The 64,783-nt window shown below is 43.9% G+C and overlaps 1 protein-coding gene across 2 annotated transcripts; it reads right to left on the bottom strand.

Moving 5' to 3' along the window:
* Positions 1-16,321: 16,321 nt before the first annotated feature.
* On the bottom strand, positions 16,322-61,585 carry LOC106579992 (neurogenic locus notch homolog protein 1). 2 transcript variants are annotated; one of them, XM_014160491.2, is made up of 34 exons: positions 61,315-61,585; positions 57,427-57,508; positions 45,397-45,659; positions 44,828-45,166; positions 37,944-38,066; positions 37,369-37,602; positions 36,942-37,097; positions 36,183-36,368; positions 35,880-35,993; positions 33,937-34,050; positions 33,580-33,813; positions 33,329-33,439; positions 32,382-32,574; positions 32,055-32,200; positions 31,810-31,923; positions 30,846-30,965; positions 30,545-30,697; positions 30,026-30,254; positions 29,525-29,726; positions 29,107-29,260; positions 28,751-28,935; positions 28,180-28,312; positions 27,359-27,616; positions 26,652-26,764; positions 25,917-26,488; positions 25,229-25,660; positions 24,791-24,939; positions 23,473-23,686; positions 23,001-23,091; positions 22,424-22,589; positions 20,801-21,099; positions 20,524-20,671; positions 20,143-20,240; positions 16,322-19,178 (listed from the first exon to the last, which is right to left on the bottom strand). In XM_014160491.2, exons 1-34 carry the CDS (start codon positions 61,370-61,372, stop codon positions 17,790-17,792), a joined length of 7,572 nt encoding a protein of 2,523 aa, XP_014015966.1. In that variant the 5' UTR covers positions 61,373-61,585; the 3' UTR covers positions 16,322-17,789. The 2 variants fall into 2 exon arrangements, with proteins under 2 accessions (XP_014015966.1, XP_014015968.1); XM_014160493.2 differs by having other exon boundaries at positions 22,424-22,586.
* Between the last annotated feature and the right edge of the window lie 3,198 nt (positions 61,586-64,783).

Below are 64,783 nucleotides of genomic sequence, written 5' to 3'. Positions count from 1 at the left end.
TATGTACATTTTCACTCTTTTGATTCTATTTGTAGTGGTATTTTATTTAAATGTTTTTGAGACCCAATTCAACATCCTAGGTGTATAGTGTGAGATTTTAGTTTTCTTCCCAATTTGAATGTTCAGCGCTCTCCTCCTTCATTGTTTTCACTTGTGCCTTCAACGTTGCTCTGGATAACCTTATGAAACTATTTTGACATCCATAAATTACTGTTTTGTTATGGAAATGTGTATAGTGGGTAGTTTTGCACAGATTTTTGTTTTACATATTCATGGTGTGGAATAAGGAATGTCATTTTCCAACAGTCTTTCAACCATTTGCTGGATGTACTTCCGTAACCTTCAAACTGTGCATGCACTTATAGTACATATCATGAATAAGGGCTCTCTGCTTGCTATCCCTCTTTCACATTTCTGATCAGTTAGTATACTGCTGGTTGGATTTCAGATTCCTTTTTTAGAACTTTGTTTCTCAAAATGGATTCTAAACTTTTATAAACCAAAGATCTCCTGATTATTACAATAACTGGAATCTGGAATGAATCTACACGTCATTCTGTGAGGAATGACGAAATAAGCCATTTCCCTAAGCCATGTTTTATAACAATGTAAACTAAGGACTATTGGAGTTTTTGATACAGCATCTGAAGTCAGCTGCTGCCTGCTGACAGCTGTTAGCTAACCAAGGTCAACAGCGTGTTAATACTGTCTTGGTTATTCACGTCTGGTGTTGTTCTGATTCCCTCAAGCTGTGGAGGACCATTTTATTTCAAACTGCTAACGCCATATACCCAACTGTGGCACCCACCTGGGACCTCAAGGCAAAATAAGAAATATAAGTTATTGTATTTTTCTTGCATATTGTAAACATTTGCAGTCAATTTTACACATTGGTCAGAATCTCTCCATTTCAATTCAACTATGCGCCTATGACATTTGCAACACTGTATTTTGGAACAGCCTGTGTGATGAAACTGCAACACCAGTGACTCAGATGGAAGTAGTACACCCATGTGTTGATTTAAATCTCTTTCAACTTGGGCATGAACATGCTAAACCAAGGGCTGGGAGCTAATGGGATCAGTGTGTCTGGGTCTGTGAACTGTTTTAAACTCTTGACCTTTCAAAATGTGTTCTGAATCATGTCACTGAATCATGTTTTATTAAACCACGGACCAGCTTTAATTTTGTATAAATGTCAACATTAAAACACTTTATTGAACATTTTACAACTCTGTCACTCGATCATTACAATCCATGTCGAAGGCATTTCATCAGTATCTCTCCCTCTCCATTTTCGCCCACTGGGCGATGGTATCTGACTCCATCATATAGGCCTTTATAACAGATGCCCGATCAGCATCATTGGTCTCTCTGGGAAGTAAGATCGCATGGGATAATATTAGCATTGAATTGAAACCATGCCTGTGGTGGCACCGTATAAGATACTAAATAATATTCTAGAGTAAATAATTGTATACTGTTTGAATTTACAGTAGTTGATTGTGTAGTGGAAGAAAGTCAAGTGTGGTTTTTGAATGACATAAGTCCTTTCACCTCAAATCCAAATGGTGAGCCCCCTCTGAGATGCAATCAGTGATGAGCTTGAGGAACCCTTCGAGATAAAATCCCGTTAACGGGATTGGTTGGACAACAACCAGTGAGAGCACGGCGCGAAATTCAAAAAAAAAAATCTCAAAATTACAATTCAAGTATTATACAGCATTTTAAAGATACTCTACTCGTTAATCCAATCACATTGTCTGATTTCAAAAAGGCTTTACGGTGAAAGCAAAACAGATTATTTTAGGATAGCACCTTAGCAACAAAAAAAAGCTATTTTCCAAGCATGGATAGCCGTCACAAAACCAGATATACAGCTAAAATGAAGCACTAACCTTTGACAATCTTCATCAGATGACACTCCTAGGACATCATTTTAGACAATACATGCATTTTTTGTTCGATTAAGTTCATATTTATATCCAAAAACCCAATTTCTACATTGGTGCGTGACGTTCAGAAAATGTTTTCTCCCCATAACCTCCGGTGAATAGGCATATTTAATTTACAGAAGAACTCATAAACGTTGACAAAATGTATAACAATTATTTAAAGAATTAGAGATAATCTACTCCTTTATGCAACCACTTTGTCAGATTTCAAAATAACTTTACGGAAAAAGCACATTGTTCAATATTCTGAGTACAGAACTTAGCCTTCAATGCTAAGTTATACAGTTAGCCTGTCGACAAATCTCTAAAAATATGTTGGAAATATTTTCTTACCTTTGCTGATCTTCGGCGGAATGCACTCGGAAGGGGTCCCACTTCCACCAGAAATGTTCATTTGTTCTGCAAAGTCCATCATTTATGTCCAAATACGTCCAATTTTTTGACCCATCCAGAACACTTTACGATGCCATGTGGCGTGGACGCAAATCCATAGACGAAATGTTCAAAAGTTCACCGTTTGTAGAAACATGTCAAACAATGTTTACAATCAATCCTTTAGGGTATTTTTTAACGTAAAATTGCGATAATTTTACAACCGGGCAATAGGTATTCATCCCAGAAGAAAAATAACAAACAACAAAGTCACGTGCATGCGCGTCACGAGACACCTGTCCTCAGACTGGCCAGTGATTGACTGAGCCACAATTTTCTGCCCGGTAACAGGTGACGGATGAAACCAGTTCCTGAAGATTGTTGAAAGCCAATGGAAGCCTTAGGAGGTGCAACGTAAATCCTATGTCACTGTAGTTTTTCAAGGGATTCAAAAGATAAACTACATTTCTAATTTCTCCCACTTCCTGATTCAATTTTTCTAAGGTTTTTGCCTGCCATATGAGTTCTGTTATACTCACAGACACCATTCAAACAGTTTTAGAAACTTCAGAGTGTTTTCTATCCAAATCAACTAATAATATGCATATTCTATTTTCTGGGCCAGAGTAGTAACCTGTTTAAATTGGGTACGTTTTTCATCCGGCCGTGAAAATACTGCCCCCTAGCACCAAGAGGACTTTCTCACCTACAGAACAAAAATCATACACATTTGATTAATATCTTACCCTTCCATTTGCCCATGGGTCCAGATCTCCATTGGAGAAAATGTTGCTGGCTGTGGAGAGGGCTGATCAAGGCAACAAAGAACAGAAACATAAAGAACAAAACATCACTAAGGAAACCATACTATGGAAAAATCAGGGTGGCATTACAGCCAAGTGTTCTAGAAGCAAGCCATGTGTACTGCATGAGAATTTCAAATGATGTTGAAATGAGCAAGGCTACAGGGTCATTCCATCAAACAGTTGCCATCTCAAGAATTTAAAAAAGACTACAGTAAGTGCCTATTAAGTGCCAAATAAAGCAACAGGGTTGATGACTTAATCTTAATATAGGGTACTTTTGCCATTAAAATGCTCAGTCTGATCGTGTGGGCGTGCTGATACAAATTGAAATAGATTTACATACACAGCCCTGATTAGCGGATAGGATCGTCTGAACTCTATATAGCCTACGCTGCTTACCAATTTAAAGTAGGAGTTTACATATGCAAATAAAAGATAACTGGTCATTGGTCAGAATAATCAGATTGTGATGTCATGCTGTGGGCCAAAAAATCCATCCCACCTGAACAGGCTGAAATTCCAGGTGGGCTTTTTTTTCTTCAAAAAGGGTGTTATCATTTTCACAATTTCAGAGTGTTAATTCAACCTCATAGTGTGGAAATATATATTTTTTTCAAGAACTAACATCCCATTTTTGACTGCACTGCCCCTTTAAAACAAGGGACAGGGTTTTTGGACCTTTAAATTGATTACTAATCTCATCAAATAAATAATGATCTTCAGAAATGACCTTGTCAAAGCAACAAAATAACCAGAGCTTTAAAATGATGGTGAAAACTTGGAGAATTGTTGGGGTTTTGTGGGTTAAAATCTTCCTAGAAGTCACAGAGGATGCTTAGAGAGAGGTCAAAATGCAGAATATATATATATATATATATATATATATATATATACATACATACATACATACATACATACAGTACCAGTCAAAAGTTTGGACACACCTACTCATTCCCGGGTTTTTCTTTATTTTTACTATTTTCTACATTGTAGAATAATAGTGAACACATCACAACTATGAAATAACACATATGGAATCTAAAAAGTGTTAAACAAATCAAAATATATTTAATATTTGAGATTCTTCAAAGTAGCCACCTTTTGCCTTGGAATTTTGCACACTCTTGGAATTCTCTCAACCAGCTTCACCTGGAATGCTTTTCCAACAGTCTTGAAGGAGTTCCCACATATGCTGAATGCTTGTTGGCTCCTTTTCCTTCACTCTGCGGTCAAACTCATCCAAAACCATCTCAATTGGGTGATTGTGGTTGGGTGATTGTGGAGGCCAGGGGCCTCATTTATTTAAAACATTTTAGATTTATACTTGAGCTTAGTTGTGAGATCATTTCCGACGATGTGCTTACGTTCGATTTATAAAAAGATATTGACCATAAAAACCTTGCTTACGCAGGTTCTAAAAAGCCCATTTGTAACTTACGCACCTGTGATCATATAAATCTCAAATTAACTTAAAATTGACGGCACCTGAACGTGCCTTACTGTCAGCGATTTCCTCTTATAGAATCCTAGCACAAATGAGGATTTAATCAGGAATAGCCATGGATCAAAAGAGAAAAGCTAACTTTTTGGAAGACGAGATCACGTCGATGGTAGGAGATTGAAGACAGGCAACATGTATTATTCGGTGAACTAAATAGTGGGTTGACAAAGAAAGCCAAACAGGTAGCTTGGGAGTGTTTCGCCGCTGCAGTGAACGAGGTGGGACAGCAAGACAGAACTGTGGCTGATGTGAATAAGAAATGGTCTGACAAACTGCAAGGGAAAAAAAGAATAGCCATACATAACCAGCAGGAAAATCACTTACGTCAGGTCGAGACTGGGCATAGAGATAAGATCGTTTCCACTTCAAAGTAAGGTTTTATAAATAACTACCTATACGTGGTTTTCTGCGTAAGTCATACTTAAGATCAAAATTGATCGTAAGTCCGTTTTATAAATGAGGCCCTAGGTCATCTGATGCAGCACTCCATTACTCTCCTTAGTCAAATAGTCCTCACACAGCCTGGAGGTGTGTTGGGTCAATATCCTGATGAAAAACAAATGATAGTCCCACTAAGGGCAAACCAGATGGGATGGCGTAATGCTGCAGAAAGCTGTGGTAGCCATGCTGGTTAAGTGTGCCTTGAATTCTAAATAAATCACAGACAGTGTCATCAGCAAAGCACCATCACACCACCTCCTCCATGCTTCACGGAGTGAACCACACATGCGGAGATCATCCGTTCACCTACTCTGCATCTCACAAAGACACAGCGGTTGGAACCAAAAATCGGACATTTGGACTCATCAAATCAAATCAAATCAAATGTATTTATATAGCCCTTCGTACATCAGCTGATATCTCAAAGTGCTGTACAGAAACCCAGCCTAAAACCCCAAACAGCAAGCAATGCATGTGAAAGAAGCACGGTGGAAAGATTTCCACCAGTCTAATGTCCATTGCTCATGTTTCTTGGCCCAAGCAAGTCACTTCTTCTGATTTGTGTTCTTTAGTAGTGATTTCTTTGCAGCAATTCGACAATGAAGGCCTGAATCCCGCAGTCCCCTCTGAACAGTTGATGTTGAGATTTGTCTGTTACTTGTGAACTCTGTGAAGAATTTATTTGGGCTGCAATCTGAGGTGCAGTTAACTCTAATGAACTTATCCTCTGCAGCAGAGGTAACTCTGGGTCTTCCTTTCCTGTGGCGGTCCTCATGAGAGCCGGTTTCATCATAGCGCTTGATTATTTTTGCGACTGCACTTTTAAGAAACTTTCAAAGTTCTTGAAATGTTCCGTATTGACTGACCTTCATGTCTTAAAGTACTGATGGACTGTCGTTTCTCTTTACTTATTTGAGCTGTTCTTGCCATAATATGGACTTGGTCTATGGACCATAATATGGCCTCAGAAGTACGAGATGAGGAGGGGGGCTGGGGTAGGTTGACCTCAGGTCTCCCCACTGGAAGCCCGAGGTAGGGAGAGCGGGGGAATCAATCAAATAGTGCACCTCTAACTTTGTACAGTACCAATGCAATTAGTAAAATCAGTCACACTACAAAATGCTACCAAATATACCACAATTCATTCATAATACTGTGAATACAGATGAAGTCGGAAATGTACATACACCGTAGCCAAATACATTTAAACTCAGTTTTACACAATTCCTGACATTTAATCCTAGTAAAGAATTACCTGTCTTAGATCAGTTAGGATCACCACTATATTTTAAGAAGGGTGAAATGTCAGAATAATAGTAGAGAGAATGATTTATTTCAGCTTTTATTTCTTTCATCACATTCCCAGTGGGTCAGAAGTTTACATACACTCAATTAGTATTTGGTAGCATTGCCTTTCTGCCCACACGAGTTCTGCCCACACATTTTCTATAGGATTGAGGTCAGGGCTTTGTGATGGCCACTCCAATACCTTGACTTTGTTGTCATTAAGCCATTTTGCCACAACTTTGGAAGTATGCTTGGGGTCTGTTCTGCCTGCGGCTATGGAACCCTGACCTGTTCACCGGACGTGCTACCTGTTCCAGACCTGCTGTTTTCAACTCTCTAGAGACAGCAGGAGCGGTAGAGATACTCTCAATGATCGGCTATGAAAAGACAACTGACATTTACTCTTGTTGCACCCTCGACAACTACTGTGATTATTATTATTTGACCATACTGGTCATTTATGAACATTTGAACATCTTGGCCATGTTCTGTTATAATCTCCACCCGGCACAGCCAGAAGAGGACTGGCCACCCCTCATAGCCTGGTTCCTCTCTAGGTTTCTTCCTAGGTTTTGGCCTTTCTAGGGAGTTTTTCCTAGCCACCGCGCTTCTACACCTGCATTGCTTGCTGTTTGGGGTTTTAGGCTGGGTTTCTGTACAGCACTTTGAGATATCAGCTGATGTAAGAAGGGCTATATAAATACATTTGATTTGATTGTCCATTTGGAAGACCCATTTGCGAACAAGCTTTAACTTCCTGACTGATGTCTTGAGATTTTGCTTCAATATATCCACATCATTTTCTTTCCTCATGATGCCATCTATTTTGTGAAGTAGACCAGTCCCTCCTGCAGCAAAGCACCCCCACAACATGATGCTGCCACCCTCGTGCTTCACGATTGGAATGGTGTTCTCAGCTTGCAAGCCTCCCCCTTTTTACTCCAAACATATCGATGGCCATTATGGCCAAACAGTTCTATTTTTGTTTCATCAGACCAGAGGACATTTCTCCAAAAAATACGATCTTTGTCCCCAGGTGCAGGTGCAAACCGTAGTCTGGCTTTTTTATGGCGGTTTTGGAGCAGTGGTTTCTTCCTTGCTGAGCGGCCTTTCAGGTTATGTAGATATAGGACTCATTTTTCTGTTGATATAGGTACTTTTTTACCCGTTTCCTCCAGCATCTTCACAAGGTCCTTTGCTGTTGTTCTGGGATTGATTTGCACTTTTCTCACCAAAGTACGTTAATCTCAAGAAGACAGAACACGTCTCCTTCCTGAGCGGTATGACGGCTGCGTGGTCCAATGGTGTTTATACTTGCGTACTATTGTTTGTACAGATGAACGTGGTACCTTCAGGTGTTTGGAAATTGCTTCCATGGATGAACCAAGGATGAACCAGACTTGATTTCTTTTGATTTTCCCATGATGTCAAGCAAAGAGGCACTGAGTTTGAAGGTAGGCCTTGAAATTCATCCACAGGTACACCTCCAATTGACTCAAATTATGTCAATTAGCCTATCAGAAGCTTCTAAAGCCATGACATCATTTTCTGGAATTTTCCAAGCTGTTTAAAGGCACAGTCAACTTAGTGTATGTAAACTTCTGACCCACTGCAATTGTGATACAGTGAATTATAAGTGAAAAAATCTGTCTGTAAACAATTGTTGGAAAAATTACTTGTCATGCACAAAGTAGATGTCCTAACTGACTTGCCAAAACTATAGTTTGTTAACAAGAAATGTATGGAGTGGTTGAAAAATGAGTTTTAATGACTCCATTCTAAGTGTCACAGACATATTGTTGCATTTTTTTCTGGTTTGTGCAAAATCGTTATAAATAATATAAAACCAGTCTGCACACTTTTTTTTATTTCACCTTTATTTAACCAGGTAGGCTAGTTGAGAAGAAGTTCTCATTTACAACTGCGACCTGGCCAAGATAAAGCAAAGCAGTTCGACACATACAACAACACAGTTACACATGGAATAACAAACATACAGTCGAACATACAGTAGAAAAAGTCTATATACAGTGTGTGCAAATGAGGTAAGATAAGGGAGGTAAGGCAATAAATAGGCCATGGTGGCGAAGTAATTACCATATACCAATTAACCTCTATGGGGCAGGCGGGACGAATTCGTCCCACCTACGTAACAGCCAGTTGAATCCTGTGGCGCGATTTTCAAATACCTTAAAAATCCTATTACTTCAATTTCTCAAACATATGACTATTTTACAGCTATTTAAAGACAAGACTCTCGTTAATCTAACCACACTGTCCGATTTCAAAAAGGCTTTACAACGAAAGCAAAACATTAGATTATGTCAGCAGAGTACCAAGCCAGAAATAATCAGACACCCATTTTTCAAGCTAGCATATAGTGTCACAAAAACCCAGAAGACAGCTAAATGCAGCACTAACCTTTGATGATCTTCATCAGATGACACACCTAGGACATTATGTTATACAATACATGCATGTTTTGTTCAATCAAGTTCATATTTATATCAAAAAACAGCTTTTTACATTAGCATGTGACGTTCAGAACTAGCATACCCCCGCAAACTTCCGGCGAATTTACTAACAATTTACTAAATTACTCACGATAAACGTTCACAAAAAGCATAACAATTATTTTAAGAATTATAGATACATTACTCCTCTATGCACTCGATATGTCTGATTTTAAAATAGCTTTTCGGTGAAAGCACATTTTGCAATATTCTAAGTACATAGCCCGGCATCACGGGCTAGCTATTTAGACACCCTGCAGGTTTAGCACTCACCAATATCAGATTTACTATAAGAAAAATGGTCTTACCTTTCCTGTTCTTTGTCAGAATGCACTCCCAGGACTTCTACTTCAATAACAAATGTAGGTTTGGTCCAAAATAATCCATAGTTATGTTCCAACAGCAACGTTTTGTTCGTGCGTCCCAGACACTATCCCAATGGTAAATAACGGTCGCACGCACGGCGCATTTCGTGACAAAAGATTTCTAAATATTTCATTACCGTACTTCGAAGCATGTCAACCGCTGTTTAAAATCAATTTTTATGCCATTTTTCTCGTAAAAAAGCAATAATATTCCGACTGGGAATCTGCAATTAGATAAACAGCCGAAGGAAAATATATCACTGGGTCGAATCGGGCACGCGCCTAATTCCATTGTCCTCTGATGGGCCACTTGGCAAAGGCGATTATGTGTTTCAGCCTGAGGCTGCCTCGTCATCGTTCAGGTTTTTCCCGGGCTCTGAGAGCCTATTGGAGCCGTGGGAAATGTCACGTTACAGCTAAGATCCTGACTCTTCAATAAACAGAAGCAAGAACAACAACACCTTGTCAGACAGGCCACTTCCTGCATGAAACCTTCTCAGGTTTTTGCCTGCGAAATGAGTTCTGTTATACTCACAGACACCATTCAAACAGTTTTAGAAACTGTAGGGTGTTTTCTATCCATATGTCATAAGTATATGCATATTCTAGTTACTGGGTAGGAGTGGTAACCAGATTAAATCGGGTACGTTTTTTATCCGGCGGTGTAAATACTGCCCCCTAGCCCTAACAGGTTAAACACTGGAGTGATAGATGTGCAGAAGATGTGCTAGTAGAGATACTGGGAATGTGCTAGTAGAGATACTGGGGTGCAAAGGAGCAATATTTTTTTTTTTTACAGTATGGGGATGAGGTAGTTGGATGGGCTATTTACAGATGGGCTATGTACGGGTGCAGTGATCTGTGAGCTGCTCTGACAGCTGGTGCTTAAAGGTAGTGAGGGAGATATGTGTCTCCAGCTTCAGTGATTTTTACAGTTCGTTCCAGTCATTGGCAGCAGAGAACTGGAAGGAAAGGCGGCCAAAGAAGGAATTGGCTTTGGGTGTGACCAGTGAGATATACCTGCTGGAGCGCGTGCTACGGGTGGGTGCTGCTATGGTGACCAGTGAGCTGAGATAAGGCAGGGCTTTACCTAGCAAAGACTTGTCGATGACCTGGAGCCAGTGGGTTTGGCGACGAGTATAAAGCGAGGGCCAGCCAACGAGAGTGTACAGGTCGCAGTGGTGGGTAGTATATGGGGCTTTGGTGACAAAACGGATGGCACTGTAATAGACTGCATCCAATTTGTTGAGTAGAGTCTTAGAGGCTATTTTGTAAATGACATCGCTGAAGTCGAGGATCGGTAGGAGGGTCAGTTTTACGAGGGTATGTTTGGCAGCATGAGTGAAGGATGCTTTGTTGCGAAGTAGGAATCCGATTCTAGATTTAATTTTGGATTGGAGATGCTTAATGTGAGTCTGGAAGGAGAGTTTACAGTCTAACCAGACAGCTAGGTATTTGTAGTTGTCCACATATTCTAAGTCAGAACCGTCCAGAGTAGTGATGCGGGACGGGAGGGCAGGTGCGGGCAGTGATTGGTTGAAGAGCATGCATTTAGTTTTACTTGCATTTAAGAGCAGTTGGAGGCCACGGAAGGAGAGTTGTATGGCATTGAAGATTGTCTGGAGGTTAGTTAACACAGTGTCCAAAGAAAGGTCAGAAGTATACAGAATGGTGTCGTCTGCGTAGAGGTGGATCAGAGAATCACCAGCAGCAAGAGCGACATCATTGATGTATACAGAGAAGAGAGTCGGCCCAAGAATTGAACCCTGTGGCACCCCCATAGAGACTGACAGAGGTCCGGACTAGAGGTCGACCGATTAATCGGAATGGCCCATTAATTAGGGCCAATTTCAAGTTTTTATAACAATCGGGAATCGGTATTTTTGGACGCCGATTTGGACGCTTTTTAAAATTATATATATATAAAAAAAATGGACCTTTATTTAACTAAGTCAGTTAAGAACACATTCTTATTTTCAATTACGGCCTAGGAACGGTGGGTTAACTGCCTTGTTCAGGGGCAGAATGACAGATTTTTACCTTGTCAGCTCAGGGATTCAATCTTGCAACGTTAACTACTCCAACTCTCTAACCACCTCCTTTACATTGCACTCCACGAGGAGCCTGCCTGTTACGCGAATGCAGTAAGAAGCCAAGGTAAGTTGCTAGCTAGCATTAAACTTATCTTATAAAAAACAATCAATCAATCATAATCACTAGTTAACTACACATGGTTGATGATATTACTAGTTTATCTAGCCTGTCCTGCGTTGCATATAATCGCTTAGGTACACGTTGCTCCAACCATAAACATCAATGCCTTTCTTAAAATCAATACACAAGTATATATTTTTAAACCTGCATATTTAGTTAATATTGCCTGCTAACATGAATTTTTTTTTACTAGGGAAAATGTGTCACTTCTCTTGCAAACAGAGTCAGGGTATATGCAGCAGTTTGGCTCGTTGCGAACTGTGAAGACTATTTCTTCCTCACAAAGACAGCCGACTTCGCCAAACGGGGGATGATTTAACAAAAGCGCATTTGCGAAAAAAGCACAATCTTTGCACGACTGTACCTAACCATAAACATCAATGCCTTTCTTAAAATCAATACACAGAAGTATATATTTTTAAACCTGCATATTTAGCTAAAAGAAATCCAGGTTAGCAGGCAATATTAACCAGGTGAAATTGTGTCATTTTGCGTTCATTGCACGCAGTCAGGGTATATGCAACAGTTTGGGCCGCCTGGCTCGTTGCGAACTAATTTGCCAGAGTTTTACGTAATTATGACATAACATTGAAGGTTGTGCAATGTAACAGGAATAACGTTTTGTTTTCGAGACGATAGTTTCCGGATTCGACCATATGAATGACCTAAGGCTCGTATTTCTGTGTGTTATTATGTTATAATTAAGTCTATGATTTTATAGAGCAGTCTGACTGAGCGATGGTAGGCAGCAGCAGGCTCATAAGCATTCATTCACACAGCACTTTCCTGCATTTTGCCAGCAGCCCTTCGCAATGCATTGCGCTGTTTATGACTTCAAGCCTGTCAACTCCCAAGATGAGGCTGGTGTAACCGATGTGAAATGGGTAGCTAGTTAGTGGGATGCGCGCTAATAGCGTTTCAAACGTCACTCGCTCTGAGACTTGGAGTAGTTGTTTCCCTTGCTCTGCATGGGTAACGCTGCTTCGAGGGTGACTGTGGTCGATGTGTTCCTGGTTCGAGCCCAGGTAGAAGCGAGGAGAGGGACGGAAGCTATACTGTTACACTGGCAATACTAAAGTGCCTATAAGAACATCCAATAGTCAAAGGTATATGAAATACAAATCGTATAGAGAGAAATAGTCCTATAATTCCTATAATAACTTACAACCTAAAACATCTTACCTGGGAATATTGAAGACTCATGTTAAAAGGAACCACCAGCTTTCATATGTTCTCATGTTCTGAGCAAGGAACTTAAACGTTAGCTTTTTCACATGGCACATATTGCACTTTTATTTTCTTCTCCAACACTTTGTTTTTGCATTATTTAAACCAAATTGAACGTTTCATTATTTATTTGAGGCTAAATTGATTTTATTGATGTATTATATTAAGTTAAAATAAGTGTTCATTCAGTATTGTTGTAATTGTCATTATTACAAATAAATAAATAAAAAAATTGGCTGATTAATCGGTAGCGGCTTTTTTTTGGGTCCTCCAATAACCGGTATCGGCGTTGAAAAATCATAATCGGTCGACCTCTAGTCCGGACAACAGGCCCTCAGATTTGACACACTGAACTCTATCAGAGAAGTAGTTGGTGAACCAGGGGAGGCAATCATTTGAGAAACCAAGGCTGTTGAGTCTGCCGATAAGAATGTGATGATTGACAGAGTCGATATCCTTGGCCAGGTGGATATATTGAAGCAACATCTCAAGATATCAGTCAGGACGTTAAAGCTTGGTCGCAAATAGGTCTTCCAAATGGACAATGACCCCAAGCATACTTCCAAAGTTGTGTTAAAATGGCTTAAGGACAACAAAGTCAAGGTATTGGAGTGGCCATCACAAAGCCCTGACCTCAATCCTATAGACAATTTGTGGGTGTAACAGTGTAGGTTCCGTCCCTCTCTTCGCCCCAACCTGGGCTCGAACCAGGGATCCTTGCACACATCAACAACTGACACCCACCGAAGCATCGTTACCCATCGCGCCACAAAAGCCGCGGCCCTTGCAACGCAAGGGGAACAACCACTTCAGGTCTCAGAGCGAGTGACGTCACTGATTGAAACTCTATTAGCGCGCACCACCGCTAACTAACTAGCCATTTCACATCGGTTACATGGGCAGAACTGAAAAAGCATGTGGGAGCAAGGAGGCCTACAACCTGACTCAGTTAAACAAGCTGTGTCAGGAGGAATGGGCCAAAATTCACCCAACTTATTGTGGGAAGCTTGTGGAAGGCTACCTGAAACATTTTACCCAAGTTAAACAATTTAAAGGTTATCCTACCAAATACTACTTGAGTGTATGTAAACTTCTGACCCACTGGGAATGTGATGATAGAAATAAAAGCTGAAATAAATCATTCTCTCTACTATTATTCTGACATTTCACATTCTTAAAATAAAGTGGTGATCCTAACTGACCTAAGACAGGGACTTTTACTAGGATTAAATGTCAAGAATTGTGAAAAACTGAGTTTAAATGTATTTTGCTAAGGTGTATATAAACTTCTGACTTTAACTGTAGGTCTGTTGCAGTTTGGGTCTAGAGTGTCTCCCCCTTTGAAGAGGGGGAAGACCGCGGCTGCTTTCCAATCTTTGGGAATCTCAGACGATACGAAAGAGAGGTTAAACAGGCTAGTAATTGGGGTTGCAACAATTTCGGCAGATCATTTTAGAAAGAGAGGGTCCAGATTGTCTAGCCCAGCTAATTTGTAGGGATCCAAATTTTGCAGCTCTTTCAGAACATCAGCTATCTGGATTTGGGTGAAGGAGAACTGGGGGAGGCTTGGACGAGTTGCTGTGGGGGGTGCAGGGCTGTTGACCAGGGTAGGGGTAGCCAAGTGGAAAGCATGGCCAGCCGTAGAAAAATCCTTATTGAAATTCTCAATTATAGTGGATTTATCTGTGGTGACACTGTTTCCTCGCCTCAGTGCAGTGGGCAGCTGGGAGGAGGTGCTCTTATTCTCCATGGACTTTACAGTGTCCCATAACCTTTTTGAGTTTGTGCTACAGGATGCAAATTTCTGCTTGAAAAACTAGCCTTAGCTTTCCTAACTGCCTGTGTATATTGGTTCCTAACTTCCCTGAAAAGTTGCATATCACAGGGGCTATTCGATGCTAATGCAGAACGCCACAGGATGTTTTTGTGCTGGTCAAGGGCAGTCAGGTCTGGAGAGAACCAAGGGCTATATCTGTTCCTGATTTTAAAAAAATTGAATGGGGCATGCTTATTTAAGATGGTGAGGAAGGCACTTTTGAAGAATAACCAGGCATCCTCTACTGATGGGATGAGGTCAAAATCCTTCAAGGATACCCGGGCCAGGTCGATTAGAAAGGCCTGCTCGCTGAAGTGTTTTAGGGAGGGTTTGACAGTGATGAGGGGCGGTCGTTTGACCGCAGACCCATTACGGATGCAGGCAATGAGGCAGTGATTGCTGAGATCTTGGTTGAAAACACCACCAAGGTGAATTGGTTTAGTCTTGACTCTTGGTTGACATTGTTGGGGGATGGGTAATGTATTGATGCTCGAGTGCCAAATCAATACAAATTTATCTTTGTTACTTTTTTATATTGATGAGTCTTATTTTTGTACATATTTTTATATTTATATAGTTTTAAATGTTATGATTTATTTTTGTTGTTCCAAATGTCTAAATAAAATGACAGTTAGTGCAGAATGGGCCCAGATGTCTCCCTCGTTGCCCAGTGTAGAGGAAGATGTGTCCATAGCTTCTCTTCCGGTACTCATCTAGAAGGACATAGAGCATGACAATAGTCAAAAGTGGGCATGCAGGTTGGACAGAATAAGATAGGCCAGTACAAAGTATGCAAAATGTCAATTGGTGGATGCTCCTTGCTCACCTGTGAGTAGGTACCGCTGCTCATAGGTGCCATTGCCCATGCTGTTGAAGTGGTCCAGTATTTGGGGAAAGTATTTATCTTTAAATTTGGGTTTTGGGTCAGTGCTGTGCTGTGCTCATGATTCTTGTCCTAATAAGCATGAGATGTTCAGAAGAACAAACCTGATGTCTTACCTGAAAACGCCTGTACCTGAAAACGCCACTTGCATCTTGGAGTAGAGGGAGAGCAAAACAATAATGCTAATAAAACAGAGTTGGCATCTTGAAAGGCCTGTTGGTGAAAGCCTCAGCAAATAACTGTTTTTATGAATTGTTCATTGTCTGAATCATATAACGTAGGTTTGTTTATTGGCCTCTGAACCCAGGCAACATATTGGGCCCTATGCATAGTGGGAGTTGTAGTTCTTTCAATCGACTCAGCTGTGAAGTCCTAAAAGGCACTACTAAATATTGCCCCACTAAGGTATCCCATTATGGCAGCTACAGCATCCGCCTCATGCGGGAATAAAGTACTTTTCAATACTTGACTAATTTGTCCAGATACTGTCAATAGATATCAATAAGATGTGAATGTTGGTGGGAAAAAAGTATAGTCTCTGAAGACAATGTGAAAATCTCTGTCAATTAATAAAAACCGTAATTCATTAGAGATTACTGTTGAGTGTGAAAACTCTACTAATAACATGAAGTATCAATTTGGAGAGGCATGTCTCTCTCCTTCACAAACACACTCTCGCTCACTGTCACTTTCTGTTTTTCTGTATCAGTATTATCAATTGAGTTTGATTGTGCTTGCCGAGTTGCCGTAGACCAACGTTTCTATATTGAGATGAACTGAAATACTTGGTATACTTTACAAGGAGGAGTTATTACCTCCAGTCAATTGATTTTCAGAACGTAAAGATCAAAGACGTAATAATGTCTGTTATGATTTTTTTTGTATTTCATTTTTTTTCCCCAGTCAGGTAGAGGAAGAAAAATACTTTTTATGCAAATTACAACTTTGCAGGAAGGTAACATTTTATTGCAGATACTACATCCTAGGATTTTAATGAATAAAATTGAGAACATATACCATTCAGAGTGTCACACAAATTATCAGGGAAGGACACACTATAGAAACAGGACACCTCAGTTTTCCTTTTTACATAGAGTAAAAATTCATCCAACATTCGTCCAAATAGTAATCTGTGAATAATTTTGTATCACAGAAACAGTCAATAAATAAGTCCTCAATATTTCTGTTATTCTTTATCTGTAAGGGCTTAAAATATCTATATTTATTTGTTTACATACATCTTTCAGACCTCTTTTCCTCAGTGATACTGAGTAAAATATATGTTCTGTATGTATATATATATATTTTAATTACTGTGGATCATTGTGAAACCTCTTATCCGAATGGCATGCTTAAGATTTTTGAAACAAAATCCTGCTTGAAAGGGAAATGCATATTCATATTTACATTGAAACACCAGCCACAGGCTCAAACAGTTGGAGGGCGAGGGTAAGTTCATTTCCAAATGATCCCTCAGAATAACATCTGAAACATTTTGACAACCCGGCCATTTCTTGAACGACTAAAAGTAACAAGGGACACAGATTTACAGAGACTTGAACCCAGTCCATTAACTGCCAATCTCAAAGCTTGGGTTATGCTGTACATTACCCCACCCTACTCCCTACCCCCAACACATACACGCTCCACAAACATACAAAACAATCAAATCAAGATGCTTATGCTCCATTGATCCAAGAACTACCTACACCTACTAGCACCTAATTTAGCTGATTCTTGGTTTTGGTTAGATGACCTGTTTGAAATGTTAACATGGAAACCAGCTAATGTAGTATATATAATATTCATACATACAGCATCCCTGACCACAGATGGGAAAAATAAGACTGACTTTTATGAATGTCGACAAATAAATGCAGTTCTTGAATTCGCTAGAGTATTTAACAAAACTCAAACACATTGAAATAACACTGGATTTAAGAATGTGCTCTATAGAATCACAGTTGTTTTTACAAGATTATACAATAAAAAAAATCAACTATAAACAAGATTTTGATGAAAGATATTAGGAAAATGAAAAAGGCTAAATTTCTACAAAAATAAATACCCAGTGTACATCAGAATAACTTGGTATACTGCAGACAAAAGCACTACATAAAAAAAATAAGCAAAGCTACTGTATGCCTATAAGTTTCACTTTCCCCTGACTATGGCCTCATACCTTGGATCCAACATTTCTGTAAGCACATGAGAAAAAAAAGGTATAAATAAGACATTAATAAATAAAAACAGAATGAATAAAACATAGGTAATTCTTACTGTTAGTATAAAAGCAATTAAAAAGATCCTTCGGTCAAATCCGTTCATAGCTCTGTCTTTTTGTTCCGTTTTCTCAAGAGTGCCTTTTCATACAAAAATATCAAAATCAGTCCATCTTGTCATAACTCTCTACTTGAACTGGTCGGGGATATGTCCGATCTGAGACGGCATGCTGCTGGTAGGTGGACTCGAGATGCCCTCTGACCAGTCGGACATGTTAGAATGCGGGGAGGAGCTAGACCATTGGTCGGGAGACCCGGGGGAGGGGGTTAGAAAGGGGTGGTCGGGGACTTGTAGCTGGTGGTTGGGGGTGTTGTCCATGGGGCCGGAGTAGCTGTGCTGGGAGGGAGGGGTGAGGTACTGGGTGCTGGGCAGGTTCTGGCTCATGATCTGGGTCTCCTGGGGTAGGATGGTATGGATGGGCATGGAGCCCTGGTTCCCTGTGCCCTGCTGGAGCTCTGAGCCACTCAGCTCGCTGCTGATGAAGTTCTGGCTGATGGAATGGCCACTAGTGCCAGTGTTAGAGTTCTGGTGCTGCAGCTGGATGCTCTGTTGCTGCTGCTGGAGCTGCTGCTGCAGGTTCTGTTGGTGCTGCATCTGCTGCTGCATCTGCTGCTGGGCCTGCTGCAGAAGATGGGGCTGTGAGGCCAGCCGGGTGTTCTGCAGGGCCTGGTAGCTCATCATCTGGGACAGGCTGGTGGTGGGGAGCCCGTTGTGGAGAGAGGTCATCATGCCTTGCTGCCCGCCCCCCTGGTGCAGACCGCCCTGCCCACTGACAGGACCAACCCTCATGGGATTGAACTGGCTGGGCTGGCCCATGCTGGCGTGCATCCTGGAGAGCCAATCACACTGGCCATTCATGCCCCCCGAGCCATTGGAGCCTGACACGGGAAGGTGGGTGAGACGGGGCGGGAGTGCGTCGAACTGCATGTGTGCCAGCTCCTGCTTGTTGGGCATGCCCATGTGGTTGACCCCCATGTGGGGGTCGGACATCCCTTGGAGGTGGTTGAGCGACATGGACGGGGACTGCTGGAAGGGGGACGTCATCATGGGAGGGGACGCCACGTCAGAGATATACCCGTGTGGAGACTCCAGGGAGTCCACTGGGGACAGAACAGCTGAGCTATCCAGCACACTTCCTCCCTTCCCATCCTGGGAGGCTTTCTTCTTGTTCTTCATGTCCTTGCCATCCTTGCAGCCGATGCCCTTGGCGCTGGGCTTGCGGGCCTTCTTGCCTTGGACCTTCATGCTGCCCAGGTAGCCATTGGGGGAGCAGATGGGGGGGGACAAGGTCGTGCCCATGGAGCCTCCATGGCCATGGCTGTGTACGGGTGCACTGCGGACCAGGTTGTACTCATCCATGAGACGGACAATGTCGTGGTGCATCCTCTCTTGCGCAATGTCTCGGGGCAGCCGGTCCATGTGATCAGTTATCTCGCGGTTAGCAAAGTGCTCCAGTAGGACCTTGGCGGTCTCGTAGCTTCCTTCCCTGGCAGCAAGGAACAGAGGGGTCTCCTCCTGAGGAAGACACACAGTGAGAAACATGTTTACAGTGGGCCACAGACAGACAGCTCTCTCACAAAATGGATTGTATCTCAGTAACCACGTTTATATCCTTAGTTTTTATACGAGTAAAGTCATACCATATTTTTAAGAAATCACGACAGCTGTGATGGAAGTTTCGGTACAATTTGATAAACGCTTACAAATAATTTATTTGTTCGATATGGTGGGATGTTTTTTGTGTCGGTAAAAGTAATTATGCGAGAAATGGCGATGGAAACACCATAATAACCATCATATAGAAGTAAAGGAGTCACGCGATGATATGTTTTATGGTCCTCCCACTACGACCCAGAAAAGCCTGCAGTTTATTAGGCTACAGATGAAATAAGTTCTGATGAACTTCACAGGGTGGTGAACGTGCACGGTGATGAGCTTGATGCTCCTTTCCAATAAATATAGAGGATCTTATTTTAGTGACATGATTATTGATGCTTGACTGTCGCTTGATAAATACAAATATTCTCGTTCTTATCCATGATATTCTCATCATGTAGACTAGCCTATCTGCACTGTATCTGTGAGCTGTTGGCTAGAGCGCACGTGCCAAAACCAGATTAGGCGTACTTGCTATTTAACACAACAGTTTTTGTGACAGAACTATCGGTAGAGTTGAAAATGCGATGGAAACACACTGAACTTCAGATTTTTATTCGGTAGATGAAAACTTAGGCGAAAAAGTACTGCACATTTGTGTGCACTACGTCATCACGCACAGATTTGGAAACACACCACCGGTGGGAAAATTTGCATCTTTTTTATTTAAAGCGACATTTTTTATATTTCAGAATATCTGCAATTGGATAGAAACCTAGCTACTGAGAATAACCTGTATAAATAAAGGTTCAATGAAAAAGCAACGTAGCTTATGGAGGCAGCTTATTCTATGGTGTTTTATCAGCCGGCAGAGATGCCTTACCTTGTTGTTCTGCATGTCCTTGTTGGCGCCGTTCTTCAGTAGTATGATAGCTGCTTCCACGTTGTTCACTGCTGCTGCCCAGTGCAGAGCAGATTTGCCTGGTGAAAGAGAGTGGGAGAGACAAACGTTCAGTACACATCAAGCCATGCCTGCCTGTCCAAACTGACCTAAAGAAACCTGACTATCATTTCTTTCCAAACCCCACATTATTTCAACTTTTTTAAAAAGGACATTTTTTATTTTATTCTACCCATTTCTAATGACAAATGTAACGTTTGATTAAATTCATGGATCAAAAAGTGCTCCACTATAGCTCTGGTTGAGAGAGTACGACGAGGCCAAGGAGCCGAAAGAGATACAACATTGACATAAGAGCCCTACCGAAGTCATCGATAGCGTTGACGTCAGCGTGGCAGTTGATGAGCTCCTCCACCATGCCCTCCACTGCCAGGCGGGCTGCCAGGATCAGAGGGGTGGTGCCATCGTGCATGCGGGCATCCAGGTCTGTGGCACGATTCCTGATCAAAATCTACAGGAAGACGCGAGCTGGTTATGAGATTATCTATAGAGATACTAAGGAAGAAAGATCACATTGCCAATCCAATACAGTAGATCTCTTTGCTACTCAAAACCACACGAGTCTGCATTTGACCCCAACCTGGAAGACGCCCTGAGCGTCGGCAGCCACGGCAGCATGTAGCGGGGTCTTGCCCATGTTGTCCTGGATGTTGGCATCTGCACTGGCCTCCAGCAGACGCTTGGCAGCGTCAGAGCGGGCGTAGCGGGCAGCGAGATGGAGGGCGGTCTCCCCCGTGCGGTCCGTCTGACTGTGGAGTTTGGCACCCTGGTAGATGAAATCATTGATCACGTTGGCAGAGGCATCTTCCTCCTCCTCGCTGTTGCCGGTTTCCAGACCTCCACCACTGCAGGAGGCAATCATCAGGGGGGTGAAGCCATCTGGGCAGAGGGAGGGAGGGAGGGAGGGAGGGAGGGAGGGAGGGAGGGAGGGAGGGAGGGAGGGAGGGAGGGAGGGAGGGAGGGAGAGACCATACTTTAGGACCAGGGGAGTTGACTATACCTCAGCATTGGCAGTCAGTGCACTAGTGCAGAGTCAGCATGAGACAGAGCCCAGTTCCTGGTACAAACAGTAAGAGTCAGAACTTCAAAGCACGGGGAAGATCAAAACAAAGCAACAAACAAATCGAATGTGGATTTGATGCGTTTGCCTGGGTGAATCATCACAGCTCTCTTTTCGATAACGGATTCTGATCAAGCCCGGCGTTGAGGAGCTTGGGGAAACGGGCCAGGCTATGTGAAACCTAGGCAGCTGGAAAACTGAGCATCATCATCTCTGAGGGGAGGCTCAGCCAGTCGACCTGGATGGGTTTCTCCTCTTCAAAAGAATAGCGAGCCCCAGATCTCACAGATTCAATTCAGGCTCATTGATCGGTTAGGGAGAGAAAACGTGTGTGTGTGCTGTGCATTAGTTCCAGGAGCATGTTACTGTTGATTTTCTTAAAACACTCTTCAGGGGGTTTGACACTTAATAAAAGGGTGTTGTATTTTGGCCCGTTATTGGTTTTATTAATAAAGCATATGAAGAGAAAGGCCTATTAGCGGTCCAATGATGAATGTAAGCAGGAATCAGGAAGGGAGTTTTCCCCTGGGCTCAGGGCTTCTAACCGCATGCTTTGATCTGGATCCCCTTACCCTGAGGACACAGGGCTTTAGCTACTCCTACACACACACACACACACACTCAATCAGCTAATATCTGAGGCAGAAAGATACCTTAAAACATGACCATAAGTTTAGTTTGACGTCTAAACAAAGCAAGATTTTAAGGTAATATAATTCAACTGAATAGGAATATGTATTTTGTGAGTAATACAAATTATTAGAATGATCATATTTAAATACTTTATATATATATATAAAGTATTTAAATATGATCATATATGGGGATAGATATATAGATATATATATCCCCATTTTTCTACTTGGTACATGACCTCTGCACCGTAAATATAAGAGTAGCTGGGGCAAAATATATATATATAACAGTATTACTGAAGTCCTACACACCTGATTCACACCAAATTAAATACATACATTCTATATTCACAATAAATAATACAATTTCATGAAATGTAATAATCAACTCAACGCTTGTCAGTAGACATGGAGGTAAAAAAGACCCCCCCCCCCAAACATCAGTCAAGTTCACAGCTAAAATCTGTCTTCATTTCCCTAAGAATGAAACGAGTGGCTGTGAACACACCTGGTCCCCGTACGTTGACGTCCATGCAGTCGTTCTCGATCTCCCCCTGAGGGGGTGTGGGGGCGATGGAGGGGATACGGAGATCAGCCGCGTCCAGGTGCTGCTGGGTCCACTGGCGGTGGTCCGTCTGGTCATCCAGGTCCAGCATCACCTGCTCCTCAAACTGCTGGAACCAGACCAGGGGGTGGACGGACAATCAATTAGCTCACACCGCATCCAAAGCATTTCATCTCAAACCTATTTGGTTTAATTAACCGACTTTTATGTATTAAAATGCTGACATTCTGGACAATAAAACCAAAAACCAACACAAAAGAGACTCTACATTTTCAATATCTTAATATTAATATTAAATTCAATAGCCTATGTAAATGTATACATCTTGAAACGAAACTGGAATCAAGTGATATTTGACGGCTATTATCAATGATGAAAAATAGAAAATCCCTGACTGAAGATATTTTCTTCATATATTTCTTTAGGTATTTCTTAAGAAGTCCATGTTCTACTCTTATTCCTGTCTTTCTCTCCAACAGTAGGTCCCAATGCCAGTATGTGGTGTCCTTAGACTCCTTACCCTAAAGCGCTTGGCGTCTGAAGGCTCCTCTTCTCCCCATTCATTCTGGTTGTTGTCCATCAGTGATATGTCCAAGGAATTTTTCAGTGGCCTGTGGTCAGACAGAAATCCCATTGAAAATCCGGATGCAGCACGTGAGCTAGCCAACTATCCCAGCTGAGCCCTCTTCCTCAGTGGCAGTGCACCAACACCGAAACAAAAGCATTGATTGAGCCCCCCCATCCTGTCCCGTCCCACCACTATCGCCCAGACAAGTCAATTAATGCGCCGTTACCTAAACCTGCTGCAACATTATCATTAATGATCCGAACGAACACCGTTCCCCCCTCTTTCTAATCACCAACTACACCCCTCAGCCCCAAAAACTCTCGTTACCGCTCCACACCCTGCTACGACCAAATCCACGAAAAAACTAACCGTGACCCATGATGGGAAAACAATGTGGTGCCGCATGGAAACCCAGGGAACTTACTTCAATCCCACCGAATCCTCCCCGACGGGCTCCCTCCTCTTCTTCTTGTTGGGCTCACTGGTCTTGAAGCCCTCCGGCAACCACAATTGGCCGTGCTCGCGACGACGCTTCCGTGAGGCGACCATCCCCACGCCCACGAAGGCCAGGAGAGCCAGCCCAGCTAGGACCACGTAGATGGGATAGAGCTCCGACGGAAGCTGGGGGTCAACCTCACCTGGAGGGAAAAGGGACAACATGGTAAGGTGGACAGCAGCGGAGCCTGAGAACCCAGGTAGGCAGGCAGGCAGGCGTTGGGTTGGTCGCAGGACTGCTAGTCCAGCTCCTCTAGTCTAGTGAAACCCCCTCCTGGAGCCTGGTCCTAGTTGTCCATGGCCAGAGCTACAACGGGAATGAGGAGCGCCGTTTGTAAAACAAGGTCGGTCCTGTTCTGTAATCATCAGAATTGCTAACCACTTCTCATCAAATAGAGCTAGAGATAAAATAAAATATACAAAAAAAACACCACCTCCTCTCTCCTCTCAGCCCAGGGTACCAGGAGACAACTCTACCATTTCTTCTTTAAGGGGAAAAAAAGGGAGGGATTAATGAACTTCAAATTACTGCACGCGCTTTAAGCTGTAAAGACGAAGGATTTATTAGGATTTTCAAGATAACAAAGACTCCCAACTTCTAGCACACTCCCGATCAATTTTTCCCCTTCGCTTTTTTTCCACTAACGATTTTGAAATGATAAACTCTCCCAACCCAAACCCTTAGAGATGCATTAAGTCCTGGTATTACATTCAGCGAGGTGAAGGTTGCAGCAGCCTCACACTGTGGGATGAAGTGTGTGTGTGTGTGTGTGTGTGTGTGTGTGTGTGTGTGTGTGTGTGTGTGTGTGTGCGCGCGCGCTAGAATGGTATGTGGATGGGGTAGGGGGGTGGATGAGTTGATTTACGGCAATTAACCATTTTGGAGCCTGAAGCCATTGGATTTAAACACAGACTGCTGCATTGATTGTTTAGTACATGTGATTCAAAAGTACATTTGTTTCATTGTTGAATACCAAATACACAATCAAAGAACACCCCATCATCACAGTGTGGTGTTGGAAGGTTAAGACCTAGGGGAAGAAAACCTTTACCGTGCTTGTCTGTGTGTGTGTGTGTGTGTGTGTGTGTGTGTGTGTGTGTGTGTGTGTGTGTGTGTGTGTGTGTGTGTGTGCGCGTGTATGTAGGGCTGGGGTATGAGTAAGGTGGCGTTAGGGGTACAGTCCCGGGCTGTTTCAGCAGTACTCTTGGCCTGGTGACTGTTAGAATGGAAGAAGTTAGAAACTCACTGTGAACAGCCTCTATGATGTAGGGAACGTTGAGGTTCCCGCTGGAGGCCAGGGCCCCCAGGAAGGCTGCTACGTCCGTGGCACTCTGGAAGCACTCCGTGGACTGCTGGACGCACTGGCGGTTGTCAATCTCCAGGTACACTATGGAGCTGTGGAGGACAGAGTCATGTGACACACATTAGACCTGATCTACAAAAACCTCAGCGAGACGAAAGGACAGCTCAGTGGTTTCTGTTCAGGGAACTAGCAGTAGTTCTTCAAAAGACAGACACCAGTTTCCCATGACAATGGATGATTATACAACACATCGCTACCAAATACGTGGAAGGGCAGTTCACACAGAAACTAGCTCGACTTCCACGTAAATGGGAGGTTTGCATGAAAATTCCATTGAAAGCCAGATTCCAAATGACGATTGTTCCCGAGCATTTGTCTCACCCTTTGATCTGCATGGGGTCCAGCTCCCTGCGTCTGCGGCTGCTTCCATTGGCTATAGTATACATGCTGTTCTTCATGGAGCTGAGAACGGTGTCAGGGATCTCTGTCCAGCCCACCGAGCGCTTCATGTTGTGTTTCTTCAGCTCCTGCTCACTGCCGTAATACGGGTAGATCATCGTCTGTCCCTTAGCGTCCTGCTGGAACACCACATTGGTGTGGATCACGCGGCTCAGTTCGCGCAGGAAGCCAAGCGAGTTGTTCCGGAGCTGGTCGGGCATGATGTGGACCACGATGACCAGGCGGCCCACCGCCAGCTTCTCTGGCATGTTGTTGGCACAGTCCAGACCGTCCCACTCACACTCTGCGTTGTTGCAGCCCTGGTCACAGTGGCCGTCCGCATAGTGATCTTTACAGTACTGGTCGTACAGAGGACTGGAGGGACAAGAGGAAATAGTATTATTCAGTATGACTTTTAATGGGATGTATAGTGTTTAAAAAGAAAGCTCAGACTGTTGTTCAGGCCTTGAACTGCTACTCAGACTTGATGTATTATCTACAGCATTAGCTGAATCAGGTGAGTTATAGTAGGTCTGGAGCAGAACCCTGCATAGCCAGTAGGTCTCAAAGTGGATTGGCCTCCCCTTATCGAGTATTGTATTCAGCCCTTGATGGCAAGCGTTTCACTCACTTGCACTGGCCCTCCAGGTTCTGACAGTCAAAGCCATCGTAGAGACACCCGGCGTTGTTGCATTGCTCGTCACACTTCCCGTCGTTGAAGTAGCGCCAGCACTGCAGGGACGACGTGCAGTTCTTCCACGGGTCGTCGAAGTTGAGCGAGCAGTCGCCCCCGTCCCAGCCACACGCGTGGTTGTTACACAGCATATCACAGAACTTGTTCCCCTTGGTTTCCTCACACTGGGGGATCTCACAGCTCACCTCCACCTCCGGCGGGGGGGTAATGTCACGACCGAACCCGCCCAGGAAGCTGTAGTCCAGGATGTGACATAGCAGGCCGTTGAAGTTGGTGGGGCAGACGCAGTGGTAGTACGGAGCCTCTGAGCTGTACTCACAGGTTCCCCCGTTGTAGCAAGGGTTGGTGTTACAAGGGTTGTCTGTGGGGTATTCACACTCTGGCCCCGTGAACGAGGAGGTACAGAGACACTTTGGGTTCTTGTGTCCGGAGATGCAGGTGCCACCGTTACGACAGTGAAGATTGCCACAGGAGTGGGCATCGTACTCACAGGTGGAGCCAGTGTATCCCTGTAGAGGGGAAGGAGAGGAAATGTGTCAATGTAGCAATACTATTAAATGTATTACAGCATGTTGAATGAATGAAAACACAGTGCAACACATCTGCTGAATGTCTCTTATACAGTGTCTTTGGCAGAACTACGGCAGTAGCCGTGGTTGTGTGTGAACTTACAGGTGGACACTTGCAGATGAAGCCGTGAGGAGTGTTGCTGGCTACGGCACATGTCCCTCCGTTACGACAGGGTTTGCCCTTACAGCCGTCAAACACTGTGTCACAACGCTCTCCTGTAGGGTCACAGAGAGAGATGGTTACATCGAGGACTGAAACGTTCCCTTATCAATAAGCCAATCACAGGTTAATGTTTAATGCCATGGAGCAGGAGTCTCCAACCCTGTTCCTGGAGAGTTACCCTCCTGTAGGTTTTCACTCCAACCCTGTTCCTGGAGAGTTACCCTCCTGTAGGTTTTCACTCCAACCCTGTTCCTGGAGAGTTACCCTCCTGTAGGTTTTCACTCCAACCCCAGGTGTAACTAAGCCGATTCAGCTTATCGACCAATTAATTATTGGAATCAGGTCTGCTAGAGTAGGGTTGGAGCGAAAACCTACAGGAAGGTAGCTCTCCAGGAACAGCGTAAATACTTAAAAAATTATAAGGTCATTTTTTGTTGTTGACATTTCTCCTGCAAGTCCAAGGTGATTCGTCTCGAAAAAGACTATATAAAAAAAAAAAGTCTACATTATTGTCCACTAGTCTTTGCTTTCCCATACTCAACCCCATGAAATAACTGTAATTATAACATGAAACTAAACCCAACCCTGCGCTGCAGTCACTCTCCAGCCAGATCCATCACATCACCCTCCTGCACGTTAAATGTTACCTGTGTATCCAGTACGGCAATCGCAGCGGTAGTTGTTGGTGAGCTGGACGCAGTTGTGTGTCCCGCGGGGGTCACATGGGTTGGACAGGCACTCGTTGACGTCCCCCTCACAGCGCTCCCCTACGTAGCCGGCGGGACAGATACAGTGGTAACCTCCCACCCTGTCAACACACTTCCCCTTGTTGAAGCACTTGGGCTCGTTGGTGACTTGGTCTGTGACGGGGTTGCAGTCGTCAATGTTGATCTCACAGTGAACGCCTGAGAGGTAGAGATCAGGAGGGAGGGAGGAAGAGGGGAGGAACAGTCAGCCTAAACACTCAGATGGAAAACCATCAAGGGATCATAGGAGGATCCTACGACCTGCCATGGTTCAATACACATTTTAATTTACCGTTTTGTAACGTTATCTCTTGTTTGCTCCCTATATAACCACACTTTTTGGGGGGCAACGTTCATTTCAACAGTACTTCAGCTGACCTACAAGAAACACACCCTTTATGTCCAGGAGATAAATCAATCCTGCATTTGACGGGGAGGAGAGTTTCAGACATGTGCTGGACGCTGTTAAGCCCTAATTAATGAAGTGTGGTGGATTGAGAGAGGTAGGTAGAAAGAGAGAGAGAGAGAGAGACAAAGAGTGGGAGTACGGAGAGGAACAGAGGAGACCAGAGGAGTGAGGGATAGAGAGTAAGAGAGAGTGGGAGGGTGGAGAAGAGCAGAGGAGAGAGGGATAGAGAAAGAGGGGGAAGAGACCAGAGGAGAGGATGAAGGGATAGAAGGAGGGAGATGGTGTGTGTGGAGGTGGGTGGCGGGGCTCTGACCTTGGGTTCCCCTGGGACAGGAGCATTTGTAGGTATTGATCAGGTCAATGCAGGTGCCCCCGTTCTGGCACGGCTGGGAGAAACACTCATTGATCTCGTTGGAGCAATTCGTCCCGACGTATCCTGCCACGCACTGAGAGGAGAGAAAAAGCCAAATCAACGACTGACATGAAACAAGGCAGTTTCTGTTTACCTGGCTGTTTTTGCCAGTTTTCCACACAGGTCAGCAAATTCTCCTTCATCAGAGATCTCCACAAATGAGCAGAGTGCGGGTCTGTTTATAAACAGCCTTCACCAGTCTAGAAAGTGGGGGTTTAATAGAGAGAGAATCACTTAGAAAGGACACCAACACACTTATTTACACTACCAAAAATGTGACGATCATTTCAAAGTGAGAACTTCTGACAATGTTTCTACCAGACCAAGATCAGGAAACACTTTAAAAGGAACATTTCTGGGTGCGTAGAATCACTGATCACCCTAGTTTCACCATTAGGTCACATTTGTTATGCGTTTCACCCAGGGCCTGAGAAATAAGTGGAGAGCGCTGTGTTCCTAGTGAGCAGCCTACCTTGCAGGAGTACCCTCCTAGGAAGTCAGTGCAGGTGGCTCCGTTCTGACAGGGGTTGGGGGTGCACTCATCCACCTGCTCCTCACAGTAGCTGCCAGTGTAGCCCGCCTGGCAGTGGCAGTAGTGGGTGTTCCCAGCATCCAGACACTGGCCTGAGTTACGACACAGAGCAACTACCTCCACACCTGGAGGCGGGAGGGCAGAGAGAGGAAGAACATGCGGTCAAGTGTTTATGTTACAGGTGTGAGGTTGATACTAACACAACGAAAAAACACATCCAACCTCATACATGCAGGCGTTCACACACACACACACACACACACAACACACCCCCTCCTTCACACTCCCAGTGTTACCTCTTTGTTTGGCTGCCACCTCGCAGGAGACACTTGGCACGTCACAGTAGAGCCCTGTCCAGCCCGTCTGGCACTCACAGCTGTAAGTGGTGCCAGTCTGCCAACAGGTGCCCCCGTTCTTACAGGGAGACGAGTCACACCAGCGTACCAGATTCTGAGGAGAAACAGACACACCATAGACACAGTTAGTCACTAGGTGAGTAGACAGGTGAAAGTGACTGGAAATGTACACGGTTGTTTCACAGCTACAAACATCACTATAGCTAACGTTTGTAGTGCGCCTTAACTTAAATGTATTCATACCACCTTTGTTTAGCCAAGTATTTGATTCCTTAAAGCACATTTTATTTGACAATAGCAACATGGTATATTGCCTACAGCCAGTACAAAGTCACATTTTACTGGGCCTACACTGTACCTGGCAGTTGAGTCCAATGTAGCCCTGGGGACAAGTACACTTGTAGGTTCCATAGCTGTCCTGGCAGGTGCCTCCGTTCAGGCAGGGTCTGGAGTCACACTCGTTGATGTCGTGTTGGCAGTAGCTGCCAGTGAAGCCAGGTGGGCACAGGCAGGTGTAGGTGTTGATGCCGTCCAGACAAGTCCCACCGTTGAAACAAGAGCTGGGGATAAAAGACCATCAAAACATCAATAAAGCAATACCAGACGTATCACGTCAAAGCCGGATTCAACGGTTTTTATTAGTCCAATTAGTAAAGTGACTTAATGAGTGTGAACATCTTGGGCTATAACAGCATAGTCATTTAGTGTTATTAAACTTTCTGCCACAGGGGGCAGAAGTGGACAGGAGAAGAAAAAAAAAAAGTTAGGTCAGAGCTATATTCATCGTTTGTGACAGAGACGCAACAGGCCATGTGAGGAAGATAAAACAGAAAGAAATAGGAGTCCGAGCTCTCTTCACCTCTCAGTGCAGTCAGGCGTGTTGTTCTCACAGTGTGTCCCACTGAAGCCAGAGGGACAGGTGCAGGTGTAGCTGTTGACACAGTCTGTACAGTTGGCTCCATTTTTACATGGGTTACTGTCACACTCGTTGATGTCCTCCTCACACTTAGTGCCACGGAAACCAGGCAGGCAGGTGCACACAAAGTTGTCCACTTCGTCCCGGCAGAAACCTCCATTGCTGCATGGGTCTAAGGACGAGAGCGAGGAGGGAGAAAAGTTAGCTGATAGCTTAGCACACTGGCTGCGGCTCAATAGTCTTGATTAGCTTCCTTTCTTGTATTTTTTTTTTCTCCCCCCACTGATCACAAGGCAGATGTTATAGAGATATTTTAGAGGCCTATCTAGTTTTTAACCTATCAGTCATAAAAGAAAAGAGCCAAGGAGAGGGAGCAAGTTCAGAGTATTGAGACATGGCCACTGTCTCATATCCACCTGTTTTCATGAGGAAGTCATGAAGATGAGAGGAAAGGAGACTTACTGGGCTTGCAGTCGTCAATGTTGGTCTCGCAGTTGCGGCCAGCGTAGCCGGCCTTGCAGCCACAGCGGTAGTTTCCTTTGGTGTTCTCGCAGGTGGCCCCATTGAGACAAGGGTTCTTCACACACTCGTTAATGTCCACCTCACAGGTCTGGCCTATAGAGGGTAGGGGAGAGGAGGGAGGGGCGAGGCTTACTACACATACATCACTGAGATCGTTTGCCCATTTTTTGTTGTTGTTGATATTCTGTCTATTTTCATATGTGTATATAAATGCAGAAGAATGACAGATATTGTCCCTCACCTTGCCAGCCCTCTGGACACACACAGGAGAAGTTCTCGTAGTCCTCAGACTCCTGACACACACCTGCGTTCTTGCAGGGTTTGGTGCTGCAGGGTGCCAGCAGGGTCTCACAGTTCTCACCTATCACACACACACACACACACACACACACACTTTTAGATAATGGACATTAACTATGCTCAATATTAAAATTCTCATATTATTATCATGTCTAATACTATTGTTTATCGGAACCAGAGTATCATGACAGGAAGTAGTGGGTGTCTGGATAGACCGCCCTACGTAGATAATGCTTTTATTGGACATTAAACACTTCATTCGGGAGGATATCAGGAGGCTTCTTGCCCACAGTGTAAAGCTCTGTGAGTGTTCGAGAGCAGAGCTGTTCGGGCCTGCGGAGACAATTCCCTTTATGTTTTCACGACACCCAGCGCAGACAGGAAGCAGCCTGACGTTTCCTGCTATTGTCAAGGCATTTGCTGTTCTGTGAGACAGGAAGTCTGCAAACAGGAAATGTGTCAAGCAGCCGGGTCGTTCGTTCCCAACCCCTATTATATCAGGTCCCAACGCTGTGAGAATTTTTCCAAAAAGACAGGGAATAAATAACAAATGTGCTTGCCCAAAGGCAGTCCATCATTATCTGTTTTTTCAAATAATACAACAAGGGAGGAAAGGAAAGGACGTGAGGACTGCTGAAAAATATTGTGCTGTTATCAGGGACACTTGCGAAGTTGTCATGGAGGGCCAACGTCAACACACCAGACGCTGGAGTCTTTTAGCCAAGAGGAAGGATTGCTGCTGAACTTTCATCGACAGCTTGGTCTTCCAGAGCATGTTTTTCCTGTATGTCCAATGCCATAGAGAGGCAACAACGTAGAGCCCCACAGCAAGGGAATACAAAACAGCACACTTAGACTGACAGACACTCAGACAAATATTTCACAATAGACAAATATGTTCATACCGGTATATGGGAGTAGGCAGTTGCACTTGTAGCCAGCGACATCATCGATGCAGGTCCCTTGGTTCAGACAGGGATTGGAGGCACATTCGTTGATGTTCGTCTGACAACTTGGACCTGGAATCAAAAGGTCAACAAGATATGAAGCACATATCGTTGGAGTTTGAGTCAGGGTCAAATAGATAAAAACAGTACAATGTACTGATGGTGGGAGTGCGATCTAGAGGACCACACACACACCAACTCACCAGTGAAGCCCACTCTACATGAGCAGACGTATCCGCTGGTCATATCCTTGCAGGTGCCTCCGTTCATGCAGGGGTTGGACTCGCACTCGTTGTTGTTGATGTCACAGTTCTTGCCACTCCAGCCATTGTCACACAGACAGTTGTAACTAAGGACAAGATGGAAAAGCTCAGTATTAGAGAAACATACATTATCTTTCACTTTGATACTATATATTCATAGTTCCATACCATTCACGTAGGGACCGATTTCTAGATGTAAATTAAACACAACGATGTAATTTCCTTCGGAGGAGGAGCCATGGAGACAGATGAAAGAGGCAGACTCACCCGTTGACTTTGTCTTGACAGTGGCCATGGATACAGGGGTTGCTAAGGCACTCGTTGACCTGGAAGAAGCAGGTGGTGTCATGGTAACCCTCTGGGCACAAACAGGTGAAGCTGTTGATGCCATCGATGCAGGTGCCACCATTGTGACACGGGTTGAGGTCACACTCATCAATGTTGATGTTGCACATGGTCCCTGTGAAGCAGAACCCATGAACATGTTTTCTTCTCCGACCCCTCGTATAGTAGCGTCTCAACCTTATACCACTAGGAACATTTATGGTTTACAAACGCATGAAATTGGTTTAACAAAAATGATACAAATGAATAATGCTTTATGGTTAGACCTAACATAATATTATTTTGTAGTCTTTGGAGTTTGGACTTTGGTTAGATTTCTATGAAGATATAATTTTGAAGTAAAATACAAAGCACAACCCATACTACACCAGACAATGGACCACACAATGGGCTCTATGTCCCCAAAGTAAATGCATCCATCTCGAGAAACATGGGGTTTTTAAGTCTGCTTTTGTCGGCCAATTGAAGCACCGCAGCCATTCAGCATAGACCAACTTCTCCCCTTTTAAAAGATCAACTTTCAGGAATCTTTCAGGGGATCTTTTCTCCTGTGAAATCCCCGGTGGGTGTTGGTCCTTTCAGGGCCTGGCGAGAGAGGCCAGCTTGTGTGTCTAGGCAGCAGGTTGGGGACAGGGAGGGGCTGGAAAGTGACACCACCACGGAAGGCCTCAAAAGGAGTGCGTTCGCTCACCATCTGTTAGCCCTCCCTCTCTTCCATCCCTTCATGCTGCCCTCTACGCCCTTGTTGTCCTCCCCTCGCCTGAGGTCTGAATAGGAGACGCACACGCACGGCGGTAGGAGTACCCCCTTCAAGTCTCCACCTGGGTAGCCACAGTCTGACAAACTGGTCCCCTACAGTATCTACTTACCGCTGTAGCCGGGCTCACAGGCACACTCGTAGCCGTTGATCTTGTCGAGGCAAGTCCCGTAGTCACATGGCTTGCTCTTGCAGTCGTCCAGGTTGACTTCACAGTTTATACCTAGGGGCAAAGAAATTAGCATCAAAGTTTCTATAATTACATTTTCACAGATGAAAGTACATCTGGATGATTTTATATTGAAGGCCAATTTTGAGTTAAGAGGAGAAGTATTTTAGTGTGCGTGTGTGTGTGTGTCTGACCTGTGGTGCCCTTGGGGCAGGTGCAGATGTAGGAGTTCTCGCGGTCCTGGCAGATGCCTCCGTTCCGACAGGGCTGACTCAGACACTCATTAATGTTGGTCTCACACAACCGGCCCATGTAACCAGGGCGACAGTAACAGGTGAAAGAAGCCAGGCCGTCTTTACAGGTACCATAGTGACAGGGGGCTGAGAAACACTCATTGATGTCAGTCTCACAGTGTTGCCCCGTGTAACCTGGTGGAAAGAGAAGAATTTGGTCACTTTGTCTCATTTCTCCCCATACTATTCAGGATGAGTAAATTATTCAATCAGTGTTGGTTGATTTAAAAAAAAAATCTTTGTTGTTGCTTTGTATACCTTCAGTGCAATCACAGGTGTACTTGTTGGGGCCGTCCGTGCACTTGGCGCCATTCTTGCAAGGCGTGCTGGCGCACTCGTCAATATCTATCTGGCAGAGATTCCCAGCAAAGCCTAGAAAAACAAGAAGGGGTGGGGGTGAGTTTGTGTGCATGTGTGTGCGCACGTATGTGTGTATGTGTGTGTGGGGGGTTCGAGTGATCTAACCAAGCCCAAACTATTCCCACTCTTGCCCTGGAACATACATTATGAGAGCCCGCAACGACAGAGGTGGCTGCATATTAATCAACATCTCCGCCATACTACAAGCTTTCTGTTTTCGTTTATTTCTACTCCTTTTCATCACTTCTCCCCCCAAAAAACTGCATCCGAGAAAGGGGGGAGAAAAAGAAGGGGAGAAAAACTTCCAAGGCCTCATGACCAGGGGTGAGAGACAAAGGGGGGACTGTCTGCTCAATGCAACGCGAAGCCGAGCCGGTTGCCTCTTTTGTCCCCCAAAACTTTTCCATCACAATGTGCATTCTCCTGTCTTGCCCCTCTCCCCGCCCGCCGCGCCCAAAAGGGCCAGCTTGACCTCTGAACTCAGCTATTCAAATCCCTCGTCATTCAAAATCAACCAGCAGGCTCCCATTTTTTCTCTAGTTTTTCTAATCTGTTTTAGTTTGTTTCTTCTTACAACTTCTGTTGCTGGAGCACATTTACATTCTAAGCGGTAAGAAGATGGATTCTGTTTGATAAAGAGATTAAGAGATCCCCCCCCCCCAATTGGAACACAGGGGTCTAAGCCAAGCAGCCAGCCAGACATCCCAGTGGTCACTAACCCCGATAGGAAGTGGCTACATGTCTATCTGTTTGCTCCGCTCCCAGTGGATTTTCCCATTCACAACCCAGAGTCCCTTTCGCTTTAGACTGCCCATGCTAACGTTACCTCACACACAACACAGAGAGGAGATTTAGCCCAGGCTTCTGGAATCAGACATTTCAAACCGCCCCAGTGGGGTTTCCATGGAGATGGTGTGTACAGAAATGAAAGGAGAGGACCCTGCCCTACCCCAGCCTGGGCTTACACAGGAACAAATTTACATCTCAAGAAGGCAATTCCCCTCTCGCCCCCCCCCCCCCCTTTAGAGCATAACCGTCTGTGTCTCAGTCCCCTCCAGTACGCCAACACCACCTCCCACCCCTTCCACTTTCACCACTGTCTCATTCAGGCCTCTCTCCTGCCCTGTCCCATATACATGGGGGGGCTTTTCAGAAGCTAAGCTCTTGTGTTCTCTGCTGTACCTCCCTACAATTAATTCCTCAACTTCCTAACTGCACTTTCTCAACACAAGGAGCCTCCTGCCTTTCTGAACGGTCTTTGATCCGAACCGACTGAGAACTGCACTATTTTCCTTCAGAAATACTTCCAGCCCAGTAGCTCTGGTGAAAGAATGAAAACAAAAACGCATTTTAGAGGGTGAGAAACCTTCCTCCGTGTCGGTCGGCCTCGCGTTTATCCAGCAGAGCATTCCTCTGCTCACAAAACCCTCAATATCTCTCGTCACATAGTCTAACCCCACTGGAACCCCTGGAGAAATACCTCATAAAATCATCTAAATTCCAAACTTTAATACACACAAAACTGAAAGCTCACAACAGCTTCTCCAACTATACAGAAATTCAATACGTGGAAACACAACACTATTCAGCTACTATTCTTAGTCCTTCTTTCCTTAGTTCTCAATTAACTTTCTTGTGGCTAGCTACATCCAAACTGCACACTCAATCAGAGTTGAGAGTAAAAACTTGTTCAAAGTGTCAACTTCCTCATGGATTTTCCTCCTCGTCGGGAGCTGGCCTGGTAAAGCCTGCCTGAGGCAAGGATTAGAGTCCGCCTCCCGCGCCTGTCCTGTCCGGGGTGATCGACCCCCCTCCTCCCGCTGCGACGCACCAGGGCTCACCTGTGGGGCACTGGCAGTGGAAGGTGTTGATCTTGTCGATACACTTCCCATTGTTCAGGCAGGGGTTGTTGGCGCACTCGTCCGTATTGATCTGGCAGAACAGTCCCTCGTAGCCTTTAACCAATTAGCAGGGGAACAAGGCCTGGTTAGTTAGTCAGTGTACAGTAACTTTGCCAGATTTCCTGACTTTACAGCTATTAGGTTTAGAGTGTGGTCACCCTTTGATTAAAAAGGTGTCTTTAAACTTGCTAGCAAGAAGAACTTATACTGATGTTGGTAATTAACCGTGTGTGTGTGTGTTACCTGGCATACAGATGCAGTGGAAGCCTCCTATCTGGTCGAGGCAGGTGGCTTCGTTCTGGCAGGGGTTGGAGAGGCACTCGTTGATGTCGTGTTCACAGCGAGCCCCAGAGAAGCCGGGCTGACACTTACACTGGAACGATCCCTTGGTGTTCAGGCACTTCCCTCCGTGTTCACAGGGGTTGCCACCTAGACACGGAGCGAGAGAGAGATAGACATGGAGTGTACCTTAAACACATTGCAGGGCGTGCTCCTTCGTGCTGCTGTGTGGTGGTTGCTACCTGTCTGTGTCTCTGCCCTCTCTGGTGTTGAGCGATTCACATTTCTAGTTCAAACTAACCAAACCTATTCCTGTAGTGATCTAATGTGTGTTCAGATCAAATCACATTTTATTGGTCACATACACATGGTTAGCAGATGTTAATGCGAGTGTAGCGAAATGCTTGTGCTTCTAGTTCCAACCGTGCAGTAATATCTAACAAGTAATCTAACAGTTTCACAACAACTACCTAATACACACAAATGTAAATAGATGGTATAAGATACAGTATATACATACGAGATGAGTGATGTAAGATATGTAAACATTATTAAAGTGGCATTTTTTAAAGTGACATGATCCATGTATTAACGTGGCCAATGATTTGAGTCTGTACGTCGGCAGCAGCCTCTCTGCGTTAGCGATTGCTGTTCAACAGTCTGACGGCCTTGAGATAGAAGCTGTTTATGAAAAGCATCCGTCACTGGTCTGAGTCTACTTACCCAGCGAGCACTCGTCAACATCCTGGTCACAGGCGGCGCCAAAGTAGCCCAGGGGACAGGTGCAGATGGCCTTGCCGTTGACGGGGTTGGTGTCACAGTTGGAGCCTTTCTGACAGGGGTTACTGATGCAGGCGTCATCCAGGTGACACAGCAGACCTGGCACAGCACAAGAACAACAGGAGATGTTGACCGGTTTAGTCGTTGCAGTCATTTACTTCGTTAAAGTTATTTATGTAGCTGTTGCTTTTCAACCACGTTATAGCTATCTGTGCTGCCGGCACTGGACGAGGAAACGCTACCTGTTTAGTATCACTAGTGACCACGAGAGATTTAGCATGAAGTAGTAGATATACAAGTGTGCAAAGCTCAGGGTCAGATACATGGAAAATCTATGAGAAAGGAAGAAGACCAAAGTCCATCGGATCACCTGTGCGACCGTGGGGACACTCGCAGAAGAAGGACGCCACGCGGTCGTGGCAGACGGCCCCCTGATAGCAGGCCGCATTTGCGCAGTCGTCAATATTCTCTCCACAGTCGTCCCCCGTCCACCCGTTGACACACACACACTGGTAGGCACCGTAGATGTTGTGGCACGTTCCACCGTTCTGGCATGCGTTGGGCATCAGTTGGCACTCGTCAACGTCCTCTGTACAGAACTGGCCTATAGGGGAGAACATGGGGTAAATGCCCTTATCAACAAGCCACAGCACACACACACACACACACACACACACACACACAAGTCAAAAGAGTCAAAGAGAGACAAAGATGAGTACTAATCATAAGAGTCAAAAGAAAGGAGGCTTCCATTATAGAGATCGGAGTAGGGTAAAAGTTACACCATAATCACTGATGCAAGATCAGATATGTTTTTATTAGCCCAATAGTCTTGGTTAGGATTGAGGTTTAGTAATCTGATCCTAGATCTGTATTTCTAACAAACTTCTACCGTGAGTGTAGAAATTAGTGGGGGGGGGGGGGGGGTACTGTATAGTTAGTTACCTGTGAATTCAGGTTTGCATTGGCAGTTATAGGTGTTAACTCCATCCACACAGGTTCCTCCATTCTGACACTCGTGTCTTGGACAGTCATCAATGTTGGCGTCACAGTTCTGACCTGAGAAGCCTAGAGAGCACAGGACGTAATGTTAAGTACACACATATTAGACAGTGTAGTTTTTAAATAAGTCCCATCTCAACAGAAGGGGTCATGTTACATTTTCTTGGCTTCAAGTTTCCTTGGCTTCAAGTTCCTTGGTGTCCTCATCACTAAGAACCTATCATGGTCCAAACACACCAACACAGGGCATGGATCTGAGGGCATGGGCATGGGCCCTCAGATCCTCAAAAGTTCTATAGGTGCATCACCGCTTGGTACGGCAACTGCTCGGCATCCGACCGCAAGGCGCTACAGAGGGTAGTACGTACAGCCCAGAACATCACTGGGGCAAAGCTTCCTGCCATCCAGGTCCTCTTAACCAGGCAGTGTCAGAGGAAAGCCCTAAAAATTGTCAAAGACTCCAGCTACCCAAGTCATAGACTGTTCTCTCTGCTACCGCACGGCAAGCAGTACCGGAGTGCCAAGTCTGGGACCAAAAGGCTCCTTAACAGCTTCTACCCACAAGCCATAAGAGAGCTGAACAGTTAATCAAATGGCCAGCCGGATTATTTACATTGACCCCCTTATTTTATTCGTATTATTATTATTTTTTGCTCGAACTCTTTTGCACAGGCTCGATGTACACTCACTGACTCTAACCACACACACACACACACACACACACACACACACACTGACGCCACACACACACACACTTCCGGCTGGCCATTTGATTAACCTGGATTTCTGCATAAATTGGTCATCAAATTTGATCTGATCTTCATCTAAGTCACAACAATAGACAAACATAGGCTTAAACTAATAACACACAAATTATTGTATTTTTCTTGTCTACATTGAATACATAATTTAACATTCACAGTGTAGGTTGGAAAAAGTATGTGAACCCCTAGGCTAATGACTTCTCCAAAAGCTAATTGGAGTCAGGAGTCAGCTAACCTGGAGTCCAATCAATGAGACGAGATTGGAGATGTTGGTTAGAGCTGCCTTGCTCTATAAAAAACACTCACAAAATTTGAGTGTGATATTCACAAGAAGCATTGCCTGCTGTGAACCATGCCTCGAACAAAAGAGATCTTAGAAGATTTAAGATTAAGAATTGTTGACTTGCATAAAGCTGGAAGGGGTTACACAAGTATCTCTAAAAGTCTTGATGTTCATCGGTCCACGGTAAGACAAATTGTCTATAAATGGAGAAAGTTCAGCACTGTTGCTACTCTCCCTTGGAGTGGCCGTCCTGCAAAGATGACTGCAAAGCACAGTGCAGAATGCTCAATGAGGTTAAGAAGAATCCTAGAGTGTCAGCTAAAGACTAACAGAAATCTCTGGAACATGCTAACATCTCTGTTGACGAGTCTACAATATGTAAAACAGTAAAACAAGAATGGTGTTCATGGAAGGACACCATGGAAGAAGCCACTGCTGTCCAAAAAAAATCATTGCTGCACGTCTGAAGCACGCAAAAGAGCGCCTGGATGTTCCACAGCACTACTGGAAAAATATTCTGTGGACAGATTTGAGTTGTGTTGTTTGGAAGGAACACACCACACTATGTGTGGAGAAAAAAAGGCACAGCACACAACATCAAAACCTCATCCCAACTGTAAACTATGGTGGAGGGAGCATCATGGTTTGGGGCTGCTTTGCTGCCTCAGGCCTTGGACAGCTTGCTATCATCAACGGAAAAATGAATTCCCAAGTTTATCAAGACATTTTGCAGGAGAATGTTAGGCTATCTGTCCACCAACTGAAGCTCAACAGAAGTTGGGTGATGCAACAGGACAATGACCCAAAACCAGAAGTAAATCAACAACAAAATGGCTTCAACAGAAGAAAATACGCCTTCTGGAGTGGCCTGACCTCAACCCGAATGAGATGCTGTGGCATGACCTCAATCCGATTGAGATGCTGTGGCATGACCTCAAGAGAGCAGTTCACACCAGACATCCCAAGAATATTGCTGAACTATAACAGTTTTGTAAGGAGGAATGGTCCAAAATTCCTCCTGACCGTTGTGCAGGTCTGATCCGCAACTACAGAAAACGTTTGGTTGAGGTTATTGCTGCCAGAGGAGGGTCAACCAGTTATTAAATCCAAGGGTTCACATGCTTTTTCTTGCCACTGTATCTCAATTACCTCGACTAACCCATACCCCTGCACATTGACTCGGTACCGGTACCCCTTGTATATAGCCTCGTTATTGCTATTATATTGTGTTATTATTTTTCCTTTAGTTCATTTAGCAAATTCTTCATACTTTATTTTAAAAACACTGCATTGTTGGTTAAGGGCTCGTTAGTAAGTATTTCATGGTAAGGTCTACACCTGTTGTATTCAGCGCATGTGACAAATACAATTTGATTTGATATAAAGGAAGCGTATTGTATATTTGAGTATATTTGTCTCTTTGCATCCCTCTCTCACACAGCCCCGCCAAAATTGCTTTGTTTTTCCTAGTTTCAAAATTGCCTGGTTGGTTCCTTTCAAAACAAGGGGAAACTCTTTTACAGTTGAAGCAGTCAACGGCCTCCTTCTTCAGAGGGGAATGAATGGCAGCGGTGGCAACCCTCCTTTGGTCTGTGTCAGTCAGAACAAACAGCCAGCCAGACCACAGCTTCCCTTCATATAACAGAAACCATCCTGCTCTGGCATTACACAACACACCACCACGGTATTGTCTGGCACCCTGGCTGCATAAGAAAAGAAGAGGGACATTTAGGAGGTTATACTGCCAATTTCACGTAGGTAGAATCTGAGCACCATTTGGATTCTTGACAATTCTAGTACTTCTCTTGATTCACAATTATTTGTCTTTGGCAGTGGCGTTTCGCTGAGAGCCATGCTTCACGGCCAAAACAGTGTGAGAGGCACAAAGAAAGTGGCGTGGTGCTTACTGGGAGCTCAGTGGAAGTCTAGCTCAGCCTGGCTTTGGAGCAGGGCAGGGTGGAAGTGGTGACCTGTGGGGAGAGGGGAGAGGACGTCCAGTCGCGGTAACCCAGTCTACAGGACTAGCAGGCTCTGTTCCGAGGATGTTATCATTCAGCCATTTCCTCACGATAAGGCCCAATGCTATCCTGCTCCCCTCTGTTCACACAACACACACATAATGCACTGTGGAGCCACTACACACAGCTCACTAGGGCTGGGCGATATAACAAATCAATTTGAATATTTTTTGGGGCGCGATATTCCAAATGCCTGTATCGCCAAAAAATATGCTTATGTCCACTTGTTCTCATGTTGTCTTTTTGGTCTTGTCTCCTTCGCTCCTTCTGTACTGTGTGCAATGACTGTAGGCTGTGTGCACCTTCCTATTTACCCACACACACCAAGCCCCTCTGCCTGCCACTCACAACAACAAAGATGACAACTTCTTCCTCTCTGGCAAGCGGATTCAACTCGCTATTTGCATTTGAGGTTTGGTTCAACAGAATGGGTCATATGGACAGTATTTTACTGTAATAAAGGAGACTTTAACCCTTCTAATGACACCTTTTTGTGTTTCAACTCTTCAAATTGCGCACAGAGCAGACACTACTAAAACAGGATAATCAATGAACATTGATTCTGGAAAATGGATCCTCAGTTTGTTGCGTGCGGCATTGGGGTACCACGTACCGCTAGCAGCATTTTAGCCAAGGACTGTTATACTAGCTGTCTAGTCTGTGTTTTATAAATGTGCAATAAGCCTACAACACAATTATATAAGGAATTTGCAATCCCATTCTTATTCTGAGAAATAAGGTAGGCCACTTGATTTCAACATCATAACAAAGTGGACAGGCTAGCATGCTGTTCAAACAGTTGGAGATGGACTTAAGGGTGTGTTCCTAACAATTCAACTGTTCTACCTTTGCAAATAGATCCAAGTTGGCTAAGCTTGAAATAGAAAGATTAGCTGGCTAGTCACTAGCATGTGGGCTTGTGCTTGAGAGAGAGTTTATGAGACCTGTGTTCATCTTCTATAATACCCATTATAAGAAGTTGGTCATTATTAGTGAATGTGCATTAAGCATGGTTCTGGTTAAATTTGTAACAAAAAGGGCATTTTCATAGACAGACTTGAAAGCCAGATCGGTGATTATTGCAAAAAAGCCGGTGAAACTATTTTGATAAAATAATACTTGACCTAGTTGTAAAACAAAGCGTATTTAGAGAAAACATATATTGTGAATCGATGGTAAGTAAAAAAAAATAAAGATATGATTTTTTTGGCCATATCGCCCTACAGCTCACTTACACACACACACACACACACACACACACACACACACACACACACACACACACACACACAGCTCCCTCCACAAGTCATCCTGACCAGCCACTAGACAACAGTACTGCTAGTGAATTTCACAGCTGTTTTAGATGCTTGACTTAAGATGGATAGACTGGTGGACAAAACACTTAAGCAGCCCCTAAGTGGAAATGGATTGCACAACTTGAAAGTTCATACAGGGTCAAATCCTAACTTAATATATAACATATCACACATAACTCAACATTTCTCATAGTTGAATGGCCTGATTGTTAATAATTCTGGATACAATCATCTGCTTAGTGACTAAAATGTAATATACAGCGCCAGAAAGTATCCTTGACCTATTCCAAATGTTGTTGTTTTACAACCTGAATTCAAAATGTATTAAATATATGTGTTTTCTCACCCATCTACACACAATACCCCATAATGACTATGTGAAAACATGTTGAAAATTAAATACAGAAATATCTCATTTGCACAAGTATTCACACCCCTGAGTCAATACTTTGTAGAAGCAACTTAGGCAGCAATTACAGCTGTGAGTCTTTCTGGGTAAGTCTTTCCACACCTGGATTGTGCAACATTTGCCCATTATTCTTTTCAATATTCTTCAAGCTCTGTCAAATTGGTTGTTGATCATCGCTAGACAACTAGTTTCAGGTCTTGCCATAGATTTACAAGTAAATTTAAGTCGAGAAAAAAGAAGAAACCCACACACTGCTCTTGCAACTATGACTGTTCTTCAATTAGCTTTACATATCGACCTCAAGGCCTTCCTCAAGCTCTGACGAAGGCCTTGAGGTCAACACGTAAAGCTAATTAAAGAACAGTGATACTAGCAAGAGCAGTGTGTGGGTTCCTTCTTTTTTCTCATCTTATTTAACTGTTACCATGCACCTGCAACAAAGACAGCTCAGATGTGCAAGTGCCTTTTGAATTTTGAAGTAAATTTAAGTCAAAACTGTAACTCAGCCACTCAGCCATTCACTGTCTTCTTGGTAAGCAACTCCAGTGTAGATTTGGCCGTGTTTTAGGTTATTGTACTGCTGAAAGGTGAATTCATCTCCCAGGGTCTGGTGGAAAGCAGACTGAACCAGGTTTCCCTCTAGGATTTTGCTTAGCTCCATTCCGTTTCTTTTTTATTCTGAAAAACTCCCCAGTCCTTAACGATTACAAGCATACACATAACATGATGCAGCCACCACTATGCTTGAAAATATGGAGAGTGCTACTCAGTAATGTGTTGTATTGGATTTTCCCCAAACATAACACTGTATTCAGGACAAAAAGTAAATTGTTTTGCCACATTGTTTGCAGTATTGCTTAAGTGCCTTGTTGCAAACAGGATGCATGTTTTGGAATATTTTTGATTCTGTACAGGCTTCCTTCTTTTAACTCTGTCATTTAGGTTAGTTGTCACATCCTGACTTGTAAAAGGGGTTGTTTGTTATTGTAGTTTGGTCAGGGCGTGTTTGTTTTATGTGTTTAGTTTTTTTTTTATTAATGTTCTATGTTAGTATATTTCAATGTTTGTTCTAGTTTTTCTATTTCTATGTTTAGTTTATTGGGTTGACCTTTATTTGGAGGCAGCTGTTCCTCGTTGCCTCTAATTGAAGGTCCTATTTAGTAGGGGTGTTTTTTTTTCATGGGTTTTTGTGGGTAGTTGTTCCGTTGTGTAGCTGTGTGCCTCACAGGACTGTTTTCTCGTCGTTGTTTTGATTAAGTGTTTGTTTTGGTTTTTCTTCATAATAAAGAAGATGAGCATACACATTCCTACTGCGCCTTGGTCCCATCTTTACAACGAACGTGACATTAGTACTGTGGAGTAACTACAATGTTGTCAATCCATCCTTAGTTTTCTCCTATCACAGCCATTCAACTCTGTAACTGTTTTAAAGTCACCATTGGTGAAATCCCTAGGAGGTTTCCTTCCTCTCCGGCAACTGTGTTAGGAATGACGCCTGTATCTTTGTAGTGACTGGGTATATTGATACACCATCCAAAGTGTAATTCATAACTTCACCATGCTCAAAGTAATATTCAATGTCTGTTTTTTTTAAATTTGTATCCATCTTCCAATAGGTGCCCTTCTTTGTGAGGCATTGGAAAACCTTCCTGGTCTTTGTGGTTCAATCTGTGTATGTGTGGGGTACAGAGATGAGGTAGCCATTCAAAAATCATGTTAAACACTATTATTGCACACAGAGTGAGTCCATGCAACTTATTATGTGACTTGAACGTATTTAGGCTTGCCATAACAAAGGGATTGAATACTTATTGACTAAAAAAATGTCAGCTTTTCATTTTTAATTAAACGTAATTCCACTTTGACATTATGGGGTATTGTGTTTAGGCCAGTGACCAAAACTCTCAATTTAATCCATTTTAAATTCAAGCTGTAAAATAACATTTTGAAAAGGGGTATAAATACTTTTTGAAGGCTCTGTAAATGTATGCTTGGGCCCATAGGGGATCAGATGGGACAACATTAACAGAGCAGTACCTGGAACACAGGAGCATTCATAGGTGGTGTCTCCCTTCTGGACGCAGGTGGCCCCGTTGTGGCAGGGGGAGGGGTTGCACGGTAGGTAGCGGGTATCGCAGTGCTTGCCCGTATACTCCTGGGGACACTGGCAGCGGTAGGTGCCCACCTCATTCACACACACGCCTCCATTCTTGCAGGGTGAGGGGTTTTGGGCACACTCATTGACGTCCTGCTTGCAGGTCTGGCCATAGAAGAAGGGGGTGCAGGAGCAGATGTAGTGGGACTCGAAGGGGGTGCACTGCCCGCCGTTGGCACAGGGGTTAGAGGCACAGGGGTCTGCCTGCTGGCACTGCTTACCTGAAAGAGACAGACACACATCTTGTAAATGAAATCAGGATTTTGATCTTTACTTACATACATAGCACCTTGTTTCTTTCCATGTGCTACAATTAGTTGTAACCATGGTCAGTTTGAATATTTTAAAGAACATAAGACCGGTTAGTAATGTTATTTATTACTACTAGACTATGCAGCATTCCCTCCAGTATTCTGACTACAGTGTGAGTAGTAAATATGACAGTGTTTACCAGACCAGCCAGGAGGACATCTACACTTGTACTCTTTGAGGTTGACCAGGTCGCAAGTGCCACCGTTCCGGCAGGGTAAACTGAGACAGGCGTTGTCGATGGGCGTCAGACATAGGCGGTCCGTGAAGCCTGGCCGGCAGAAACATGTGAATTCCACTGAATTCCCACGGGGCACCATGCGACACGAGCCGCCATTTTTACATGAAGAGTAGGTGCAGGGGTCCTGGTGCTGACACCTGTTCCCCACGTATCCATCCAGACATCTGGAAAGAGAGCGAGAGGCAGGGTGAGTCAGAAAAATAATAATAGCGCTAAGGGTTAAGGAAAAGTTGTATTCAACAGGTGTGGACTGAACAAAAGCCACTGCACTACATTATTTTGTTTATTATTAAGTTAACATGAGTCAAGCATGTGTGACCAGTGCAATGCAACCTGTCTTTGTCTTGTTTTAAATAGATGGAAGATATGGGAACACAGCAAGAGTGAAAGCAAATACCTACTAGTTGGCATCCACTTTCTTGCTTTCACCTCTGTTTTCAGAGGTCAGTGCAAACAAGGAGAGGAAGCCACTGAGATGTTCCTATTGTGTGCTCATCAATATTAACCTTCAGCAACCTGGGAAACAAGCTATGCCTGACACTAACTAAGTAACTAACTAGTCCCTGCTCTCTGTGAAAGATGCTCTGAGGGGTCAGTCAGGATGTTCTCTCTCTCTGTCCTGCCCACTGTTTTTACTACACGCCAACGCAGCCATGAGAAACTATGCAGCTAAACAGCACATTTGCCTTGTCTCTGTCGTCCTTTCAGACAACGTGTTTTAGGCCATAAAACCCTGACTGCAGGATATGGGGGGCAAGGGGGTGGGACAGGGGGCATCATCCACCCCTGTGATGTTTCTCACAGGTCCTCTTAGAGTTGTAAAGTGGCCCCCAGCAAACGGTTCCCAGAGAGAATGAGAGAAGTGAAATTCCACAGTGTGCCATCACAGCAGCAAGATGTGTGACCTGTTGCCACAAGAAAACGGGCAACCAGTGAAGAACAAACACCATTGTAAATACAACCCATATGTATGTTTATTTATTTCCCATTTTGTACTATTTGCACACTGTTACAACACTGTACATAGCCATAATATAACATTTGAAATGTCTATTCTTTTCAAACTTTTGTGAGTGTAATGTTTACTGTTCCTTTCTGATTGTTTATTTCACTTTTGTTTATTTCACTTTTGTTTGTTATCCATTTAACTTGCTTTGGGAATGTAAACATATGTTTCCTACGCCAATAAAGCCCTTCAAATCGAAATTGAATTGAGAGGGAGAGAGGGAACGAGAGAAGGACAGAGGGAACGAGAGAAGGAGAGAGGGAGAAAGAGAGCGGGGGTCAGCGGGGATGGATTCACACATTTACCATTACAATGACAGGGCTTGGAGAGTCCCCCGAGGCGACACAAGGTCAACTCCCAACAAAGGGCCACACACACACACACACACACACACACACTCTCAAGAGAGAGGTGGTCAGAGGTTCGTGAGATCAGTGAGGTGGTCAGGGTCAGTGGAAAGAGAACCCACCACTCTCAGTCTAGGACCTCACTGCTACCAAATGCTCCCATTTGTCATCCAGGGGGTTTCTGTACTGTTTTCCACATAGTTGGAAGGTGAGGGTTGGTCATTGTGGATAGACTGACTCCATTCATCAACACTACACAACAACATTGAGCTGGACTCTGACGAGCTGACTGGATTTTTGTACATAATCCGGTCTCATTTTTGACAAAGGTAGCCCCATGGCCCCCATCAACGGCTCTTAGCAAGAAATATGCTCCACTCCACTCCTTTTTTTCAGCGCTCATTCATTCAAAGGACAAGGCAGTGTCTATGCCCGTCTTTGAACTCAGAGCTAACATTATGGAGAGTTCAAAGCAGTGTTCCTCCACCTCAATGCCCTGTATTCTTCGACTGTATAGAGTCTTTCTCTCTCTCGCTCTCTGACAGCCAGAGACAAGGGATATAGAGAGATAGCAAACTCTAGAGCCACAAGGACACTTTTGGTATCAGTTATCCTCCTAGTGAAACTTTCGCTAATTCATTGTCAATTCCCCCCAAGGCAAAACAAAGATAAATGAACACTTGTTTTTGTGTTCATTTATCTTTGTTTTAAGTGAGAAGTAGGGATTGGTCTGAAGCTGAAAAATGAAGGAAATTCCCATGAAAGGCAATACAGAGTCCCCAAAAAGCTGATTCCTTTCCATTTGAGGCTGTTGTTTTTTTGTTCTCCAGTTGCAACTAATATTATACTCATTTACATCGTTAATAGTTGTTGATTATAGCTACTGTGTCTCATTCTGGGGGATTCCATAATGTAACAATGTCTCAGCAACCTTTAAATACCGTTAAAAGTTCTGTCACTCCAAAGTACTGTCACATAGTTGTCGATAAGTCTATTACTATTAGCCCTAAGGGGGCTAACTAAATCACCTCCCCAAACATTCCCAGGGGCCGTTGGGTGTGTGAGCAGGGCTGGGGGCCCGGGGCCAAGCAGAGGCCCCCTGTGGGGACAGACGTGTGTTTAGACAGGGTCTCTCTCTCACGGGATTAGGGTGGCCAGGGAAAGAAAACATCACATGCTAGGCTGGGCACTAGCTACACAAACATGAAGGGCCTGATGGCATGTCACGCTGCTTTAATGCTAGGCTAGGCTACCTCTGGTTTCCAATCACTGGGAAATACTAGAGTCATCCGTCTTGGGTTACAGGGAGCATGCTTGTCAGGATGTTTTTTTCTAGAGAGATATAGAGTGCGAAGGAAGAGAAAAGGCCATTTACCAAAGTCCTAACATTGCCATATGCTATTTGAGGACTATTATAAATCTAAACATGATCAAATGTATTTTCCTGTGGTGAGAAGAACACATGCTCAGTTCATCCTTGTTCTCCAGAGTTTCACTACAAGCCCTTTAATTGTTCAGATAATTCGCTATCTTTTTTAAATTATGACAGAGATGAAGAAGCATTCTGCCAGCTAGCATTCATAGCAATGCAGTTCTGAAATAGTGGGGGTCTATAAGCCAACCCAGGTCTCCCAGAGAGGGCCACAGTGCAGACATAGCAGGAGCCTGGTTGCTGGGGTCGTGAGGCGGGGCATGCGTCACACTCTGAGCCATCGTTCCCAAAAGGCTGCAGCGACAGAGCAGGTGCGCATGTAAATGAGGGGACGGCAGCTGCTGCCTGGCCAGCGCTCCCTCCATCCCCCCATTTCTGTGCCCTCCATGTCCCTCTTCATCCCTCCATCCCCAGGAGAATAGCTGGGGCCTGGGCTTCAGGCGTCTGAATGCCCCCCCACCCCCCACCCTTCAGCCCTGGAGCAGTGGAGGGGGTAGGATGAGTGGCTCCATTGTTTCTCCTCCCCATTCAGATCTAACCACAGGCAGGCCAGGCCGGGAGCCTCCAAGCTGAGAGTGTGCATTCAGCTGGTAAACCTTCTCCTCTCTGTTCCTTCTTCCCTCTGTCCACAAACAAGTTTTTCCTCTCATCTCCTCTCTCTCTCTCCATCGGGCTCATCCCTGGCCTCTCTCTCTCTCTCTCCATCTGGCTCATCCCTGGCCTCTCTCTCTCTATCTGGCTCATCCCTGGTCTCTCTCCCTCTCTCTTTTTGGTCCTTCGTTCGGTCTTCTTTTCACTTCCTCCTTATGGAGCCTTCGTACGGCTAACCATCCTTTTACTCCCCCCTCCTCAATATACCTTCTTTCGCTCTCGTTCCCGCCAATTGTTTACCCCCCACTCTCTCTTTTCATGGCGTCCATAGGGTTGTCTGCTTTTGTAAGCCACCATATTAGGATTTATGACTCTCTCTCGACTGGGCCTTGGCTCCAAAAACCTCAAAGTCTGGGCCTGGGTGTTACTTTTCACTGGTCAACCCAAACACACTTAAACGATGCAGAGAGAGACAAACTTAAGCTGTCCGAAAGAAAGGAAATTGAACTGGTTTTGGAGGAGGGGGTGGGGATGAAGAGTTAGTGGGAAGCCAGTTAACAGAGGAGGTTGCTGGTTTGGAAGGAATGTTGGTGTTTACTCTAACCCCCCCCCCAGTCTCCTGTCCCTATCCCTGAACCACAGTCCTCAATGGAGGCTCTTGGCAGCCTCACTTTACAGGGCTCTGCAAAAACTCACACCAGCTTTTTAAACCAGGCCCAGAACTGCCTGTTCATCACAAACAGCCCAATGTCTCACACTGGGGCCTCAAAGACAAATACATAAAGCACCCACTCCTCTGCCTCGGTCCACGTGGCCCCGCTGCTCAAACACACTCTGGCCCTGGCGTTTGAACAGAGTCAACCTCAGCACGCGCTAGCCAAGAATGCTAACCGTTTGCTCTTTAACTTGGCGAGAGGTCGACGAATAGGCCGTCAGCACAAAATACGCTTTACAGGACACACACGGCTAACCGTCTTAAACGGCACACAGACTATAAAAGGAAAAAACAAAAGACACACAGCTACTCTTATGCAGTCTTTCATTTGAACCGTTCAAAACAAACAGTGAAAGGCAGCTGCTACAACAGACTCCTGGCCACGTCATCCAGAGTATGCTAATCTTGGCAGCAGGTAAACTATCTGCTAGAAAGTTAAATAAAGAACAGCTGAAAAGAGGAGAAGAATCAGAAGCTGTTCAAATATCAGGTGTACGGCAGGCCCGGAGTGATGTTGTATAACAGGGGAACCTCTGTAATCAGGCTGATACTGTTGTTGTTATCCTGTGACTGTCGTCCGTCCCTGCCTGCCCCAGTAGCCTCCATTGTCCTGCTGAGATTGCTTTTCTTCCTGGCCACCAGTAGCCCATGGCAAAGGGTCTGTGTGTGTTTGTGTGCGTCTGTGCTGCAGTGTGCAGCGAGCGGGTGGCTGAGGATCAGCCCAGGCGGAGAGCAGATGTTGTCATGACACCTGACCTCGGGAGCAGACACCACTCTGGGGGTTTCTCCAATGTTGGGCCAATCTGCCACTCTCGGAGGTCACCATGCACAGAAAGGCACTGTGCTTTGAAGACACACAGGCACGCAGGCGTACACATGAACCCACACACGCATATATAGACACACACACACACACACACACACTCACAGAGACATACAGGCTCCACTCTTCAATACAGCCTACGACAGCCATGCAGCCTATGTTCACCATTCACCTACAGTATTGTAGTGTAGTTTCTCTAAAAGGGTCAAACACACAGCGCTGACTAACTGGAGTTAGCACCCGGTGGCCGTCCTATCGCATCTGACCGCTGAACATCAGCCGTCCTTTTCTATTCATTTCCTGACGATTCGGGGAATGTTGAATCGCACAACTCAGCAGATGATTAACTGCAGACGGGGGATGTTCAGGTTGGTCTCTCTGCGCTTTCAGACAAAAAGAACACTTGACTGTTCCAATTAAATGTTCACCACAACACCATGAATCATTTTGAGAATTTAACCTCTTCAACGCGGTATCGAGAGGGTGACAAATTGACCATTTTGAGCCTGGAGCTAATTAAAAGTTTTTGGTTTTTCACAGTCCGTCTCTCTATTACATGTCTTCTCCACCTCTCTCTAAACTGCCTCCAGCCTGGAGTCAAACTGTTCTAGGAACACTTTTTCCCCCTGCCTTGTTTTTCTCCACTCTCATTTCCTGTCTGTTTGGTGTCTGTGCCTCTGCTAAGTATCCTTTAGTCTTGTCTGATCTGTTTGAAAGCACTCCCACAGGGCTTGCTGTGGTGATGTGCATCAGTCCCTCTCTCTCTCTAATCGTAGCTTCCCAGACCACATCTGGTAATGTTCATTAGAGGCCTGTTTATTTGGCCCTATTACTGACAGAGCCCATGGGAAAGGAACTGCTCCCCCAGGGACACAACACAAGAGAGAGCAAGGGGAAGGAGGAGAGGCACGGGATGCAGGGAGAGGCAGAAGGGAGATAGGAGGTGCAAGGGAGTTAAGGCGAGACAGGAACAGGGAAGGAGACTGCCTGGGGGATTTCTGACTCATGCTGCCTTCTCCCAATGACTGGTGGTGGTGTTGCTACTGCCTAGCCTGCTGCTTTAAGAGACTGGGAACCTCCTAAGTGATTAAATGTGGCTGAAGGTGTGTGACGGAAGCAGACCCTGACGAAGGAGTTACTGTACAGAGCTCAGTGTTGTGTTTGGTTGAGGTCTACCTATGAGAACATTTTATGAAGTTTAGGTGATTTAAACAGATGATATAGGCTTTAGTTTAGACATCATTTCAGACCATTTAAAAAAACGTTTTTAAAGGACCTCCTTATCACTCCATCCAGAAGAAAGCCATTAACTTATGTTTTGTGTTTTCTTTGTGAAGAGTATCCTGTGTGAATTTGTGTGTGTGAAAGTCCATAGAACACCTGCCGCTGTGAGGCAGTCTTCTGTTTGGAGTTGAATGGGAAAACCACAAGTAATCACGGGTATTATGGAGTGTGCTGCCTTGTGGGTAATGCAAGTCCCTTTCAGTTGTTCGGTTATGATCCACAGACAGACAGGTGGTCGGGTTCAAATTCATCAAATGAGGAAATGCTCCTCTATTATTGTTTTCTCTCCTGCCTCCTGCACACACGCACACGTGCACACACACAGATGGCCTCGATGTCAGTCATATTAGCCGGTGATCAAAATGTATGTGATTTTTCTTTGTTATGCGTCACCCCTCAGACTCAAATATCTCTAATCCAGCGTTGAAGTTCCCCAACGTCAAGTCGCTTCAATCAGTCAGAAGTCAGAACAGTCAGCGGCTCAGTTCAGCCCCTCCTTCTCTCCACTGAGGTTTGTGCCAAAGGGAAGCCGACCCGGGCCCGGCGGCCCATGAAAGCCCAGGGCCCTGTGTGATGATATGATCACATACAATACAGCACCTTTTCTTCCCCCGGTCCTTCGAGGCTGTTTCCTGCGTCTGAATGAAAGGATGGGAGTGGGGGGTGGAGTGGTGGACTAAAACGCAGGGATTCATCTGCCTCGTAGCAAACAGAGGTTGCATTGAAGCATCTCTGGCCAGGACAAGGGCTGGCTTTCATTCATGAGTTTCAAGTTCCTTGGTGTCCACATCACCAACAAACTATCATGGTCCAAACACACCAAGACAGTTGTGAAGAGGGCACAACAACACCTTTTCCCCCTCAGGAGGCTGAAAAGATTTTGCATGGATCCCCAGATCCTCAAAAAGTTCTACATTTGCACCATCGAGAGCATTCTGACCGGTTGCATCACCGCCTGGTATGGCAACTGCTCGGCATCTGACCGTAAGGCTCTACAGAGGGTAGTGTGTACAGCTCAGTACATCACTGGGGCCAAGCTTCCTGCCATCCAGGACCTATATAATAAGCGGTGTCAAAGGAAGGCCCAAAAAACTGTCAAAGACTCCAGACTGTCCTCTCTGTTACCGCATGGCAAGCGGTATCGTAGCGCCAAGTCTAGGACCAGAAGGCTCCTTAACATCTTCTACCCCCAAGCCATAAGACTGCTGAACAATTAACCAAATGGCCAGCCGGACTACCGCCCCACCCCACCCCCCCACACACACTGCTGCTACTTGCTGTTTATTATCTGTGCAGTCACTTTACAAATTACCTCGCACATTCACTCTGTACCGGTACCCCCTGTATATAGCCTCGTAATTGTTATGCAATTTGCTTGTGTTACTTTTTAGAAATATTTTCTTCACTATTTCTTTAACTGCAGTGTTGATTAAGCGCTTGTAAGTGAGAATGTCATTGTATCCGGCGCATGTGACAAATTTGATTTACACTGTAGTCAGTCACCACCACACCACACATGCCAGGGAATGAATGGGCCTGCTTCTTATTTGACTTCAGTCAGAGAGTTTTAACACACACGTAGCTAGGCCATCTAGCTAGCTATCCAAAGGGGAATTCATTAAAGCCTGGACAAACACTTGAGAGAATGATTATCCGAGGTTATATCAGTTCCAGCTCTTTGAATACAGTGCCTGCAGATTAGAACCTGTCATGGAAACCTTCGCCTCAGGCGCTAACTGGGCTATTTATGTCTTTCTGAAGGAGGGGAGACTGTCTGTTACTGCAGAAGACTTATTTCTCCAGGCAAGCAGGCTCAGACAGGCAGCACAGGGGACATCTATGCTAAGGTGTGACTCCCCAAATACTGAGGCCTCAACTCAGCATGCATCATCACATCAAAGACTTCTCATCAGGCAAAGTGTATGCACTACATAGGGAATAGGGCCACATTTTGGACACAATCTAAGTACAGGACAGGTTGATGAGTGACAGACAGAGCAATATTGCTCAGAATACCCTGGCTCAGTCTCATCCATACCATATCACCTCCAAATCTCCCTTCTCCAGTGGGGGACTAAGCCCTCCTCTGAAGCAGAAGAGGTCACGTGACTCACTATATCAATTGCCGGTCCCAAAAAAAGACAGATATTTTGAGGAGTCTCTTCTATTTTCCTGCCGACTGAGGCACAGTATGTGAACCCTGGGCACGGCAGCCCTCTCCAGACAGTGCATCTCTCATCTCCCTGGCTGAGGCTCTGAAGCTAAGCCCCTTGATTCTAGCCATCCTAGAGTGTGGATCATATCTCTCTCTTGGGTTCTTATTGGCCCTACACTGCACTGCTTTCTGTTACTGTCATGTCAGCTTACTAGATGAGAGGCCTCCTTCAGATAAACTACCCTGGCCTGCCCTGATCCTAGTGGCTCTCATTCACCAGTCCAGATATGAGGGAAGACCTCGGTATTCATGGCATGGAATGTAAAGTAGGCATCCTACAGTACTACACAGAACAAAAATATAACCGCAATATGCAACAATTTCAACGATTTTACTGAGTTACAGTTCATATAAGAAAATCTGTCAATTGAAATAAATGAATTAGGCACTAATCTATGCATTTCACATAACTGGGAATACAGATATGCATCTGTTGGTCACAGATACCTTAAAAAAAGGTAGGGGCGTGGATCAGAAAACCAGTCAGTATCTGGTGTGACGACCATGTCCTTCACATAGAGTTGATCAGGCTGTTGATTGTGCCCTGTGGAATGTTGTCCCACACCTGTGTAATGATCATGTTTAATCAGCTTCTTGTTATGCCACACCTGTCAGGTAGATGGATGATCTTGGCAAATGAGAAATGCTCACTAACAGGGTTGTAAACAAATATGTGCACAAAAGTTCAGAGAAATAAGCTTTTTGTGCGTATGGAACATTTCTGGGATCTTTTATTTCAGCTCATGAAACATGGCACCAACACTTTACATGTTGTGTTTATATTTTTGTTCAGTATATATAAAACGGAAGCATTGGATGGCACATTACCTGGGAATACCACTTGTCTTGACTTCAGAGCCGCATTGTTTTAATTGAGGTGAAGGAAGGTCGAAATCCTGTCAGAAATGGGAACATGGCCGTGGAAATACACTTCCTGTATGCTCAGGGAAGGAATTTCATGGAGACCATCAAACATATAACGTAGCCTATATTATTCAGACAGGCTGCAACACAGACAGATGCCACCAGACCTCACCAACCTGCTCTCTTCCGCTCTCTCTCTTTCTCTCTCTCAATTCAAAGGGATTTATTGGCAAGGGAAACATATTTTTACATTGCCAAAGCACGTGAAATAGATATTAAACAAAAGTGAAATAATCAATCAAAAATAAACAGTAAACATTACACTCACAAAAGTTCCAAAGGAATAGAGACATTTTAAATGTCTTAATATGGCTATATACAGTGTTGTAACGATGTGCAAATACTTAAAGTACAAAAGGGAAAATAAACATAAATATGCTTGTATTTACATTGATGTTTGTTCTTCACTCGTTGCCCTTTTCTTGTTGCAACAGGTCACAAATCTTGCTGCTGTGATGTCACACTGTGGTATTTCACCCAATAGATATGGGAGTTTCTCAAAATTGCATGTGTTCTAGAATATTTTGTGGGTCTGTGTAATCTAAAGAAAATATGTGTCTCTAATATGGTCATACATTTGGTAGCAGGTTAGGAAGTGCAGCTCAGTTTCCACCTCATTTTGTGGCGGTGTGCACATAGCCTGTCTTCTCTTGAGAGTTAGAGTCCGTAGGCAGACCTCTCTCTCTCTCTCTCTCTCTCTCTCTCTCTCTCTCTCTCTCTCTCTCTCTCTCTCTCTCTCTCTCTCTCTCTCTCTCTCTCTCTCTCTCTCTCTCTCTCTCTCTCTCTCTCTCTCTCTCTCTCATCAAACCTCCAATATGAGGCCTTGGGTCTACTGTATCTTATGGGTTCATGGGTCTTCATTACGCCTAACTTATAACCTGAAAAGACTGAAGGGACCATGTCAATTAGCCCACCTGGATGTGGTTAGTCCTCCAGGCATTAACTTACGTTGTCAACAATTCAGTACGACCTGCCACACAATTCTTTCATTTTGAAAAGACAAAGCAAGCCAGTTTAGCCTACATGGTGAGAAACGCTTGACGATTCAGTGGAAGATTGAGGAAAGAAACTAGCAGCGTTGTTGACATTAGGCCACGGTATTAGAATTGGATTAATCTGATAGGGTGCACTTAGCTTGCTCTGCTGAATGTTCCCATTTTAGTCATCATTTTCCACATCACAGCAGTGTTTAAAGTTTGTCCAAACATACTGTATACCCATAAACAAACATTTCCAGCGTTGAACACTAGCGAAGACACAACACAACCGCTGACCTCTGCCTGTACATTCTAGACACGTGGGATTGTCAACTCTTGTTACCGTGGGATAATACAAAAAATGAAGGCATAGTAAAAGATACACAAAAGGAAGGAAGGCGTAGTAAAAAAAAAATATCAGCCCTCTCCAAAAAATGTGGTGCTCCAGTCTAGCAGGCCACTAATCACAATCTCCATGTTTAATTAGGAGAGTCTGAGGACAGTGGCAGGCACAATGATGGCTTTGTGGCCCAACAAGGGGGGCGAAACACTGCCAGACACAATTAAGATGTGGCCCAGAGCCAAAATGGCTGCCTGGGCTTGCAGGAGCCAAGAGCCGACCTGCCCTGATTGAGCCTCTGCGCCAGCCCAGTTTCATCCCACTCCACTGCAGCTCAGTAAGGCAACAATGGCACTCTGATAACAGGCTGGAAACAGAGCCAATGTTCAGGTAGCCTTTGTGCAACAGGGGGTAAGAGGGGTCAGGGGACAATAGAAGTTCTACGTGTCGTTGATGTAGAAGATCTACTGAACACTTTGTATTGACCTGCTCATTTCACTTTAAAAATGGAGAACAACAACAACCTCAGATATGCACTACAACTTGTTTACTAATTTACAGTCTCTTTATGTATCTGTTCACAATTCTGAAACCATCCAGTCTAATTACGCTCTACTTCCATCTGTCCTTCAGATGAAAATCTCTCAGAGAGAGAAAGCCCATTCAACAATCAACAGGGGGACAAAACCCTTGAGCAGGGGGAGCGGGGGGAAGGACAGGGGGGAGTAGGGTAGGACAGGGACTGCAGCCAGAACTCACTGGGAAGCATCACCCAGATTAGTCACACAGAATTAATCTGACTGGAGAACAATGGCCGCCGAGCTTCTGGCAAAGCCCAGCTGTCGCTCCGTGAAAGAAAAGAGAAACAAGATTTAGGACTAAGAGTGAGTGTCTCCAACAGAGAGTTCTGCTGGAGAGAGGGGAGAGGGAGCCTGCATTCAGTAGCAGTGGGCTGGGCTGAGCAGGCTGCGAGACACACAGACACAGCGACCCCCCTGGTACAGTCCTCTTCAAAACCCACACATCTCATTCATTCGCTGGCCCAGGCCTAGGTTGTATTTGTCTTCCAAGAATAGACATGTGCTACTCTCTTAGACAACTGAAAATGCCTTCAGAGGCCCAAGCTAGGCCTCAACTCGACATGATAAAATTAAACAACTTCATGTTCTTGGATATGTCATTTACTAAAAGCTCTCTGGAATGTATAATATGTGTTTCATGCAGGTGTTTGCTGTGCATATTTACCTCATGTAAAATAAAAGGGATTTGAAACTTACTTGCACTCTCCATTTCCATCAGCCGTGACCTCACACCTCCCCAGGTTCAAACACGACTCGGTGGACATAGAGCATCTTAGACCTGCAAACAGAATGAGTCAATACAACACAAACACACACACACACACACAACCTCTTGATTCTTTTCACAACTGAGGAGAAGATTTTGATATACAGTCATCAATGGATGGTTTTGGAAAAGCAACAAGACGTGAACAAAATAACATCCAAATGCTTGAGTATTAAACAACAGAAATATCCTTCATGATGATGATTGTATGGACTAGGTGTGACTACTGCCACCTTGAAGTGCAGTTTGTGGTGAATGGGACTTGACTCACTGGTAGGCGCATTCTTCCCTTTGCAGCTGTCCCAAAGAATGTACAATATTTGGGGAGTAACATAGCGCTGCAAAATGGTTCTGTGTAACTCGACTCAAACCTGCCTCAATGGTTAAGACTTGAGTTTTCATATTCCTGTGAAGTTATAGGCTGAACAGTGAACTTTCTTGCAAACGCACAGCGAATGGCGCAAGCCACATCTGTGAGCCGGGAACACAACGGTTAGTGCTATCCAGGATCCTATGATGACAATACAATGTCCTGCCTGGTTATCTGTAAATACTAAATAAATGTGAAGGTGCAATATGCAGAAATCGCTCAACCATTTCCTGGTTGCAAAAATTCTAATTGTTTGCCTAATTTCAGTTTATGTGACAAAACAAGAATGTATAGTGTAGAAAATCATTGCACCATCTAAAGCGCTGTGAAATATATTTCAATAACCAAAAATATTTTATTTTCAGCTGTTAAAAGCTGGTGTACAAAACCAAAAGTATAACGCAAAAACGAAACTTAAGAACTGTAAGCATAGAAATAGCGCACATAGATCTACCGCTTCTTAGACTTGCTTTCAATGAGAATGGCAGATCTATAACTTACATTTCTATGTCAATTTGGTGGGGTCACCCACAAAGTTACATATCCTCCTGAGATCCATCATTTTTGTCCTCTAGTGGACATCAGATCTTGGTCCGAACCTAAGGCCATACAAGCCACTTTATTGCGTCCTGTTGTCCCCTTGAGAGGACATCCTTGCCTTGAATTCTAAATAAATCACTGACAGTGTCACCAGCAAAAGCACCCCCACACCATCACACCTCCTCCTCCATGCTTCATGGTGGGAACCACACATGCGGAGATCATCATTCACCTACTCTGCGTTCACAAGACACGGCGGTTAGAACCAAAAATCTCAAATTTGGACTCATCAGACCAAAGGACAGATTTCCACCGGTCTAATGTCCATTGCTCGTGTTTCTTAGCCCAAGCAAGTCTCTTCTTCTTATTGGTGTCCTTTAGTAGTGTTTTTTTTGCAGCAATTCAACCATGAAGGTCTGATTCATGCAGTCTCCTCTGAACAGCTGATGTTGAGATGTGTCTGTTACTTGAACTTAAAGCATTTATCAGGGCTGCAATCTGAGGTGCAGTTAACTCTAATGAAGGTATTCCCTGCAGCAGAGGTAACTCTGGGTCTTCCTTTCTTGTGGCGGTCCTCATGAGAGCCAGTTTCATCATAGCACTTGATGGTTTTTGCAAATGCACTTGAAGAAACTTTCAAAGTTCTCGAAATGTTCAGGATTGACTGACCTTCATGTCTTAAAGTAATGACGGACTGTAATTTCTCTTTGCTTATTTGAGCTGTTCTTGCTATAATATGGCCTTGGTCTTTTACCAAATAGGGCTATGATCTGTATACCACCCCTCCCTTGTCACAACACAACTGATTAGCTCAAACGCATTAAGAAGGAAAGAAATTCCACAAATTAACTTTTAACAAGGCACAATTGTCAATTGAAATGCATTCCAGGTGACTACCTCCTGAAGCTAGTTGAGAGAATGCCAGGAGTGTGCAAAGCTGTCATCAAGGCAAAGGGTGGCTACTTAGAAGAATCTCAAATATAAAATATATTTTGATTTGTTTAACACTTTTCTAGTTACTACATGATTCCATATGTGTTATTTCATAGTTTAGTTTTGATGTCTTCACTATTATTCTACAATGTAGAAAATAGTAAAAATTAAGAAAAACCCTTGAATGAGTAGGCGTGTCCAAACTTTTGACTGGTACTGATAGATATATATATATATATATATATATATATATATATATATATATATATATATATATATATATATATATATATATATATATATATATATATATATATATATATACAGTTGAAGTCGAAAGTTTACATACACTTAGGTTGGAGTCATTAAAACTCGTTTTTCAACCACTCCACAAATTTCTTGTTAATAAACTATAGATATTGCAAGTCGGTTAGGACATCTACTTTGTGCATGACAAGTAATTTTTCCAACAATTGTTTACAAACAAATTATTTCACTTAATCACAATTCCAGTGGGTCAGAAGTTTACATACACTAAATTGACTGTGCCTTTAAACAGAGATTAACGTACTTTGGTGTGAAAAGTGCAAATCAATCCCAGAACAACAGGAAAGGACCTTGTGAAGATGCTGGAGGAAACAGGTACAAAAGTATCTATATCCACAGTAAAACGAGTCCTATATCTACATAACCTGAAAGTCCGCTCAGCAAGGAAGAAGCCACTGCTCCAAAACCCGACATAAAAAAGCCAGACTACGGTTTGCAACTGCACATGGGGACAAAGATCGTACTTTTTGGAGAAATGTCCTCTGGTCTGATGAAACAAAAATAAAACTGTTTGGCCATAATGATCATTGTTATGTTTGGAGGAAAAAGGGGGAAGCTTGCAAGCCGAAGAACACCATCCCAACCGTAAAGCACGAGGGTGGCAGAATCATGTTGTGGGGGTGCTTTGCTGCAGGAGGGACAGGTGCACTTCACAAAATAGATGGCATCATGAGGGGGGGAAATGATGTGGATATATTGAAGCAACATCTCAAGACATCAGTCAGGAAGTTAAAGCTTGGTCGCAAAATGGGTCTTCCAAATGGACAATGACCCCAAGCATACTTCCAAAGTTGTGGCAAAATGGCTTAACAAAGTCAAGGTATTGGAGTGGCCATCACAAAGTCCTGACCTCATTCCTATAGAAAATTTGTGGGCAGAAGTCAAAAAGTGTGTGCGAGCAAGGAGGCCTACAAACCTGACTCAGTTGCACCAGCTCTGTCAGGAGGAATCGGACAGAATTCACCCAATTTATTGTGGGAAGCTTGTGGAAGGCTACCCGAAACGTTTGACCCAAGTTAAACAATTAAAGGCAATGCTACCAAATACTAATTGAGTGTATGTAAACTTCTGACCCACTGAGAATGTGATGAAAGAAATAAAAGCTGAAATAAATCATTCCCTCTTCTATCATTCTGACATTCTTAAAATAAAGTGGTGATCCTAACTGACCTAAGACAGGGAATTTTTACTAGGATTATATGTCAGGAATTGTGAAAAACGGAGTTTCAATGTTTTTGGCTAAGGTGTATGTAAACTTCCAACTTCAACTGTATATATATATATATAAAAATCAGGTCTCAGGAGCATATTGCAAAAAAAGAAAACTGATGCTGGAATAAAAAAGTTCTGAACTGTCACATCTTAAAACGCAATTTTAAGTAATACTCTCAAAAATAAACTGCCTTTGAAAAAAGGCTTTTGAAGTTCGAATGCAACAAGTGCAACATTCTGAGATCGTTCTACAATCAATGTCACTTCCCATTTGTTCTTCCCTGCACATCAGCATTTACTGTGCACTAATACGATTTTATATGAGTGAATTAATGGAAAACATCTACATAATAAATGTAAAGTTTCACTTATTTTATGATTTTTTTATCCACTGTGTATCGAACAAAACACGGTTGAATATTATTGTTGCACTTACCTCGTGTTAGAGCAATAAGCGACAACAGGAAAGTTAGTTTCACAAAGAAATGATGCATTCCTTCTTTTCTGATTTAAAATTGATGTATAATTCCAATTGGAGTTATCATAGATCCTGTTAATTTTCCTCTTCGACAGTTAAAAAAACTTCCAATTCATCATTTCATAGATCCAAAAAAGTAAACGTTTGCGGCGTGTCTCTGAACTTCGTACATGCGATGTTTTCACTCCAGCTTCGGAGTTGTAAATGACTCAATTCCCGTTACCACATCTAGGGGCGTTATGGTTCCGCGCCACTAGGTCTACTTCGCCCACGACAGCTATTCATTATTTTATTTAATCTAGAAATGTTCTGAGGAGCAGTGGGAAAATACGCCCACCCTGTAAAACTATCAAAGTAGCACCTTTAAAAATATATATATATATCCCAGGCGTTTCCTGTTGGTAGATTTAGCAAACACTGACAAAACAGATACTTTAAAGCGACAGTATGTCGAATTTCCAGTAAATCTAGGCTAATTTCAATTAAGAAAAACATAAATATAACAGAATGAATCCTCAATTAAACCAGGTTAAAACAGTTAACCCTTAGTTTGGAAGAATATGTAGTTTGTGTTATGTATGTCTTATGTCATAACCAATTTATAACCAAATTAAGGACATATTTCTACATTGTTTATATTTTTGTTGGTGGCCCACGCTTTGATTGTATGCTCATTTTACAGTGTGGCTTTCACATCACTAAAATACAAATGTAAAAGCGATCTTATCTTTAAGCAGTCCAAGTGAAGGTGTTCTCTGGTTACTATCATTTTCACATACTCAACATACAGACAAAATCATTCTGTGTGTTGTTTTTGTTTTTCACAGAGGTATGCATGATTAAAATATGTTATCTAGCATGTGAGCCATGATAAAAGATCTAATCCTCCATAGCTGGTAAGTAAACGCTGACAGTAGGCCTGAAACAGATAAATACATTCTGGTTGTGCTTAATCAGAAAACACAGATTTCAAATTTATTCCATCCAATGGCACGTTGTCCTCTATAAAAATGATTTATATATATATATATACACTGCTCAAAAAAATAAAGGGAACACTTAAATAACACAATGTAACTCCAAGTCAATCACACTTCTGTGAAATCAAACTGTCCACTTAGGAAGCAACACTGATTGACAATAAATTTCACATGCTGTTGTGCAAATGGAATAGACAACAGGTGGAAATTATAGGCAATTAGCAAGACACCCCCAATAAAGGAGTGGTTCTGCAGGTGGGGACCACAGACCACTTCTCAGTTCCTATGCTTCCTGGCTGATGTTTTGGTCACTTTTGAATGCTGGCGGTGCTTTCACTCTAGTGGTAGCATGAGACGGAGTCTACAACCCACACAAGTGGCTCAGGTAGTGCAGCTCATCCAGGATGGCACATCAATGCGAGCTGTGGCAAGAAGGTTTGCTGTGTCTGTCAACGTAGTGTCCAGAGCATGGAGGCGCTACCAGGAGACAGGCCAGTACATCAGGAGATGTGGAGGAGGCCGTAGGAGGGCAACAACCCAGCAGCAGGACAACTACCTCCGCCTTTGTGCAAGGAGGAGCAGGAGGAGCACTGCCAGAGCCCTGCAAAATGACCTCCAGCAGGCCACAAATGTGCATGTGTCTGCTCAAACGGTCAGAAACAGACTCCATGAGGGTGGTATGAGGGCCCGACGTCCACAGGTGGGGGTTGTGCTTACAGCCCAATACTGTGCAGGACGTTTGGCATTTTCCAGAGAACACCAAGATTGGCAAATTCGCCACTGGCAACCTGTGCTCTTCACAGATGAAAGCAGGTTCACACTGAGCACATGTGACAGACGTGACAGAGTCTGGAGACGCCGTGGAGAACGTTCTGCTGCCTGCAACATCCTCCAGCATGACCAGTTTGGCAGTGGGTCAGTCATGGTGTGGGGTGGCATTTCTTTGGGGGGCCGCACAGCCCTCCATGTGCTCGCCAGAGGTAGCCTGACTGCCATTAGGTACCGAGATGAGATCCTCAGACCCCTTGTGAGACCATATGCTGGTGCGGTTGGCCCTGGGTTCCTCCTAATGCAAGACAATGCTAGACCTCATGTGGCTGGAGTGTGTCAGCAGTTCCTGCAAGAGGAAGGCATTGATGCTATGGACTGGCCCGCCCGTTCCCCAGACCTGAATCCAATTGAGCACATCTGGGACATCATGTCTCGCTCCATCCACCAACGCCACGTTGCACCACAGACTGTCCAGGAGTTGGCGGATGCTTTAGTCCAGGTCTGGGAGGAGATCCCTCAGGAGACCATCTGCCACCTCATCAGCAGCATGCCCAGGCGTTGTAGGGAGGTCATACAGGCACGTGGAGGCCACACACACTACTGAGCCTCATTTTGACTTGTTTTAAGGACATTACGTCAAAGTTGGATCAGCCTGTAGTGTGGTTTTCCACTTTAATTTTGAGTGTGACTCCAAATCCAGACCTCCATGGGTTGATAAATTGGATTTCCATTGATTATTTTTGTGTGATTTTGTTGTCAGCACATTCAACTATGTAAAGAAAAAAGTATTTAATAAGATTATTTCTTTCATTCAGATCTAGGATGTGTTGTTTAAGTGTTCCCTTTATTTTTTTGAGCAGTATATATATATGTTTAAATCCTTTGTTACGGATATGGGCTTTGCAATGCCTAAATATCATGGGTAAAAATCAAGAAGGCCCTAAATGAGAATGTTTTAGTAGTTTTATGGTGACTTTGGTTTCTTAGGCTGGTACGTGTAGAACATCAACCTGGAGTGTGGCATGGGAGGAAGACTGAAGCAAACTTTGTGGCCCTGGGGCCTGAGAATGGAGAGAAGGGTTGGAAGAGGAGATAATGGAGAGAATGGTAAAGGAGTGAAGGGTTGTGGGAGAATATGATGAAGAGAAGGTAAAGTGGTTGAGGAGGTGGCGATGGTGACAAAAAAACAGAAATAACAACCTGTTTTTATAACTTTTACAGAAAAACATAGATAAAAGCAATGCAAATTATATAATCGGTTATGGCTTTATCTCCAATGTGATACAAATTTACATTTGTATTGTGTCACATTCCAAGGCTGAGTGTTAACAGAATTTGTGTTGCCTTCCTTCTCATTGTGTTGACCTGGGCCATTTCAATGGCCTCCATTCCAGTAGCTATTACAGATGCAGGACCATAATATTCCACTTAGAAAATGGTTTTATCCAAAGCAATTTACAGTTCCGTGAGTACACATATTTTTATTTAAAGTTGAAATCCGTAAATGGGGAAACAGCGCCACGGTTTGTTTTGTTGATGAAACGGAAGAGAGGAGTGACCGGCAGCATAAAAAAGAAACAAATCGCAGTACATATTCTGCTTTGCTATCGCGTGTGTAATGATGTCCGAGGGGAATAAAACTGTGTTTGTTGTAACTTCTTTGTTGTTATAATATC

The sequence above is a fragment of the Salmo salar genome, chromosome ssa20 (genome assembly GCF_905237065.1).
Source record: "Salmo salar chromosome ssa20, Ssal_v3.1, whole genome shotgun sequence".
Lineage (NCBI taxonomy): Eukaryota > Metazoa > Chordata > Actinopteri > Salmoniformes > Salmonidae > Salmo > Salmo salar.
Note: the sequence above shows the minus strand (reverse complement) of the source record. Positions and strands in the feature narration are given on the sequence as shown.

Coding starts and splice junctions, on each gene's coding strand:
- LOC106579992 (XM_014160491.2), bottom strand. CDS start 61,372: ATGCATCATTTCTTTGTGAAACTAACTTTCCTGTTGTCGCTTATTGCT. Junction 45,660..57,426: donor GATGGAAATGGAGAGTGCAA/GTAAGTTTCAAA, acceptor CTCTCTTTCCAG/ATGTCTGGATGGATACGTGG. Junction 23,687..24,790: donor CATCATAGAGGCTGTTCACA/GTGAGTTTCTAA, acceptor TTTTCCCTCCAG/GTGAGGTTGACCCCCAGCTT.